This window comes from Anoplopoma fimbria, chromosome 7 (assembly GCF_027596085.1).
Source record: "Anoplopoma fimbria isolate UVic2021 breed Golden Eagle Sablefish chromosome 7, Afim_UVic_2022, whole genome shotgun sequence".
NCBI classification, from domain to species: Eukaryota; Metazoa; Chordata; class Actinopteri; order Perciformes; family Anoplopomatidae; genus Anoplopoma; species Anoplopoma fimbria.
This window is the reverse complement of record NC_072455.1, coordinates 2,851,334-2,923,422: the sequence shown is the minus strand read 5'-3', so window position 1 is coordinate 2,923,422 and position 72,089 is coordinate 2,851,334. Positions and strand designations below refer to the sequence as shown.

General features: G+C 38.8%; 3 protein-coding genes and 3 non-coding genes across 6 annotated transcripts in view; all 6 read left to right on the top strand.

Annotated features, from left to right (window-relative positions):
• The window catches only part of hdac8 (histone deacetylase 8), a 24,192-nt gene extending 3,431 nt beyond the window's left edge, over window positions 1-20,761 (top strand). The window contains exons 8-11 of the mRNA XM_054601384.1: window positions 1,077-1,249; window positions 2,114-2,208; window positions 13,320-13,425; window positions 20,509-20,761. Of these exons, the coding sequence (XP_054457359.1) occupies window positions 1,077-1,249; window positions 2,114-2,208; window positions 13,320-13,425; window positions 20,509-20,531 (397 nt within the window). The 3' untranslated portion in view covers window positions 20,532-20,761. The remainder of the gene's footprint in view (window positions 1-1,076; window positions 1,250-2,113; window positions 2,209-13,319; window positions 13,426-20,508) is intronic.
• Window positions 20,762-27,113: 6,352 nt separating this feature from the next.
• cited1 (Cbp/p300-interacting transactivator, with Glu/Asp-rich carboxy-terminal domain, 1) lies at window positions 27,114-37,033 on the top strand. Its single transcript, XM_054601494.1, has 2 exons — window positions 27,114-27,201; window positions 32,578-37,033. The coding sequence occupies exon 2, from the start codon at window positions 32,598-32,600 to the stop codon at window positions 33,162-33,164; it is 567 nt and encodes a 188-aa protein (XP_054457469.1). The 5' UTR covers window positions 27,114-27,201; window positions 32,578-32,597; the 3' UTR covers window positions 33,165-37,033.
• A 4,766-nt stretch (window positions 37,034-41,799) lies between these two features.
• On the top strand, window positions 41,800-49,726 carry rps4x (ribosomal protein S4 X-linked). Its single transcript, XM_054601040.1, has 7 exons — window positions 41,800-41,838; window positions 42,416-42,493; window positions 44,748-44,928; window positions 46,441-46,538; window positions 48,310-48,481; window positions 48,590-48,747; window positions 49,590-49,726. Exons 1-7 carry the CDS (start codon window positions 41,836-41,838, stop codon window positions 49,689-49,691), a joined length of 792 nt encoding a protein of 263 aa, XP_054457015.1. The 5' UTR covers window positions 41,800-41,835; the 3' UTR covers window positions 49,692-49,726.
• On the top strand, window positions 45,078-45,152 carry LOC129093959 (small nucleolar RNA SNORD61). The gene has a single exon (XR_008531351.1). It is a non-coding gene; the product is annotated as a small nucleolar RNA SNORD61 (small nucleolar RNA).
• Window positions 47,461-47,535, top strand: LOC129093958 (small nucleolar RNA SNORD61). Its single transcript, XR_008531350.1, has one exon. It is a non-coding gene; the product is annotated as a small nucleolar RNA SNORD61 (small nucleolar RNA).
• Window positions 48,869-48,940, top strand: LOC129093957 (small nucleolar RNA SNORD61). The gene has a single exon (XR_008531349.1). It is a non-coding gene; the product is annotated as a small nucleolar RNA SNORD61 (small nucleolar RNA).
• Window positions 49,727-72,089: the final 22,363 nt, after the last annotated feature.

Genomic DNA, 72,089 nt, shown 5'->3' with positions numbered 1-72,089 from the left:
ACACACACACACACATAGAGTAAAGTATTGGGCAAACTTTTGTTGCTCACATGGAACTTTTTAGGCTTGTTTTACTCGAGGATCCCCAAGGAGAAATTTTATTTTCCCTTCCCTCTACTGACCACAGCCCGGCCCCAAGGTCAAAGATCCTGGTCATCCATAGAGCAGTGCCTTGGAGCTAATGCTGTTTTAGCGTTTTATCAAGGACACTTCAGCGGGGGATTCCTCCCAACTCTACAACAGGAGTTTCTCCTAGGCTGAGCACTCAAATGCAAAACTGAAAAAACATTTCTGATTGGTGGAACTCACTTTAGTCTAATTTTCCACCCTTTGTGATTGGTGGAACTGACTTTAGACTGGTGTTCCACCCTTTGTGATTGGTGGAACTTACTTTAGACTGGTGTTCCACCCTTTGTGATTGGTTAAATTGACGTTAGACTAGTGTTCCACCCTTTCTGATTGGTGAAACTGACTTTAGATTGGTTTTCCACCATTTCTGATTGGTGGAACTGACTTTAGACTAGTGTTCCACCCTTTCTGATTGGTGAAACTGACTTTAGACTGGTGTTCCACCCTTTGTCATTGGTGCAACTGACTTTAGACTAGTGTTCCACCCTTTCTGATTGGTGAAACTGACTTTAGATTGGTTTTCCACCATTTCTGATTGGTGGAACTGACTTTAGACTAGTGTTCCACCCTTTCTGATTGGAGGAATAGATTTTAGACAGTTTTTCCACCCTTGTGATTGGTGGAACTGACTTTAGACTAGCCTTAAACCATTTCTGATTGGTGGAACGGACTCTAAACTAGCCTTAAACCATTTCTGATTGGTGGAACTGACTTTAAACTCCACCCTTTGTGATTGATGGAACTGACTTTCTAGTGTTCCACCCTTTGATTGGTTAAAACTGGAATTGACTAGTGTTTATTGGAACTGACTTTGATTGACTGGTGACTTTCCACCATTTCTGATTGGTGGAACTGACTTTAGTCTAGTGTTCCACCCTGGCTGCTGATTGGCCCAGCCTGCATCATCGGTGGGTAACGACATGTTTACTTCTGTGATGTTTTTGCAGCGTGATGCAGGAAGTGCGAGCACAGTTCAACCCGGAGGCGATGGTCATGCAGCTGGGTGCTGACACTATGGCGGGTGACCCCATGTGCTCCTTCAACATGACCCCAGTGGGGGTGGGCAAGTGTCTGCAGCATGTCTTGGAGTGGCAGCTACCTACACTGCTGCTGGGAGGAGGTACGCTGGTGCTGTGTGTTTATTATTCTGCCTGGTGTTGTGTTTTCTCCATGAGTGTATGTCATGTGTTGGTGCGCATGCATGTGTGAATTATGTGTGTTTGTGTGTGTTTCCTTATATGAGCCTGTACTTAGGTTATTAGAGTACTTCTAATGAAAGGTGGATAATGACATATATCCCTTGTGTGTGTTTATGTTTGCTTTGAATCTCAGTGATTCACTCATTTGTGTACAATTACACACACACACACACATGCACACACCATGCTCTGTTCCAGACCCCTCAGCCCCTTGGCCAGATGATAGCTACTACTTATACGACACAATGAAGCCATTTTACTCAACTACAATCCCACCTCTCTTCCTTTCTCTCCCTCCCTCTGTCCTACATACTTTCTCTCAGTTATATCCTCCTCTCTTTTCTTGGTGCTTGTCATTCTCTTGATTTCACTCGAGTCCATCCTCTTCGCCCTTCACTCCTCTTCTCTTTCTGATTGTCGTCTTTGTCTTAGAGAGAGAGATTTTGTCATGTTATCTTCCAGTTTGTTGTGGCGAGTCGTTGACACAAAGCCTGCTAAATGTCATAACCCTTATTTATCTCCCCTTGTTTGTCCTATCTCCTTTCTTTATCTTGACTTCCTGTTTATTTATCCTTCTAATTAACTATATTTATTGTAATAAAGCTGTTCCACACAGTTAAATTGTACTTTTTTCCTGACTTTTAACAAGTTTAAAGGAAGTTAGCTGTAGTCAGATGAACTTTATCAAGTTTGGATCTCATTAGCATCTGACATAAACGCTCCAAGTGACCACATAATAACGCTTTCCTTTATATATCTCTTTGTTTATCCCTCTTCCTCACCAGGAGGCTATAACCTGGCTAACACGGCCCGTTGTTGGACCTACCTGACGGCGGCAGTGCTCGGAAAGACTCTCTCCTCCGAGATACCGGACCACGAGGTACGACCACACTCGCTCTCTCTTACGGCCGCAGTCACGCACATTCACATATTCCCACACGAACACAAACGCGCTCATTCATTGTACTGTCACACAGAATCACGGGCCGACACACACACACACACACACATAAAAAGAGAAAAAAACACACAAACACACCCCCTTGTGTTCACTGTCTGCTGAGTCACTCCATCTAATCAAAGATGGCCGCCTGCTTCTCAATAAAGGGGTTTGTCTGCAGGTGACTCAGACTGTGTGTGTGTGTGTGTGTGTGTGTGTGTGTGTGTGTGTGTGTGTGTGTGTGGTGAGTGTGAGAGAAGGGTACTAGTGTTGACAGTTCCTCTCTGTCTGCCTCATCTAACACAGGCTCTTCTCTCTCCGTCTTATTTAGCATTAAGGGGAACTTTTATATCATTATTAAAAGGAGAAATAGACATTTAATTAAGTTACGGTACAACGTTGTCTATACATTAAAGAAGTATGAGTTACTTCCCTTTAAATTGGGACTAACATTAGTACTCTTTGTTGTTTTGTACTTAGTTTAGAGATGGTTGGAATAAAATATAAAATGCAGAACTTGCTGTTCCTGGTACAGAGCTGAAACCGCAACAAAGGCCTGTCGATCACATGTAGCCCCGCCCTAAAGCATCCCCTGCTTTATGGTCTGTTTGACTCTACATGGAGCATCATTTACTAAATGAACATCATGCTGTATTGAAGAAGACTTGAAACTAGAGATTGAGACCATAAACTCATGTTTACAATGTTTACTGAGGGAATAAATCAAGAGAGAAGTAGAGTCATTTTCTCATAGACTTCTATACAACCAGAGGAGTCGCCCCCTGATGGACAGTAGAGAGAATGCAGCTTTAAGACACTTCAGCATTGGCTTCACTCGGCAGAACCGAAAGCTGGGCAATAGGGACAACACTCATTGTCACGGCTTTCAGTCATGTAGTTAACCTTAATGTACGCCGATAGGGACAGACTTGATATTCCATATTATCCACAATATACACACATCACTTACCTGCTGAGTTGGGTTGTTTGCAGGTCTAAGTTTGGGTTGCAGTAGGGAGAAAGAGTGAATTAATACGTAAAGTGCATGTTAAAGTGCAGAATGTTGTAACAAAATAAATAAATGATAGTACAATGCATGCGTCAAGTCTTCAGTATGTTGATTTAAGTATTAAAAAACAACGTTGGACTTTTGATCAATATCAAAAACAAACAAAGCAAACTTAGTCCTTCTGAAAATCTGAATGTGTTTCAACCAATAAACCAAATAAATGCATTAATTCAATTTTTTCTTGTTCCATAATGTTATTAAGACGTTTCCTGTAAACCAGCAGCAACGGGATTATAAACACAACATGCAGAGCAGAGCGCTGGTTGTTGTGAAAATCCGTTTTCTGTGAACCATTAACACTCAAAGTGGAACTTAATCTGTTTTTTCGCCGTAATCGGGTCACAGTGGGGATGTAAACAAATGAAGCTACTGAGAAGTGAGTGGAAGCACTTCTTGGATTTACGTTCGCAGGGGAGGAAAACATCCCGGTGATTTAATAGAAGGGACCTGTGTGACTACGAATGTTTTCATTATGCTAACTGGCAAATCAAAAAATAGACCCGTCCAAATATCAGTGGACCCATCTGCCTTTCTTGCTCCCATATATTCTCTCTCCCACACACACACAAAGAGTCTCTTTCTCCAGCCACTGCTTTTTTGGACCTTGTCTTGGTCAAATGTAATGAATAGCTGTGTGTGTGTGTGTGTGTGTGTGTGTGTGTGTGTGTGTGTGTGTGTGTGTGTGTGTGTGTGTGTGTGTGTGTGTGTGTGTGTGTGTGTGTGTGTGTGTGTGTGTGTGTGTGTGTGTGTGTGTGTGTGTGTGTGTGTGTGTGTGTTCTGTCCGTGATGAAGGTACCTCTTGTTTCTCCTTGTCAGCGTCCAATGGCCCTAAATAGCCTTTGACCTCATTAAGAGGCACTCACTGAAAACAAAGCAACTATCAGTGTGGGGCAGCTGCCACAGACGATGAAAGACACACACACACACACACACACACACACACACACACACACACACATATTTTCATATAAGAAACAAACACCCTAATAACTTTCCCCGAACTATGTATAATCTATTTTGAAGGTCATTTTTTTTACTGAAGTTGAAGCACCACCCAACCTAATACAGGTGTGTGTGTGTGTGTGTGTGTGTGTGTGTGTGTGTGTGTGTGTGTGTGTGTGTGTGTGTGTGTGTGTGTGTGTGTGTGTGTGTGTGTGTGTGTGTGTGTGTGTGTGTGTGTGTGTTCGTGTGAGTGGCCCAGTCTGTGCCCGTTGTGCTCGATAAGAGGGGCATTTATCCATGATGACCAAGCAAAGCTGAAGTTCCAGCGACACAGGGAACAAAAACTACCTTTGTACCCTTTTCTCTGTGTGTGTGTGTGTGTGTGCGTGTGTGTGTGTGTGTGTGTGTGCGTGTGTCTCCACCCTTCTGCTCTACTGTAGACTAAACCACATGAATGCACACATTCATTACAGTCAGATAATGTACTGGTCTGTTTTATAGCATTTTTTTTTGTGTTTCATTGCATGATAAATTGAGACCAATGAGGAGGAAATAACTGAAACTGAAACGGGAAACTTTCCTTTAGGAAGTCACACCAAGTAGAAGTTAAATAAATGCTTGTATGTTTCCACTGTGCTGCTGCTATAGATTGTTTATGAGAAGTGGAAAATAGTCAATACTGGTTCAAGACAGTTTAATATTGGTTTAAGGCAGTTTAATACTGGTTTAAGGCAGTTTAATATTGGTTTAAGGCAGTTTAATACTGGTTTAAGGCAGTCTAATACTGGTTTAATACAGTTTAATATTGGTTTAAGGCAGTCTGATACTGGTTTAAGGCCATTTCATACTGGTTTAAGACAGTTAATACTGGTTTAAGACATTTAAATATTGGTTTAAGGCCATCTGATACTGGTTTAAGACAGTTAATACTGGTTTAATACAGTTTAATATTGGTTTAAGGCCATCTCATACTGGTTTACGGCAATCTATTACTGGTTAAAGGCCATTTAATACTGGATTAAGGCAGTCTAATACTGGTTTAATACAGTGTAATAAAATTAAATGTGTCCTTAACTGACACATGTCCAAAACTGAACTGAACTGATAAATTATGCTTTCTCTAGTTTCAAGCATCCAAAAACATTCACTTTAGTTTGTTTTTTCTGCTCAAATCTCACTGAATCCAAACATTTGTATGTTGGTTTAATTTTGATTTACATATTTCTTTGAACGGGTTTATTTTTAATGAAATCAACTTTATCTTTTACTTCTCAGAGTTTTCAGTCCGTGCTGCTCAACCCACTGGACTGAACGGTTAAAAATAGAAGTCTAAGAAACACAAACATCAGTCACAGTCGGCCAGTCACATCAACAATAGTGCTGCAATATTCTCTGATTACCAGACAAAATATTACACCGCAGATAACCCACACAATGACCCGGCTTCTATCACACTTATTATACTCCAATATCTTATCAAAACAGCAGTAAAAGGGCCTTTTGTAGTTTGAACCAGGACTCCGGCCGTCGGGTCCAAAAGTCATTAACCCTCCCTGTTGACTTGTATTGTCCGATAGCGGTTAGCTGATCCGGATTGACCCCCCATTGTGTGACAGTGGTGGAGCAAATCTGCGTGTGAATCGGAGGGCTCGCTAAGGATAGCCGCGGAGGTCAAAGGTCGGCGAAAGTCTCTGATTAGACGGCCATGGGGATTGTTTTTATAACCTAATTCATACATGTACTTACTTGTTGTTTTTACTTCTCCAAGGATATTTATTTGTAACGTTTGATGTCCACATGCTGTGACTTTGAACTTTAAATTAAATATCATAGCAGCTGTTCGCACAGTTTTTCTGTGTACTACACGGCTGTCAAGATGTACTCAATACTAGAAAATACCCACCAAAACCTGGTTCTACTTGTACACCGGTTCAAAACTAGGTTACCTGTTCTGCTTTCGGTGCTTTAGAAGTTCTGGAGTGAGATGTCCTCGTCTCAAACGTCCTCTTTCTGTCTCTTTTGTCTTTTTTGCTTTACATCCCATATAGTGTATTTAATATGAGCAGAGAATCAGAAACACAAATACACAACGAAAAACTTTTTATTTATTCATTAAATTGAGAAAAAATAAGCTTATTACCCCAAGACATGCATAGCATACCGCTTTACTCCTCCCACTTTACCTTTCAAAATAAAATCCCTAGACATATAAGCAGCATCACTGTTTACTGAGGGGAACTTAAATTCCCTTTAGAGCATTTGGATGAGAGGAAACTCAACAATCAAAGCTTACAATATGTATTTATGACAAAAAAGGATGTTGTTTTTTATTATGGATGGTCACCGAGCCGCCTTTGATCTGAAACCTTTTCAATTGTGTGACAGCAGTGACGTAATTAGCGATGCAGAGAAAATGACCTCGGCGATTTTGGACAGTTTTAGAAATAAAGACGCTAACTTACTAGCTTGTTCCCATAGGACAACTCTTTTTTTTCTTTTTAGAAAGCTTCCACCTTGAACTCTTTCAAAAAGTTAGATAACATAAAGGGTTATACATAGAGCCATCTGTGAAAGGCTCCGCCCCTGTTCCTAGTAAATAGATATTACAAGAACTGCTGGGAACAAACTGGTCAACGGCCAGCGTCTGAGTTTAGTTCCCTTCCAGCGAGAGAAAACAAAGTAAATACGACTGTGTGTCCGTCTCCGAAGCCACACAGGAAGGGAGGACGTCTCTGCCTCTTTTACTTCCTACTTCCTCTTTTCCTGTCTGCAGCCACTTCCTGTCCCGCCCCTCGCTGCCGTCATGGATGTGTCGGCTCCCAGAGTCAATCACCGGAAACGTCACCGTCGGAGTGTGTGTGTGTGTGTGTGTGTGTGTGTTGAGACCGAGGGGAATTTGTCTTTTTACAAAATGACATTGAAATATGAGCTGTGAAAAAGCTGATAATTCTCCTTAAACTAATCTTCATTAATCAAGCGTCTCGCTCCCGTAGATCATTTGACTGAACGATGGCGGAGAAAGTGTTTGTTGGTTTGTACCAACAAAGAGCTGAAGGAGTTCGTTTCCTGTCTCGTTTCCTTTCTAGATTGTCCCGTCTTTGTTGCAGTTGTCGTCTGTTTGTGTTTCAAGTTCATGGAAAGGCTTGATCCTAGAAGGTGGGATCCTTATTCACGATGTTATCTTCATTTATATTTTCCTAGGGTTAGATGTTTTTATAAACCCAGTGGCCCTGTATTTATAATATTTGACTTTTTTTGAGCTTTTTTCCAGTTGAATTCCTTCATTTTTGTATTTTATAACTGAGAACATACTTTGCATTACTTTTACACACAAACCATTGTGCAACTGTAACAGTGTACATGGATCACAGTTTTACATAAAGTGTATTTTCTACTGTAGGTTCATAGATTTGAATGCATTTCAAATTTTGAGATAGATTTCATGATTTTTTTTTTTATATTGTTCTGCATCTACATACGTTGTTGTTGAGCTTCATGCAAAATGTATCGGTAAAAATAACTACATATACACAAAGTTCCTTTTTATTTATTATCAACATGTTGACCAAATCTTCAGACTGTATATCAGCAAGAAAACTGTTTAATTTATCACAGACAAAAACATTAAAGATATGTTTTTTTTGTTGTGTGGTTAAAAATCAATATCAGTTTAATTGAACAATATATTTAAAACATTTTCACCTCTTTACCTTTCTGTCATACAGCTTTCTCTGACGGTGAACAGCTGTTATTTATCCTTGTCTCAAAGCCACAGACTCCATTGACAAAAACAGTGGTTTTACCTCTCAGAACAGGGTCTGGTCTACTGGATCTGTTAGTTTGTCTGTGTAATTGTGTGACTAATCCTCTCTGTTTCTCCAAGCTGTCCTCTACCGTGTGATATCAAGGCCAAATATTGATCAACTGTCTTTTGCTGCCAAGTTTTCTTTATCAGTAACGTTCTTAAAATGTAAAGCATGTTGAACGGAGCAGAAGACTCCTTCCAGATTAATCAGACTCACAGGTTCTTTGCATGATTCATAAAACCATAAAATGCTAAAATGGACATTATTCAAAGTTTCAACAGTTAAACAGTGAACCCATCTTGGTTGTAAAACTTGTTTACCGGCTCATTTTTGGCTTGAATCTCATCTCCCAGGTTTTTCTTTTAACTTTCCTGATTTTACCCCCAAAAGAAAACACAGCATTTGTTGCCTTAAAAGGAAAACTGACAGACGAATCTATAAAAGACGTATTGACGAAGAGGTAGAGGAGGATGGGAGAGAGTCCAGATAAAGAGGGAGGAGGGTGTACGTGTGTTATGTGACTGTGTTTCGGGCATCGCGCCGCTTTTCTTTCCTTGTTGAAAACATTTATTAGATAGCAACTCGATAGCAGACAGAGTCCATTTGTTTTTATTCTGAGACGTTTTCCCCTCCGCTGTGTCGCTCAGCATCCTTCGTAGCTGGAGATCCTGCTGGTCGCTGTGATAACAAACACACACACACACACACACACACACACACACACACACACACACACACACACACACTGCTGTCAACAGATGGGCTCAGACAGAACATTCATACGAACACAATAATAAATACACATGTACTCAACAAGTATGGATAGACATATTATAAATACTACTGCAAAATAGTATTGCTATGTAGTTAATTACACTATTCAAGTACTTTCACTGCTCCAACTACAATCACAACTTTCTGTTACTACATTTAGCCATAAAAGTACTATGACAGCTATATTGCCACTGCTGCTTTAACTAGTACTGATGCTTCTTCTGCTATTATTTAAAGGAAAATTCCACATCTTTTTTTATGTGGATGTCCAATAAATTAAGGCATGTTATATTGATCAAGAAAAGTTGCGTTTGCAGCTGCAAAGTATGGAGTTCTTGCTGCATCCAGCGGTGTCATTTTAACGGGACGGTGACGTAGTTGTAGGCAAGAAAGAACTACAAACGCTCGACACCAGGCTGCATTCTCTCTGCTGTCCACCAGGGGGCGACTCCTCTGGTTGTATAGAAGTCTATGAGAAAATGACTCTACTTCTCTCTTGATTTATTCCCTCAGTAAACATTGTAAACATGAGTTTATGGTCTCAATCTCTAGTTTCAAGTCTTCTTCAATACAGCATGATGTTCATTTAGTAAATGATGCTCCATTTAGAGTCAAACAGACCATAAAGCAGGGGATGCTTTAGGGGCGGGGCTACCTTGTGATTGACGGGCCTCTACGACAGCGTTGTCCAGTGTGGGAGTTGTCAGACTTAGTTTTCGGTCCATGTATGTTCTTTTTCATTTTTGGTTGCCTTAAAATAACTTCAGCGTCAATTTGTCAATATATAATTGCCTTAAACCAGTATTTGACTGCCTTAAACCAGTATTTGACTGTCTTAAACCAGTATTAAATTGTCTTAAACCAGTATTAGACTGTCTTAAACCAGTATTAGACCGTCTTAAACCAGTATTAGAAGGCCTTTAACCAGAATTTAACCTTCCCACTATTAATCTCTCACTGGAGCCATTCAGCTGGTGTATTTTCTGTCTCTTGACCTTGACCTTTGACCTTTGTCGTCATTGGATTGCCCACTAAGTTGTATTTTTTGGTTCATTTAGTCTAAAAAGTATTCAGAATATTAAACGAATATTATAGAAATATCTGAGGATTGTCGGCACCTCTCTCTCTCTCGATCTCCCCATGGTCATCCAAGCCAAACAAGCAAGCAACAGGAGACTGTGTGTGATTTGTTAGTGTGTGAGTGTGTGTGTGTGTGTGTGTGAGTGTGTGTATATGTGTGTGTGTTGCCGGACAGCAGGAGACAGAGCACTGGGTTCATGGGAAATACATTGCGGGCGTGCATGTGTGTGTGTTAAGTAACTACTCTCATGTTGAGCTCCGCCGAGACCGGAGGTAAGACACAGAAACTCATCGGAGCTAATTGGAAACAGACACACACACACACACACACACACACACACACACACACACACACACACACACACACACTTAAAGACACCATGGATATTTGCTTGTAGGCATGTACTCACGCTAGCAAATATCAGTGGACTTTCTCACACAAACACACACACTCTTACCTTCATCTACACACACACACACACACACACACACTAGCATGCATTCCCTCTCTCTGACTCACTCACACACACACACACACACACACACACTACACACACACACACACACACACACAGCTACACACACACGGCTATTAAACAAAGACAGAGTTGTCTTTGTCTTTCAAGTACACTAAAGTATACTCCTACTGCATATTGGCTCGGCTCTGTGTGTGTGTGTGTGTGTGTGTGTGTGTGTGTGTGTGTGTGTGTGTGTGTGTGTGTGTGTGTGTGTGTGTGTGTGTGTGTGTGTGTGTGTGTGTGTGTGTGTTCTGAAGTCTTCTCTGATGACATCCATCTAATCCACTAAAGGGTTTCGATCCAAAACGAGATATTCACCATCTTAAAAAATAACGTCCGAGGTATTAGTGAAGAAATCATTATGGGATGTTTGCAGAATCACCAACTTAAAGGAGCAGTGTCACATTTTGTTTTTCGTCTTTGGATCTTTTGCCTATAATTTCAGAACAGATGATTCCAAACTCTATTTTAGAGACACACTTTTTATATATAGTTGTAGTTTCTTTGGAGGAATACGGGTCTTTTTGCTCGCTTTCTGCTGAGCGCTCAAGAGTCCAAGGCTTTTGAAACAGCCGCTAGCGAGTGGACTGACGCACTTGTGGTCGGACCTGGCCTCCGAGTTTGTTTTGCTCTCATGGCACTGAGGCACGGGCCCGAACCAATCCCCTGGAAATATGTTTTTTTTTCTTTCAAACCGACATGCTCTGGTTTTAACTTCTGCTTGAACCCACCTGTTTTTTTTTTCATTTTTATGTATAAATATTGGCTGGTTCTGTTTCATGGAATCGGTCCGACTGCGTTAAATGCCAGGAGCCTTTGGTATGTGCTGAAATCATCTCAGGCCTCTTTTTTTTTTTTTTTTTTAGGTGAGGCCCAGGCTGTCCAGTGGAAGTTTTTGACTGATTTGTGGTTTCTCTTCTGTGTTCTGCTTCTCATTTTATTCCTGTACATGAACCAGACCAGACTGTCTCATACGTTTGTTTGTGTTAACGCAACTCTTAGACAAGCACACACCAGACGTCAGAAAAATATGAGGAACATGTGTCCGTCTGAGAGCTCTGATGTGTTGTGTAGAAACACCATGTTTATGCCGGTTGGGTTTTTTCGCCGCTTTTTGATCCAAACTGAAATACCTCAGCCGTGAAATTTAACGGATGAATCCCAACGACTTTGGTGAAGCCTTGACTTTTCCTCTCACGCCACCATGAGGTTCGCATTTGGTGGTTTTGAGCGAGTTATCTTGACAGCTATCGGACGGATCATCTGGGCGTAGTGGAGAGCAAGGTAGTTCTCCAATCAGAGGGTCGGTGGTTCGATACCCGGCTTCGGCAGTCGATGTGTCCTTGGGCAAGACACTTAACCCCAAGTTGCTCCTGAAGGCTTGCCATCGGTGTGGACTGGATGATGAATGTTAGTTAGAGTCTGATGGTGGCACCTTGATGGTAGCCTGTCATCAGTGTGTGAATGGGTGAATGATATGTAACATACTACTGATTGTAAGTCGCTAAATGACTGTAATGTAATGTAATGTAATCATCGTGACATTTGGGAAAGACGTTCATGTGTCCGACAGCATAAACTGCCATCATACTGAATGTCCAAATGACCAAATACCTGCAAAACTAACGACATTTCCACGATTATTATAATGCTAACATGAAAAATAAAAACATTATGCCGATGTCAAGAAGGGGAGAAAACTATATTACTACTTCTTTCAAAGGTTACTTCTGTATTTAGCAACCTGGTAACTGTGTTTCCCAAGTGACAAAACTTTTTAAACTGGTCCAGTATTGAAGGAGAAGGCTGCAGACGTCAGCCGCTAAAAAGGCTGAAATGTTCTCGCTCGGGGCACCACCTCACCGTCAATGTACGTCCACTAAAAGTGTTTGTTTTTACCACCAACAGGCACAGATTCACATTATAAGTGTCTGACAACAATACAGAAAGAACCCTATAGATAATTCAAACTTTTTTCTTTACCTTTCACTTGATCCGGTCAGTTTGTTCACTCGGAGAAGTCTCGTTCTGAAATCTCGCGGCCTAATCCTCGTTGTAGAAATGTGCTTAATATTCAGCCATGACATTAAAGATATTTTAGATAACTATAATCTACATTTCCCGTCCTCAAACATAACAAACTCCTCAATACAACTCTCACTCACGTTTCGACTTGAAGTCATATGACACAAAAACAAACAGACCGGATCAAGTGAAAGGTGAGGAAAAAGTTTTATTTCTCAGGAGGGTTCTTTCCATAATGTTGTCAGTCACTTACAATAACAATCTGAGCCTGTCAACGGAAAGAAAGGACACTTTTATTGGACGTGCATTGACAAGTGAGGAGTTGCCTCCAGCAATAACATTTCAGCACATTTAGCTGCTGTCTTCTGCAGCGCTCTCACTCAACACTGGACCAATTTCAAAACAGTTTTCCCGATTAAACCCTTGGGAAAATATGTTTAAATATACTTTAATACTTCTGTTACTTAAAATGGATTTATATAATCCACAATACCAGGGAACAAATCTATCAAATTCACCCAAAAATGTAGTATTCTTCAGTAATTCAAAACAGTTCACAGCATCAGATATTTCTCTGAAAGCATGTGAAAATATTCAGCACCAGTCCAACTCTTAAAAGTCCAAACAGAGCCTAAAATGTTCCAGGAAAACAGCTGCATTCTTTAAAAAAAGAAAAAGGAAAAAGTGAGACAAAGAGGAGAGAGTGTTTTTTGGTTCTCGGCTGCAGATGTGTGGGATGAAAGTCGAGCCGCGAATAAAAAAGGAAGGAGACCATTTTAAATATCCATAAATCCAGAAGTTGTCATAATGATGACCGCTGTGTGATGTGATGTCTAGTTTTTCACAGAATACGGACCTGACTACTCGCTGGAGATCAGCCCGAGCTGTCGACCAGACCGCAACGACACCAAACACCTGGACCAGGTCATCAGCACCATCAAAGGTGTGTAATGTGTGTGTCTGGAGGCACAGGTGTGTCTGTTTGTGTGGGAGTGGAGGGTAAACAGGTGTGTGTGTGTGTGTGTGTGTGTGTGTGTGTGTGTGTGTGTGTGTGTGTGTGTGTGTGTGTGTGTGTGTGTGTGTGTGTGTGTGTGTGTGTGTGTGTGTGTGTGTGTGTGTGTGTGTGTTTCCATGAACCCTGGCTCACCTAAAGTGTGTGTGTGTTTGTCTCTGCGTGTGTTCCATGAACCCTGGCTCTCTGCGTGGCTCTTTTTCTGTGTGGTTTCATGTGTCTGTTCTTGTTTCTATACTTCTCTGTGTGGGATGAAAGTATGACTTGTTCTTCTTCTATTTTGTTTTTCACTCCCCGTGACTCTTAACATCCTTTTGTGTGAATTCACGGCTGCTCTTTTTCCCCCCTCAACCTCAATCAGACGCCTCATCCATGTGGTGTTTTACCCTTTTATTCACGTCCTTCTCTTTCTATATATGTGCGTGTGTTTTTGTGTATATGAATCCGTGTGGTTAAGCCCTTTTTTTTGGTCTCGGCGCTGACAGCCCACAGCGGTCCACGAGAGATTCCTCAGACGGGGTGAAATGCAGGCGAAAAGTTGAGCGGCGGGAGGATTATTGTAAGGAGGGCGAGGTCAGGGAAGGAGCGAGGAGAGTGCGTCTACGAGTCGGGTTCACTTAGAGAACGTCACGCTGCGTGGAGCCGCCGAATTTGAACGTTTCGGTGTCTCGTAAGAGTTTAAGATCCGATGTGTGGAAGTGTTAAATGTGTGACTGATTAAAAGACACAACACTGTGGCGATAAGATCTTAAATATGGACGAAAATCAGGTCAAAACACATTGTTTTATGTTGAAATGTGACAGATTTATTTCTCGTATTGTTCCAGATTCAATCTCCTTTTGAAAAGCTGTCAAAATGTTTTCATCATGAGATCACAAGTTCATTATTTCATCATCTGGAGACAAGAAGATAATCAACTTTTTATCACGAGAAAAGATAAGGTTGTTTCCTCTTATTACGGATTTTTATCAGAGATCAGGATCGCCATACCACCATATATAGATATGAGCTGATTTAAGATGAAAATGTCACATCAAGGAATACCCGTTATTGATCAATCAACCAGACTCAAGGTTCAGTCATGAATCCTTCCTGAATATTGTGATCTTGAAAGCTGAAATCAGGTGTGATCAAATAAACCAAACATACATTTTTTTAAGTACTCCATCATTTTTTATATAATCTCCAGAAAACAAGAGGCATTGTCGTGTGATAAATCATCCCATGATCTCAAGAAATCAGCCTTTTGTGTCTCGAGAACTGACGTAAATCAACCTGTTGTCGCATTAAAACCAGCTTTATTAACTCAAGATAACAAAATGATAAACTTGTGATCTCTAGATGAAAAAATAAATGCACGCAGCCATCGTTAACTTCTATATAAACTAGCCGTTTCTTGACAAAGTTGCTTTTAGCTCCATTTATCCACAATTTAAGGCTTTGATTTAAGGTCTCCCTGTCAGCTTTCTTTTTTATCTTCCATGGAATTGTGACTCAGCAACTTTTTATCAGCAACACCTGCTTCTGTAGTTACTGTAAAAAGTCTGCAAAAAAAACTGCAAAGAAAAAATGTCTTAGTTTTATTCAGCACATAAAGGAAATGAACTAACTGTGTGCTTTCTATAAACACAATAATACATTTAGTTTAAGCCCGTTTATAGACCTCGTGTATCAGTCACTTACTTGGTCTTAATCATTAATAACTTTCCCTCCTTTCCTTATGTTGACCAGCTGCTCTAAAAAGCATTTGGTTCAACATTATCAAACATGTCCACTACACTGAAACAAATATTCGTGATCACAGTCAGAGAAGGTTGCAGATGACAGAAAGTTAGCCACGAAAGGCTGATGACAGCATTATTTTATATAGCTCATTCTTTAACCGTCCAAACGTCAAGAAATACTTATTTTTTCCAGCGGAAAACTTCTGCTCAGTGAGAACGGAAAGCCAAAACACACAGGGGGAAAAAAGTGTTCTCAAATGTTATTCACATTCGAGAAGACATGGTATCAATTAGCAACCAAAAAAAAAAACATAAATTCAAAAACAGGTTATCTCACTGTGGCAGATGCCAAAAAACACTCATTTTGATGTTGTGGCGGTTTATCCAAACAGCTTTAAAGCCTCTGAGGTCACATCCAATCAGAGGAACAGGAGTTTATTTGCCGTAATGCAGTCGGTGCGTTGGCTTCCTATTAAATCATCACAACCAGAAAGGAGCTGAAAGTCTGGCTAGTTCGCGGTCATACAGCTTTTATTATGGGGGGGATGGAGAGAATAAAAGGGAGGAAGAAATGAAAGGCAGACGAGCTCCAAAGATGAAGGGAAAACCCGTCTGTCAGATCGCTCGTTCCTCTGTCCTGCCTTCTGCTCAGTCGGAGCTGATTCAGCCTGAAGTGTGTACATTTACTGAATTTATAGTCATTGCAAAGATGCATCGATTCAACATCTTTTATTCCTCACAGTATATTTCTTTTTCCAACCTGTCACATCTGTTTTATGTCCTCTCTCGTTCTTTTTCTTTCATGTCTCTCCGTCTCTTCTACCATACTTCTGCTCTCGTCAACTCAGAAACAATTTTTTTCTTTTCTTTTTCTTTTTTTGTTATGTCACCACACAACAAGCAGACACCAAAAGCCACCAAGAAACGAGAGCGTTATAATTCTAAATATTGTCTCTGTCTCTGATTTAAAGAAAGACCCACATGTCAGCTAATTCACACGCACAACCACAGAATAAGAATACGCTGTTCCACAGGCAAACACACACACACACACACACACACACACACACACACACACACACACACACACACACACACACACACACACACACATGACATCATCGGGGTGGATAAGTGTTTCTCTGGTCTGGACGTGCCGTGCTGCTTATAAACACTGGTTTCCCTGAGAAACTGCCCAGTGTGACTTTGTGTTTTGTTCTGTCTGCCGGCACGAACCCGCTGTAAAGATCTTTAAAGTGGTAATCTCCAAAATCCTTTTCCCTTTTTCTTTTTTCTTTTTGTCCCAAACCCATATGTTTTGCTAACAATGTGCACATGCATCGTGCACAATATGAGCTCACTGCACATTATTTTTGCCGTTTTATAAGAAAATGAAGACAGGCATACAATCTTTCCATGGATAAACTCCATTTCACATAAGACCTTTACCACTAGCAAGGCAGGAAATGAAAATGATTCCAATGTGATATCTAATCTATCTTTAGCAATTTTTCAAATGTATCTTATTTTCTACAGTAGATTGCAGACTGGTGTAGAAAGTGTAGAAATTTGTCATAGTTTAAGTCATTATAAATGAGTTTGTATTTTAATCGTCTTGCTTTTGTCAGTGATAAAATGTTGCTGATGAAAATTAATCGTAAACAAAATGAACACTTGTATATAAGGGCCAATTTAGGACAATTCAAATTTAATAGACCTTTTAAAGCGCCGCTCTTGGGAGTGATGAATTTGCTTTGTTTATATTCGCGCTTGAGCTCCAAGTATGCAAAAATCCGTTTATATTGTTTTATAAACTGTTGAGCTGTTTGTTTCATTATTCTCTGAAATGCCAGAGGGCGTCCAAACGAAATGAAGTGTGAAGAATTTATAAAAGACAACGAGTGTAACCAGAGAAAAAGCCATAAACCAACCTCCACAATGCTGAGGAGGGACTTTAGAATCATCTGTAAACTCATATCTCATATTTATGGACTACTTTATTGCCTTTTTACAAGCCTTGTAAAGGAAACAAGTCAAGTATAACATTGGTACGTTAGCATACTCACGTTAGCATTCAACTTATCAGACTCTACATCATCAGCCTCCACTGTACTTTGAGCTGAATGCTAACGTTAGCATCCTTCATTTCTCCGTCTCTTTCATTCTTCTCTTTTACTTTCTCTTTTTTCTTTATAGCACTTTCTTACCTCTGTTTTGAAAAGTGCACTAGTCACTAGTTACTTTGCAAACTCAACAAATACACTATGTTCTTTATGGATAAAGATGGGACTTGATGAAACTAAAATTCACATTCTAAGCTGCAACCAATTTAATAGCAATCAATCCAACATTAATGATTATTTCCCTGGGACCAAAGTGTTGGATGGACATTAGCGCTCCTAGAGCCACAATGCTAACGTTTCTAAAAAAACAGTCATCAAACAGCCTTTTACTACCAAGTCAGTTAATGTTTCAGAAATAATCCAAACCAACATGTTTCTCTCACAAACCTCTGAAACATGTTAACTTTTATCATCACCCCAATCTAAACAAAAACAAGTAATAAACAGTGTGACAGGCGTTACAATATCAGGCTTCATGTGTTTTTCTAGTGTTTCGCTCCCGTGCGCTCACACCGAGGCCTGTTAAGCGGGCATGTCAATTAAAATGTGATTTTTTTTATTTTTTATTAGGTGATTGTCAGGAGCGGCAGCAGCTGTCCGACCGTGTGCGTTCACAACGCTGTGTTTACGAGACCGGTAGCGTGATTTCCCCGGGGACTGCTTGTGTGTGTGTGTGTGTGTTCAGCTTCATCTGTGTTGTGTGTGTGTGTGTGTGTGTGTGTGTGTGTGTGTGTGTGTGTGTGTGTGTGTGTGTGTGTGTGTGTGTGTGTGTGTGTGTGTGTGTGTGTGTGTGTGTGTGTGTGTGTGTGTGTGTGTGTGTCCGCAGGGGAAATATTGTGGCATCGTTACATCCTGTTACTCGTTAATTCTCTTCCGAGAACACACGCGCACAAAATAAAATATTACACATTCACATGAAGAAATACATCCAAGACATGTTCCTAACACCACGGAGAACACAACACACACACACACACACAACACACACACACACACACACACACACACACGCGCGGTATAAATCCCACCCACAGATGCTGTGATGGATTAACGTTTGCAGGTAGTAAATATCAGAGGCCCCCGTGGACGCTCGTCACTTTACCAGAATTTACTGTCGACATCTGGAGAGCAAGATGGATGGAGAGAGAACTGATGGGGCAAAAAAAAAAGAGAGAATCTGCAACTTTTTCACATTTCACGTCTATAATATATAAAAAAAATGTTTTTACAAAGCTGATGTTGACGTCTAATGATCTGACAAACATCTTAAACGTAATCAGAAAGACGGGGAGAAAGAGATGGAAGAAAATATTGTTCTAAATAACAATTAAGCCAATGAAAAGTTTAGATTATCAATTATGTATTTAAGCAAATCTCCTGTTAGCCGTCTTTCTTCTGTTGCGATTTGTGAACACTCTTCCTCTGTTCTAATACAGTTTTCCTGATCCAAAGGTATTTTATTTTATTATTAAAGATACAATAACCAAAAGTAACAAATATCTCAAATATAAAAAAAACTAAAATATATACACAAATATAAATAAATATGTTCAAGAAAAAAAACTGACAAAAGATTAAAGAAATATGAATAAATAAATAATAAAAGCCCCCTCAGAGTCTTTGTTTTTAGTTGGTTACCATGGAGAAATTTTACATTGGTTGCAACCGATTCGACGTAAACTTGACTACAGTTGCAGCTTTATTATATAATGTGGTCAGAGAAAGACAGAAAACTGATTTAACACCTCTGACAGTCTCAACAAAAAGGAATAAATTAAAGGGTTCACTGTTTTTTATTGCAGAAGAAAGTACAGTTTAGGGTCACATGAAGATAAGATACAGTCAAGGAAGGATAGCTGTTGGATAACTGAGTCACACCTTTACACCAATTGCTAGCAAAAATACTACAAAAAGCTACTAAATAAATACAAAAATGGTAGTTAAATAGACTCAATTTATGATTTCTGGTGCTCTAAATGGTCGTAGTTGTAGGAATGCAAATTGTACAGACTGCTGAAGGTAAAAAAGGCACCACTGTGGAAAGTTACTTGTGGGGTAAACGTTAGAAAGAAAGACGTCATGTGACCTTGTTGGAATCTATTCTGAGTCCGTCGGTCTGAACAAACACAAACAGCCTCGGTCAGTAAACACGACCACGCTCTGTACACTTTAACGTATTTTCTGGGTGTTTTTTTATTTTTTTATTAAACCAACCAGTGGAGTCAAACACAGACACAAACACAGAAAGAGAGACGGAGGAAAAACACACGGGAGCGTTTAAGACGGTTCAGTTTGTTCTCTCCATTAAAGCTGCTGCTGTCACTGCAGCAAGAACATGACAGGACTCCTCTGACAGCTCCACAATGGACAACAAACAGGACATCCTCCCTCACTGCGTCAGGGCAATTACTCACCCTCCCAACGTGTCTGTGCCTGTGTGTGTGTGTGTGTGTGTGTGTGTGTGCATGTGTGTGTGTGTGTGTGTGTGTGTGTGTGTGTGTGCAACATGTTTACTTTTCTCAATCAGGCAATTTAACATAACAATGGACGAACAAAACGGCATTGTTTGCACTGCAACGTATAAAGTAAACGGGCGACTACACTTTATAATGCAGCTATTGTGTAAATACCCTGTGTGTGTGTGTGTGTGTGTGTGTGTGTGTGTGTGTGTGTGTGTGTGTGTGTGTGTGTGTGTGTGTGTGTGTGTGTGTGTGTGTGTGTGTGTGTGTGTGTGTGTGTGTGTGTGTGTGTGTGTGTGTGACTTATACTGAAACCAAATCTGTGTCCTGATGCAAATGAACTTGCAGTGTTGTAATTTCCATATCGATTCTCTTTTTGAATGCTTGTGTTGTGTTCCCTCGGTGGTGACTACCTCGGCCAGATGTTGTTTTGCATGTTTTGTGTGTGTGTGTGTGTTTATAAAAATAAGTGTGTGTGTTTCTGCTTCCATCTTTGGTTTGTTTTTTCGCGGTGTATAAAATGTGCATTTAACATCGTTTTGCATCCAATTTAACGTGATGAGTTTGACCCCCTTTTTCCATCCTCCTCCATGTTTCTGTATGTGTGTGTGTGTTTGTGGTGTGTGTTTGTGTCCTTATATGTGTGTGTTCACCCATGTACCCCTCTCCTCACCCCTCTCATTTCTCTCTCTTTCCCTTGTTTACAGGGAATTTAAAGAATGTGGTTTAGGAGTCTGCAGCCTCCTCCTCCTCCTCCTCCTCCTCCACACACACAAACACACACCATGTTTCCAAACCAGGTCGATGCTCGTCGGCTTTAATGAAGACAATATGGAGCGGACCCCATTTGGCCCCGAGGCTCGGAGCGAACAAGGAAGGGAATGAAGGCAGAGAGAGAGAGAGAGGGAGGGTTTTTGGAAAATATTAGCTGAGTGTTTCCAGGGGAAAACAGTTTAATAAGGGGGGGGTGGCGTGGGGGGGTGTTTATAATCCTTTTGTTTGTTGGGAAAAAAAGGTATGTGTGTTTGTGTGAATGAGAAAAGTTCAGTGTGTGGATGTAAAACTGAATTTACAGTCAGTGCACCGAGAGTTTTTTTTTGTATCAAGGGATGTGTTCGTGTTCATCCTGTCTTTCGGATATTTGAGATACAACAGAAAAAAACAATTTTTGCAGATTTCAGCCTCTTGAGGACAGATAAGCACTAAAACGGACAAAAAACGACACACTGAGGTTCCCCGAACGCCTCGTTATACTTGTAAAAAGGTTTCTACGAATGTCTGGGAAGTTCCAAAAAGTAGAATATATGTGAAATGAATTGAGAATCTTTTGAGCGTTGATAAATACACAGTCTGAAATAGTTTGCACAGTTAGACGAAGAGGAAGTTGATTCGCTCAGCGGCTTTGTTTTGACCTCTGGGCAAAATCTGTAAACATCTGGACAGAGTTTGTTATTGTCGGTTATTGTCCCTTTTACAAATTTGGTCACATCCTTTTAAAATTCCAAAGATTTCATGAACTTTTAGAAGGTTTTTAGATGAAAGCAGCAGACTTAAACTGGTAGACGAAGGACTTTAGGTCAATAAACAAACATGGCTGCTGCTTGAAGATTAACAGACGCTGTAAATCTCGTCTTGAAAAGGTTAAAGGTCACTAAACGTGTCTTCAATTCCTTTTTACCACTGAAAACGTTGACCGAAATCTTGAAAAATGTTGAAATCTGCAGTATAAACTAAAATGAAATCAACTGTAGCTGCCTTTTAAATGTAGCTATAATGTCCCCAAATGCTCTGCAAAGTCTGTTTTTTTTGTAAATACAAACATCTCAGTTCTCACTCTCTTCATAGGTCGTTAAAATGCCTGAACAATTCTATAAATAGCAGCAAAATGCATCTGATTATTTCCTTCAACAGAAACAGAAACATCTCTTTTAACCCCTCCAGCTGGAGCGTGTGTGATGTGGCACGTCGGTCACATCGCACAGCTGCACATCAGACCCGACCCTTCAAATCCTTCTTAATGAAGATGGAATTTTGACGCGAGTGGAAAAACATGTGGAGGCTTCATGTAGCATCACAGTGAGTGACCCCACTGTTTAGGGCCAAATAAAGAGTAGCTGAAGCATTAAACATGTGTTTTAATCTGTAAACTAAATGATTTCAATGTTCTGTGTTGAAACACATCAATAAAAATGTTTTAAAAATGTGGAAAGAAATCATCTTTTTATTGTTGAAAATGGCTCAAAACGGCATCTACTGTTCTAATTCCACCATGTTTCCATGCTAACATAAGCCGACTATTCAGCGAGCTAACAGTGGTTTGCTTATTCTGTCATGTTTTCATGCTCACGTTAGCTTGCATTTTTCTAAATGATGCAATAGGTGGACTTAGCTCAGACCTGGGGGTGAAGTTAATCTTTAAAAAGTACATTTTTGACCGTAGAAATAGTTTTACACAACAAAAAAATCACTTCAACGTCCACTGTTTAGCTTGTTTACGAGCTTTTATCTGCATGTAGTTTCAAACTCTATCCTCCATACTTGTCCAAACTTCACCCACTCCAGGGAATGATTAAAAGTGGTTCATATTTAAGGATATCTTTAATTGTTGCCTCTAAAAAACATTTTCAGGCATTGAAATCCATAATTAGTTATGGCTAAGGCAAATTTCTCTCTTATTTCTTGCAGATTTTCCAAAATATTTGACTGCCTTTTCTTTAACTTTTAACCAGCTGCTTACTGAGAGAAAAAACACAATTTTAACTTGACTAAGTTTAGTAAAAATAGTACCACAATGTTTAATTCTCAATGTATGAATTAATTAAGTTAATGAAAACATGAAATCTTGTTAGGAATGTTTTCACATAAAGTTCATGTATCAAATTGTATAAGTTTGTATGTTCGTGCATTTATTTTCACAGAATATATATATATATATTTTTTTGGCATGTTTTGTTGAAAATAAGAGACAGGAGAGCATGTTGTTGTCACGAGTCTCTGCTGCGTCTTTAAGCAGTGATTTACACGGCGAGGTCCTGTTAATGGAGGCGTTTGAAAGAGGAACCACAAATGTCGGGCCTGTTTCCTTTAGAAGTGATGTTCCACGAAATTAATGGCCCCTGGAAATTCACACCAAATGTAGGAGTTGGCATGTGCTGAACAGAAGTGTGTGTGTGTGTGTGTGTGTGTGTGTGTGTGTGTGTGTGTGTGTGTGTGTGTGTGTGTGTGAGGATCCCCTGTGATCTTTATGAACACTGCTGCGGTCACCTCGGCGGTTTGAGCCCAACGTAGCCGGGGCAAATGAAACTCATTACAACGTTTTACGAGTTTTGGAAAAGGAGAGACGATTGAAATTCTATCTCATAAACTGGGAGGGGGGGGGGTGAATGGGGGGGGGGGGGGGCTGTAAACATGAGAGACGTGAGATAGTTTGTGTGTGTTTATGTAGTTTTTCGTTGCTTCGCAGAGTCAAATTAGAAAAACTCACTGCTGGAATTCATGGATTGTCTTTTTCTCCCAAAAACAAAAAAGATTGTCTCCCATTGTGACTCATGAAAATCTTATTTTTGGAAGGAAAATGGGACTACTAATACAAAAACTTTCCCATGTTATCAGTCTTGCTTGTTTATGAGTCATATCATCATGTCTCAACACAGCATCCCTCATATTGGACATTTCTGCACCTCACATCACTGGGAATACAAGTAGCATTTAGCATTTAGCTTCTATAAAGTAAGGATGTGGAGGTCAGATTCTGTCACAAACCTGCAGTCGTTTGTCTTTTTAAAAAAACCTAATGATATACTTAATTTAATGCATAAAATATCTTTCCTGTTACTTTTTATCTTTAAGAAATGACACAAATGTTGGTGCATCGAAGAGAAGTTCAGCGTACAGACTACAGTTAGGCCTTACGTAACCTTTGACCCTTTGCAGCCCAGTTTTTAAATTGTCTAGAGACAAGATAATTAGACATATTTAAAAAAAACAGCAAGTTAATGCAAACGTACTCTGCAAAGAAAACAAGATCTTGCACATGACGTTAAAGAAGGAGCCTTCCTGCCTGCATTTAGCTGTAATTTGGCTCTAAATCATGTTCCTCCAGACACATGCATATTCATTTTTGTACGGTTGTAACCAGGGCTCTTTTTTTATTATTGGATGCTCCAATCAGTTTCATTTTACCTTGAAAACAAAGTTATTTATTACTTCCCCATGAACACCAATCAAAGAAACATCATAACTGCAACTAAACTACTGGTTTCATTTTGATCTTTACAGCTCTATTGACTAGTTTTCCTCCCGTTCTGGTTCCTGCGTTGAACACACCTTTATTGCTCCACTCCAAAACAAACTTTTTTCCAACGACTTTTATGCAAATCAGCAGCGGCAAGCCCCTTTTTTTTTTTTTTTTTTTTTTTTTTTTTTTTGGTGCTTTGAATAGTTTCATCTGACAGTCTCTGTTGATCAGATAAACACAAGACTATAGTTCCTTCCTCTTGCTTTGGTTTTTTTCTCACAGAGTTTGACAGTTGTGTGCCAAACATTTTGCATTAGTCTATTTGAATTTGAGGGATTCTTCCAAAAACAAAGCAGAATGCATCTACTATCGTTGATATCTATATCTGTTTTATCAGTTTTTTGCATCCAAAAAGTCCAGTCTGACCAACATGCTATGATTATTTCTCCTGATACGATGGAAATCACAAACGGTTTAGTTTTGATTTGCATAACGTCTCCTCCCAGAAGGGTGGAACAAAGTGTGGGCCTCCGTCTATACATCCTCCTCCTCCTCCTCCTCCTCCTCCTCCTCCTCCTCCTCCTCATCAACATGTGAAGTGTCTGCGGTCAATGGCGGAGGGGATTTACTCGCACAATAAAGACAGATGCCACCTTTTATCTGCTTAACGGAAGAGAGGCCGAGCGCGTGGCACTTGGACCTCGACGACGCATGTTGTTGGCGCGTAATGACGTCCTCCCTCTCCACGGACATGAATGCTGAATGGACTGGTCCTTTTTTAGGGGGGTGGGAGGGAGAAACAGGGGAGGTTTTTTACGGGGGATGAATTGGTGGACGTTCCCCAACGACACTCTGGGTGATTTTTTAGTTTTTTCCCTCCGAAAACAGCCTTTTGTTTGTTCCTTATGAATAAAAAAGGATAATTTAACTTTAAAAACATTCATAAAAGTAGTTTAAAGTGTTACTTTTGGCTCCAATAACTCTGGAATAGAGTGGTTTAGTGTTATAGATGAATAAAAACAAGAAAAAAGGAAGTTTATTTGTTGCAGTTATAATGATTTAGGATGAAATTGATGAGAATAAGTTGCAAAAAGCACATAAATAAAAGTTTAAGTGTGTTTATCTTCTGACATGTTTCATTTTTATGCATAACATATTGAGTGTTTTTGTCTTCCTTTATATTTTAGTTATGCACACATGCTTTTATGACAGCCTAACCACATTGTGTGACCAATAAAAGTGCAATTAAATAAAACAACTTACAAAAACAGGATATTTTAAGGCTCTTCAGCTTCTTTTTTTTGAGTGATTTAAGCAAAAGACAGTGACTTTAATGGCTGTGTGAGTTTTTACTGTGACACTTTGTATTTAAAAGGTGGTTAATTAAACATTAGTGAGGCACAAAGTTGGAAACAAACATTACTAAGATTTCTTATGTAACAACCACCACATTACATTTCAGTACATATTCATCATAATGATTAAAAAAGTCTGACCAACGAGATATAATGAGAAAAAGGTGCAAAAAGCACATAAATAAAAGTTTAAGTGTGTTTATCTTTTGGCATGTTTCATTTTTATGCATAACATATTGAGTGTTTTTGTCTTCTTTTATATTTTAGTTATACATACATGCTTTTACAGATTTAAAACCACAGACCACATTGTGTGACTAACAAAAACAAATAAAAGTGCAGTAAAATAAAACAAACTATAATAACAGGACATTTTAAGGCTCTTCAGCTTTCTTTTTTTTGCAAAAGTCAAGAGTTTTTACTGTGACACTTTGTATTTAAAAGGACACAAACATCACTGGGATCATTTCTGATGTTCCAGCCTCCACATGACATTGATAAATCATTCGGTACATATTCATCAGTGTCTCTAATCACAAGAGGACTTCTCCACAACCAGAACATGCAGTTATGCAAATCATTCACAGACCACCAGTCTCTCTCTCTCTCTCTCTCTCTCTCTCTCTCTCTCTCTCTCTCTCTCTGGGTGAGAGACACAGACAAAGACAGAAATGGTCCATTTGATTCCTGGTGGTGGTTTTCAGACTGAGAAACATCTGCCCTGCAGAGCGGCAGCATCCAAACCCTGGAGGCTGGAGTTCACCTCACGAACCCGGAGCTGGAAGAACCCACAGAAGACATGTTGACATATCACAGTAGATAGAAAAACTCACAAATAACAACAAAATTGTGATGGCTGGGTTCCATTTAGCTGCTTCAGTTTAAGGGTCCTCTTAATAGAGTGTTTTTAGTAACAACTTTTCTATAAAAACTGCTTTCCCTGCCATGATAAGGCTTTAAAAACTCTCTTCTATACACACAAACTTTTGATATTTTCCTTTCTTAAAATGTTTCACTGTCTTGCCTCTTCAATCACTGTTTTTCATATTTTGTGATGTGTCTCTTTTGCTGTTGATGTTTAATATAAAGCACTTTGAATTGCCTTGTTGCTCAAATGTGCTATATGAATAATATGATATAATATAATATAAATAAACTTGTCTTGCCTTCATTTATGCAGCACTTTTTTGAAACTAGTGTTTTACATAAGAAAGAAAAGACTAGAGGAGATGGACAAGATGATTTAAAACAATTATGTAATAAATATCACAAGGACACAAAATATGAACTTATAAGAGCGAGAAAAGTTTTTTTAAACTAACCTTAAGGGATTTAAATCATAATTGTCAGCAGGTACACTTCACATAAAACACATATAAATGCAAATATGTGCTTTATTCATAATTTTATTAAATATGATGAAGCCCCACCCACTTGTGTTTGCCTCAACCAATACAACTTGTCAATCCGGATCCTGTGTAAATCCATTTCCTGGTTTTGGGATGTCAACACACACACACACACACACACACACACACACACACACACACACACACACACACACACACACACACACACACACACACACACACACACACACACACACACACACACACACCAGGCTGGTCAGTGAGGAGAGCGCGAGGCACTAAATGCTTTTCATTCAGTAAGGAGCTCATTGAGGAGCTGAGTGAAACCCCCAGTCTCTCCAGTTCAGCCACTAAAACCAGTTTGATCTCCATAATAAGCCTCTGTGGACTCTACTGGACTTCTCTGGGCTGCAGCAGGACTCCTCTCTATTCTCTCTGGTTTATTCTCTCAGGTTGGTTTATTCTCTCAGGTTGGTTTATTCTCTCAGGTTGGTTTATTCTCTCAGGTTGGTTTATTCTCTCAGGTTGGTTTATTTTATTCTCTCAGGTTGGTTTATTCTCTCAGGTTGGTTTATTCTCTCTGGTTTATTCTCTCAGGTTGGTTTATTCTCTCAGGTTGGTTTATTCTCTCAGGTTTATTCTCTCAGGTTGGTTTATTCTCTCAGGTTGGTTTATTCTCTCAGGTTGGTTTATTCCCTCTGTTTGGGTTTATTCCCTTTAGTTGGGTGTATGTTCTCCTCTCTGACAGGACATGTCAGAGTGATAATCTGTCTCCTTTAAAGTGTGTACATAACATTTTAAACGAGGTCATGCCTCGAGCTCAAGGGTTTTGCATTTTCTCTTTGATTATAATGCTTTTAAACGTCACAGATAAACTCGGTTGCAAGTATTTTTTTATACACACACAAGTAAGAATGTATTGCATAATTGCATTTATGTTTGTTTCTCTAAATGCAACCGGTTTCTGTTGTTTTGAAGTATGTTTGCAGTTTGCATTTCACCCATAAATCAATGAAAATGTGACACGAGCTTATTAGTAATTGGAGTTTTTCACAATCAGAGTACGTAAAAAAGTATATAAATTAAAATAAAAATGTAAATAATGTACATAATGTTACAAAATATAACACAAGTACACATTAAAACAGTATGAATGCTGTATTTATGGAAGTATTGCACAAGTTATTGTACATTTTAAGCATTATTGCACAAAGAGCAGTCTTAATAATACTAAACAGTAATCCATTTTTAAAGTATTTGTCATTTTTTTAAGTTTTACTAGATACAACAGACTTAAACTTTAGTGAACAAATGAAGTCTGTTTTTTTTTTTCTTTCTTAAATTGGCTTCTCATTAACCGCCTTCAATGTGGAGTTGGAGGCAATTAAAGCAAGTGGTGAGTGCGTCACGCTGGGACAGCATATGGTGTGTGTGTGTGTGTGTGTGTGTGTGTGTGTGTGTGTGTGTGTGTGTGTGTGTGTGTGTGTGTGTGTGTGTGTGTGTGTGTGTGTGTGTGTGTGTGTGTGTGTGTGTGTGAAAGGGACAGCCTGACGTTTCAATTGGCTCGTCACGGTTTAATTGTGTAATTGAATCCTCTGTTGTTGGTGTTGTTGGTCTGTGCAGTGATCAATAGTCAGTTGATAATGAAGTTATTGTTCTTTTATTGACGTTATATCGTATTTATTGATCAAACAATCGAACAGTTGGGTCCATTTGGTGGCTGGTAGATGTTTTCTTTAACACTTTTCTATAGTTCCCCTCCATGTTTGCGTGACAGAGCTTGTGATTTGATAGAAAGCTCCAGAACAGCTACTAAATGGACCTTGGTCAAGAGTGAACATGTGAGGACTTAACAGAGAGTTTAGTGACTTTATTGTCCTTTAATATCCCTCAAAAAACGTATAAAACAGAGCTGGAACTATTATTTTTTATCATGTTTTCATCTATTAATTATTTTTCCTATTAAATGGCAGAATTGTTGTACTTTTGACGGAACAACAGTCCAAAAAGAGGGCATTGAAAGGCTGGAATCTGAGAATATTTGGCATTTTTTGCCTCATAAATGACTTAAACAATGAATTATTTACCCTACTTACAAATTAATTCATCTTGTTTCCCCTCAACTACTCTCATAAGGAGTAAATATGTGTTTCATCTGATCTTAATGCACTTTTAAAACCTCTTAAACCTCTCATTCAATGTAATTTCCCTATAATATTTAGTGATTTATTACTTAAATAATTCCAGCGTCTAAAATGTGAATATTTGAATGTTTTATATCACTGTACACTATTTCCTGTTTATAATCTGATTAATTAATACCATAGCAATCATTAATATACACATGGGGACTTTTTTTTTATTATATAAGAGCTACTAATAACGCTTCATAGCCAACACAGCAGCCTAACTGCCAATGAAATCATTTAAAGCCAGCGCCGATTGCACAAACTCATAAAATGTGGTTCGGGGAACACAATGAGTCAGTCAGCTGTGAACCGAGGAAAAAACATTGGCTCTGCTCCAGCGGTTTCACACAGCATCCTTCCTCCTCTCAGCTCCGTTATTATGAGGAATAAAGCAAGACGGCAGCCAAAAGAGATGTTATGTTCATGTGAGGAGGAAAAAAAACACGTCTTGACTTCCTTTAGGTATTTTCCTGTCTCATAACTTCACATCTAAAACAACAGTTTGTTGAGAGATGAACTTCAGGTCTTGTAGCAGGTCTAAAGTTTGCATATGTGGTTTAATAAACTTAAAATCTCCAAAAAATGACATGTGCACTATTGCGAAATCATGAAAATTGCTCTTAAAAATACTTAAAATCGCTGCAACCACAAAATAGAAAACAGACAGTAAAGCTGCTCTACTTTAATACCCATAATTCCTCTCATTTTTGTGAGATCAGCACACTCTGAGGTCTGAGATGATTTAAACCAAGCGAAAGAAAACAGATGTTTAAGGAAACAGTTTGTCATAGTTTCTCAACAATAAAGATAAAAACATCTGATGCCAAATGTATGCTCTTTAGTGGAATAATCTCCTTTCCAGGGTCTTTTTTTAGGTCAAAGGTAACAGTCAAATTTCATGGCAGGTCATAAAAAAAACACTAAATGTCAATCTATTGGTTTTGTGAACATAAACTCAAATTGTCCGATTTTTTTTAGTGTCACTTAGGACTCAAAGAATACCAATAAAAAGTCAAATAGAACCTTTTTTTTGTGGTGGATGGACAAATTAAAAGCATCCTCGTGACGATGCAAAGGTCTGAGGGAGTGACGTCGTATTAAACAGTAAGAAAGACCAGTTATGACAAAAACAGGGTTTTCCAACTCAAGACTAGTGTTTAATATTGCATTGCAGATTTTGTTGTTGTGGTTTTGTTGTTTAAACCTATATGTGTACGTATTATTTTAAGCCCAACCACAATGTTTTTCCTAAACCTAACTAACCGGTTTTGTTGCCTAAACCCTTGCTTTCATGTACTGCCATCCCAAAAACAAAGTCACAATGAAAAAATACGGACTGTTAGTTCTTCTTTTTTCAAGTTTATGATACTTTTAAGTTTCACAAGTGGACACCAAGTGGCTAAAACTGTCTTTTTTAAGACACTTAAAAGCTTCAAAATTCACAAAAAGGGGTATTTACTGACATATTTTATATCGTAGAACAGAACTTTAAAATGTATTAATCTTTTGTTAACCACAGACTTTATTTCAGGTATCTAATCAAAAAAACATTGATTTTCCAGGTTTTAGTTCTCATTCCTGTGAAGCAGTGTTGTGTATAACAAACTGATTTAAACCCTTAAAATGTTTCCCTATAGCACACATTTAAAATGCAAAAAAAATGTTTATATTTAGCTTTTAGGGATCTAAAAAACAAAAATATGTTTTCATCTGAGCCGCTCGAGAAGAGAATGTTTGCAAATTTGTTTGTTTGTGTCTCCTGGACTCAATGTGCTGGAAAGCTGTTGAGCAGAGGCACCATGTGCAGCCTGGCCCTGACAGTAATCAGTCAATGAATAATGAACACACACACACACACACACACACACACACACACACACACACACACACACACACACACACACACACACACACACACACACACACACACACACACACACACATGCAGACCTTTCATTGACAGCTGTTTGGTATCTTTGTGTGTGTATTAACTCTATCAGTGGAGTGCAGCTGCATGCCTGCCTGTAGCAATTATGCCCTCGCTAAATACGAGCTGGGAGGAGGGGCTCTGTGTGTGTGTGTGTGTGTGTGTGTGTGTGTGTGTGTGTATTAAGTGATTGTTTATGTGTGTGCACATGTGTGTGTGTAATAATATCTCATATTAAGTGATTGACTTACTCAAAGGATAGCCGCATGATGTGTGTGTGTGTGTGTTTTGAAGCACACACACTGTTTGAACTGCATGTAACATAAACCAGCTCGGGGACTTTAACATGAGCCTCCAGGAGTATTTCTGCAAGAGGGTTTTCCACACACACACACACACACACACACACACACACACACACACACACACACACACACACACACACTAAAAAACACACATTTTCTCAATGTGTCAGGTTTTATACAACACACACTTTCGCCCACACACACACACACACACACACACAGGCAGACATATGCTCTGTTCTCAGGGACCATATGTATTTATCCTGCCATGTGACCCAATCACTCCTTGAGATCCTCAAAGGCTCTGTTATGTTGGGAACTCCATTCACACACACACACACACACACACACACACACACACACACACACACACACACACACACACACACACACACACACACATTTAGACCTATAAACACTCACTAACCCCGTTAGTGCCCACAGGCCTTCTCACGGTTAATTTGCTGCTCAATAGGTCAGGAGGAAAAGCAGACATCAAGAGAACACACACACACACACACACACACACACACACACACACTTTGTGTGTGTGTGTGTGTGTGCGTGTGTGTTTCCCAGACAACCACGACTCCGGTGATTTAAAGAGTCATAAGAACTGGAGTAAAGCCGCTCTTAAGTCAACAAACGCCGTCGTTGTTTTGGTCTGAAAGCAGCCGCGTGTTTGTCAGGAAACACAGTTTAAAGACCACTTAAGTTATTTGTCTTCCTTTCTTCGTTGAGTGGAAGTATTTAAAGGTCACTCCAAAAGTTACACACGTGTATTATGCATCATGTGTTCAGTTTCCAAGCATGTGAAGAACATTTTGAGTAGGAAGAGTTCATTTGCTTTCTTGCAGAAGGGACTAAAAGATCGAAACCACTCTGATATCTTTCTGTGAGATATGAGATGAATTATTGAGCTTTAGAGGTGCAGGTAGGTGTTTAAACATTGGACAGAGACAAGGCTAGCAGTTTCCCCCTGCTTCCAGTCTTTATGCTAAGCTAAGCTAATCACCTGCTGACTCTTAGCTTCATACAGACATGTGAGTGGTATCGATCTTCTCAGCTCACTCTCAGGAAGAAAATGAATGTATTTCCAAAATTGTCAAACTATTTCTTTTGGAAACTAAGTTCACCATCAAACATTGATTATACATTTAGGTTTTCATACTTCCATACTTTTATAAAGAGGATGTTCTTTAAGGTTTTTCCTGTTTTTTGACGGTTCTCTGCATGTCTGGATTTAGAGTCGGTTAACTCAAATGTCTCTTACAGTGTCGTCTTGTCTTTAATGACATCTAGTCTACATGATGTAGCTTCTGTTTAGCTAACGAGCTGATCTCGTCCCAGTTTGCTGACTTTGCATAACATCTTTCTATGTTCTTTCCCGTAGGCTCTGGTGTTTTCCTGGTGATGACCTCGCTGCTGTTTCCTGGCAACGCCCACGCTGCGATGAAGGACCTCTCCTCCTCCTCCTCCTCTCCTCTCAGCACCCTGCTCCACTACCCGTCCTCCAAGACCTCCGTCGCTCCGTTCTCCCCGTCCACCGTCGCCACCGCCTCCGCTCCCGGGTCGTCGCTGTCGTCGGCGCCGCTCTCCAAACCCCAGCCCTTCTGCCTCCAGACGGGGCCGCACCTCATCGCCAGCATGCAGCTCCAGAAGCTCAACTCGCACTACCAGAACCTCGCCGGCGCTTCTGCGGCGCCCGGCGGTGCTCAGCGGGGCTTCGGCGCCTCGCCTCTTGGTGCAGGAAACCAGCTCATCGGGGCGTCCGGAGGGCTCGGTGGAGGCGGGATCGGCATCAACATGGGCAACCAAAGCTCCGGCGCCGGTGGGATTATCGACTTTGACCCCGTGGACGAGGAGGTCCTCATGTCGCTGGTGGTGGAGCTCGGTTTGGACCGAGCCAACGAGCTGCCCGAGCTCTGGTTGGGTCAGAACGAGTTCGATTTCATGACGGATGTGCCGGCCGGTTGCTGAGATATGCAGATGGATTGTTTGACTAAAGAGAGAGAAGATTGTCTCTCCTCTGTTTTGTTGTTTTCCTCCTTTTTGTTGGTTGATAAAATGAGGAAACTGAAGAGACGCTGAGCGATGAAGAGAAAGAGATTAGAGGCAAACCTTCGTGCTCTCTATGTGCAGACCGACGGATAAAAGACGGCTTCATTTTGATTTAGTTGCCTTTTTATTAGTGCAGAAAGAAAGCAAATTGGGGGTTTTTTTTCTGTCTTTTCCAGGATGAACTTGTGGTTGAAACCAACCTGGATTGGATTAAAAACTCTCATTGCACACATTATTTTTTTTCCTTTCATTTAAAGAAAAAAAACGAAGCATGAGAAGAGAAACAAGAACTCTTTCGTTGGCGTTGGAGACGTTTCTAACCTTTTGGAAACACCTGCTAGACTTTCTTAGCGCTGTTCTCTTCATCAACTCCAAGGAAAATAACAATTGGGAAGCACAACTTTATGGGAGATTTGCGAAGGATGACAAACACCACGTTTCCTGTTTTCTTAACGGACAATACGAGACTCTGGTCTCACGGGAAAAGAGTCTCCCGTCTATCTCGCCTTCACAAAGAAACCGATTGTCTGGTTATCTCAATGTACTTTTTCTTTCCCTTTTTTTGTTGTTGTTTGAATTAAGTTCAACCAGTCGTATTCACAGAACATGTTATTTAAGACAGTGGCTGATATGCATCTGGACTTCTGGACAAGGAGAGCTTCTGTAGCGCGTCTATATAATCGGTTCCACTACTCTGAACTTAATGAATTAGATCAAGGGATGGGGAATCTTTCGGAGGAAGGATGAATGGAGGAAATTGTTTCTTTGCTCCGGAGCACAGCCTCATTAAAACAATCCAGGCTCTTTTTTTGGGGTCATGTGAGTCGCCGATACATGTTTAGTTTTCTGGCCCGCGGTATAAAGAAACACAAACGATGATGTCAGTGATCCTTGATAGCACTTCTTCCTACACGGAGGATACAAGGTCGAAAGAAAAGATAAATTCACGTGCCTTGAGCTTTTTTGTTTTTCACCACTTAGATGTTTGAGTCAATACAAGTTTGTTCCGCCCCAAAAGATTTAATATCCAACAAACGTCCATTATAAGGAAGCATTGTCTTGTTTTTTGTCATCATTAGACCTGGAGGGCAGGGCAGCATTTGACCTGAATAAACACTGTGGTTTTGGTTTCAACAGAGCTTTATGGGTTGGAGTTAAACCAAAGTAGACCTTTCATCCGCTGTTAGTGCTCGCGGCTAACATGTTAGCATTGTCACCTACTAGCTTTTGTTCATTCTTACTGCTTTACTGTGTCTTGAAGGCGAAGAGAACGCGGAAAACATCTGACAAGCTGGTTTTCTGCACCATCTGGCGGCCATATTGAAACCGTTACGATTGTGTGTAGATGGTAAGATTGTTGAGATTACGCAATTTGCAAGTTATGATAATTTCATCAACAAACAACTGTTATTCGTTCAACATGTCCAACGAAGCACAATTAAGAAAAACATTGTTTTGGTTTAGACACTTGCTAGCTAGCTAACAGTCGCTATCTGCTAAACGTTTGGCTGCTTGTAGTGACAATCGTTAGCATTAGCTGTATGGTTAGCATGCTTGCAAAACCACTTTCACTTCCACTTTTTGAATGCTTTTAAGACACAGCAAATATCTAAACCTTCTCTTTGTTGCCTGGCTGTTGCAAGCCAATCTTTTATTTGCACATCCTCTATTTGACAACCATGATGCTCTTTTTGTCTATAAAGTCAACTCTCCATCTACCAGGTGTTGTGTCTTGCCGCTGCAGACTTTAGTGGTCGGAAATAACTCCCCAGGGACTAAATTGACACCCTTTTTCCACCTATAGGAGCTGCACTGTGCTAGTTGTAGATGGTTGCATGTCAGCATGGGAGCTCTGACCCTATATACCTGTTGTGGTAAGAATAGACGGGGGTTTGAACATGTGGCAACAAAGGCCTTTCACCTCAACCTGACGTGTCTGTCATCCTGTGCATTGTGGGTCTCCTCTTGGACCACGCACACATGAAATAACACACCTGTACATATGCACACACACACACACACACACTCACATAGCAGCGTTGGAGATGGTGTTACAGCATGGAAACGGGAGTAGCGGCCAAGAAACAGGCACTTGTTCAGTTACACACCGACTTCACGGGGCATTGGGGTTGTTTGGAAAGAGATAAGAGTGCGTGCACGTCTGGAAATGCAAGAGTGTGTGTGAGGGGAAACTATGAGCAGCAGGAAAGACCACATGGTTGAGGAGGGGAAAAGAAAACGCTGTGCCTTGTTAATTTATTTAGATACAGACGGGTCAGCTTACACACAGCCGGTTCCTTCAACAAGCTATTTTCTCTGCACACATGCTGCATAATAACAGTTTTTGATGTCGATTAGGGTCTCGGTTACAGTAATTCAACTTCCTTTTTTCTTTCCTAAATGTAACGCGAGAAGCAGTGATTAATGAAAACCCGCTGAAGGAGTAATTTGACAGAATTCTTTCTTTAAAAAAAAAGGGATTTAGCAGGAAATTTACCACTTTGCTGAAGAGAGAGAGAGAGAGAGAGAGAGAGAGTCACTTCTCATCACCTCCAAATCCAAAAGACAGACAGCGCTGATTCTTGTTTTCCATCCCGTCTCGTCGACCTAAGTGGGTCAAAATAACATTCTTCAAATTGAAGACAGTCTCGTGTTTGTTTCCATCTGCTCAACAGTGTTCAAGTTTCCTTGTGTGTGTGTGTGTGTGTGTGTGTGTGTGTGTGTGTGTGTGTGTGTGTGTGTGTGTGTGTGTGTGTGTGTGTGTGTGTGTGTGTGTGTGTGTGTGTTGTTTCGTGGTCCGGCCTTGATCCCAGCTGAGTGAATGTTATTTTTGCTGTGTGCAGCAGAGGGACATCCTCCACCCCCCCGCTGCTACGCCTCCTCTGAGAAGTTTCCTTGTCGAGATGTTAGAATCGTCTGAAGGGTTTTCATTTCCTTTTCTCCTCGACGCCCGATATTGCAGATTAACCCCGGCAGTGACCTTTTGAACCAAAATATACCTCACAGCTATCTGGTGTCTGATGACGAAAACTTAACTCCATGCAAGAATATTCCTCTTTTTGCTTTCAATTTAGCTTCAATTACGACATGGCATCTACAAACTGTCACTCAAAAAAGACATGTACCAACCAGGAAGAGACTCAACATGATTGGAAAGAATCATGAAAAAACTAAGAGACACAAAAAGACTACAAAGAGACCAAAACAACCACAAGCTAAGAAGAGACACAAAGCAGCTCATCACTATGGAAACTGGTAAAACAATCTCTCAGAGACACACAGCACACAAAATGACCATAAAGACACACAAAACAACTGAAAAGACACGCACAACAACTACACATTGACCAAAACAATTACAAAGTGACAAAAAACAACTACAGAGACACAAAATGTACACAAAGTGTCATAAATTAACTAGAAATAGACACAAAATGACCACAAAGAGACAGAAATCATTAACAAAGACACTCAAAATGACCACAAAGTGACAAAAAACAACTCCAAAGAGACACAAAATCTCCAAAAAGAGAAAAAAATAACTATAAAGAGACACAAAATGCCCACAGAGACGCAAAACAGCTACAAAATAGACTCAATATGACCACAAAGTGACAAAAAAAACACTAAAAGGACACTAAAAGGACAAAAAATCACCACAAAATGTCAATAAAAATACACAAAATAACTACAAAGAGACAATAAATGACCACAAAGTGATAAAAACAACTACAAAGACACACAAAATCACCAAAAAGAGACAAAAATGACCACAAAAAGACACAATAACTACACAATAACAAAGTACTAAAAGACACTAAAAGACATAAAAATCACCACAAAACAATAAAAAGACACACAATAACTACAAAGAGACAATAAATTACTGCAAAGTGACAAAAAAAACACTAAAAGGACACAAAATGACAACAAAAATACACAAAATGACCTCAAAGAGAAACAAAACATCTACATAATCACCAAAAAGAGACAAAAAATAACCACAAAAAGACACAAAATAACTACAAAAAGAGTCTTAACACCACCTATAAGGTCTAACTGTTTTGTTTTAATGTATTAGAGGTGTGGGGCCTTTTTCATGTCTGTGTCCATAGACTCATCATCTGTTTTCGGTAAAGTCGATATTACAGGACTTTAAAAAACCTCCTTTATTCAGACTGATTCTCGTTGTTGCGATTCCTCCTGACTTCTGCGTCCAGGTAAACCTTCACGCTCCCGACAGCGCCTGAAGTGGATTTACAGTTTCCTGGTGACAGCTGTGATTTGTTGCTCACTCGGCCGTTGCCCCCGGAGACCTCAGGGTCATGAAAAATGTTCCACCACATCAAGGCCTGTGAAAACCTCCGACATGAGCGGTGATATATCTGTGAAAAGGTCGACGTTACAAGGTTCCCTCTCTGCAGTAATGAAAACGTTAGACTCTGCACTGATTTATTCCTTTTATTTCATCATATTTACCTTTAACCCCGTAGATTTAAGCCTTAATTTGTTGGTCTTTTTCTTTATTTTTTTTTTTTTCTTTCTAATTAAATGAATATTATTCAAAGATGATTTTTTTAAAAGCACTTTTGCTCACCGGCTCTCACTTTGTACATCTATATGAATATGTAAATGACTGAGATCATATAAAAAAAAAAAATGCTTGTATTTTTGTTACGGCTCTGAGATTTGGGGGGAAATAAAGAAAATGAAAATTGATCTGGTGTGAATGTTTTTTATTAAAACAGCAGACAGAAACCATCTAGTGATCCATTTACACACATTTATTGAGTTTATTAACAGATACATGTGTCTTTGAATAGAATATAGAAGAATATAATTACAATTCAAGGCCTAATATACATAATAACAGCTGAATATATGTTAAATAAAAGCTATTTAATAGTCAAAATATGATATAAACAATTGGCCTGTAAACATTATTGTACAAGGCTTCCCTCTGCTGGTGTGTGACGGTAAGTACACTCAACGTGGTTAATCACCAAGAATAAAGCAAGTTAATATTCATATTCTCTGCATGTCTAATTACATTTTTTAACTCTTTTATTCAATTACAATTTCCTTTAAGTTTCCAAGGAATAACTATATAATTTATGAACAAGCATATAAGGAAAATTAACCTAATTCTGACTTTATTTTAGGTGTATATGTTGAGTTTAATAATAGATTTTGATTCTGTGGAATTCTCTTGAAAGTAAGAAGTGATTTTATATTCATTTAATATTGGAAACTTTATTCTAAAAAACTCAACTTATTTTTAAGAATAAATTCTACTTATTTTGACCTAAATACTGTAAACTCTAGGTATTGCTATCAATGCATTTTGGTGGATTTAGTTACTGTAATTGGAGGCGTACAATGATCTATTTCTCCCTAGAATTAGTGCCAAATTAAATTAGTAATTTCCATGAAACATCCTTGAAAATTATCAGCAATTCAATATAAAAGAAAATGTAATTTGGGAATTAAAATAGATCCCAAACTGATTTGACAGTTTTATTCTATTACTTCTTTTTCCAGTTAAAGTTAACTTTAACATTAAAGTTTAGGATTATTCCATAAAAAGTGTCTTTGAGTATTATTCATATTATTAATTATTATTATTTTATCCATTATTATTATCTTTCATTATTAACTGTATTGTAACACACAGAAATAAAACCTATTTTAACATACTTTATCACACTGATTTAGGAATTTAAAGCAGTGCTGCCATCTAGTGGTGATGGTTGGTTTTCACTGGACAGGAAGGGGACGAAAAACTGTAATCTGTCAAATGACTAAAGCTGTTAGACAAATGTAAACAGTAAAAAGTACAATATGTACCTCTGAGATGTATAAAGTTGCATAGAATGAAATTACTCAAGTAAAGTAAAAGTACCTTAAATTTGAATAAATAAGATCAGTGATTATATGATATAAATACCGTTATCTATGTTATGAATATGACTACAGCAACAGATAACAAACAAAAACTAAAAAGGGATGTCAATAATTGAAGAATCATGATGTGATTTGGGCGTATAAAATTGGAAATGCACTTTTAATAAGTGAAACCATGAATGTTGATTTTATTTCAACCATCAGCTGGACTTCATTACGTCCTACATCTGTATCAAACAAAACACTGCAGCATTTAGGCAGAACGTTTAAACATTAAAACACTCTGTTACTCCTCAATCTGTCTTTAATCCATTTAAAAACGTCCCATATTGAGCGATAAATGGAGTAAATTAAAGTTGAGAAAAGGAAGATCCATTTCTTTTAGGGTATAAATAGGTTCCTCCTGGGGTTTGGGATTTGTTCCTGCAGCCTGGGGGGAAAAGAGAGAGAGCATGTGTGCATCAGCGGGTCTCATTTGGCAAAGAAGACAAAGAACCAGGAGGAGATTTATCTGCATGAGTGTAAACAGACTGTCCTGGCATTTCCTGAACAGGACAGTCGGCTCAATAAAGAGTAATTACCATCTTTAAAATCTTTAGTTTCATCATTCTGTTGCAAATATATGTGCTTGTTATTTTACGCAAATTAATGGACATTTTTTGTGAAATAAAAGAAACAACAAAACCCCTCAACATATTTATATAAAACATCAACTTGTTTGAATTAATGCACTTTTATTGGAGAGATTATCCTAATTTTATCTGAATTATCTCTTTGTTTCCTTTTTTCTTCGCCAGTATAACTTGAATTTAGTTCTAGTCAAGTTCATGTTTTCCTCAAAAAATAAAAGTATTATTATAGTTATAATAGTATCCAGATCTTCTAGAAAAAGTGGTAATACCACAGTGTGAAGAATACTCTGTTACAAGAATTAAGAGTACAAAGGTATTAGCATTAAAATACAGGTAATTAGTACTCATTCTTCATAGTTATATTTCAAAATCATATATGTATATAAACTATATATATTACATATATATCTATATTTATCAAATTTCTAATTTATATTTATTTTATTTCTATATTATACTGTATAAAAACAATATTACAAATATATTATTATAAATAAAAAATAACAGCACAACTATAATAAGAATTCTGTATTAATAGTGGAAAATACATACATTAATAATTAATATAGTATAGTTAGTGGGGGAAGTACATTTTCTCAAGTACTGTACTTAAGTACAATTTCGACATACTTGTATTTTAGATATTTAAATTTTATGCTAATTTATACTTCTACTCCTCTATAATTGTGGTAGATATTCTACTTTTTACTCAAATACAGTTATTTTGATAGTTTAAGTTACTTTACAAATACGCATTATTAATAAATAGATAAATAAACAAACTAATAAATGGTATATTATTATAAGTTCATCTTAACAGCAGTACCACTGAGTATAGGCATGATTAAACATACAGAAAGTATACAAACCTACTACTTTTTATTATTGTAAATAAAAAGTAACTACAACTATAATAAGAATTCCGTATTAATAATGAAAACATACGTTACATTAATATAGTATAAGCAGCGGGGGAAGTACATTTTCTCAAGTACTTTACCTAAGTACAATTACTTGTATTTGAGGTATTTCAATTTGATTGTATGATATTTTATACTTCTACTCCTCTATTATTGTGGTAGATATTATTATTTTTATAACTACATAATTTTAAGTTGTAAATTATTTATCAATGCATTTTTATTTTGTAAAAGTTGTATTTACTTAGAATTCAAATTAAATATTTATAAATGATATTATAACTAATAATTGATAATAAATTATTATACATTTATTTTCCCAAAGTAAAATTAAACATATCGAAAGTATACAAAACTACTTTTTATTATTGTAAATAAAAAGTACTACAACTATAATAAGAATTGTATTAATAATGGAAAATGCATTACATTAATATAGTACTTCTTTTTCCAGTTAAATTAAACTTTAGTACTAAAGTTTATTTTCAAATTAAATGACTGAGTTTATACTTCTACTCCTTATTATTGTGGTAGATATTATTATTTTTAATAATATTACATTAAATTGAAAGTTGTATTTACATTTATTTTGAAATTATTTTTAAATCATTATTATAACTAATAATTGATAATAAATTATTATACATTTATTTTAAAGTTGTATTTACTTTGCATATTGTATAAATGATAATAACTAATAATTGATAATAAATTATTATACATTTATTTTAAAGTTGTATTTACTTTCATATTTATAAATGATAATAACTAATAATTGATAATAAATTATTATACATTTATTTTAAAGTTGTATTTACTTTGCATATTGTATAAATGATAATAATTAATAATTGATAATAAATTATTATACATTTATTTTAAAGTTGTATTTACATCATTATTTATAAAAGATTATAACTAATAATTGATAATAAATTATTATACATTTATTTTCCCAACAGTACTACTGAGTATAGACATGATTAAACATACCAAACTTCCCACAAAACCCATTCACAAGTATTTCGAATCGCTATTCCGCCTTTCAGCGCTTTTGTCCCTCCCAGTCTGCCGTAGCCGGCCTTATCCGTCTAACCCGGAAGCGAAGAGGTCCTTTCCCCCGCAGACTCCAACATGGTGAGCACTTCTTCCTCACGATTCCGCTCCGAAATAATCACTAAACATCGCTTTTTACCGCAGTGCTACCACAAAAATACACATCCTGAGTTAAAATCCCGCTTCTTATCAAATGATCTATGTCTAAATTGTAACAAAAAAATCGATTAATAATATTTATCGATGATTTAAAAACATTAGATTTTTCATTCACCGCTTGTTAGCATGGCGGTGGCTAACGATGCTAGCTCGCTAAACTAGTCAGAAATCCACTCTTTAATCTTTTTTAAATGTTGCTTTTAAGATTGCAACACTATTATACTTTACTACATGTTGTGTTAAGCTCTTAATAAATATAAATATCCTTTAATATATAGTGCTAAAGTTAGCATGGCTAGGCCGCAGCTAACTAGCATCCATGTTAGCATCCACATGCTAGCCGCACTGACCCCGGCGTCCCCTCTCTGTTTCGGGGCTTCTCGCTCTGCACACCCCGCTGAAACCTCCCCACGGTCCTCTGGGGTTCTCTGTGGTTCTCCATGTTCTCCACACCGGCTCCTGCTCTGTTGTTTACCCGGTGTTTGTGCTTCTTTTCCAGGCAAGAGGACCGAAGAAGCACCTCAAGCGCGTCGCAGCGCCGAAGCACTGGATGCTGGACAAGCTCACTGGAGTCTTTGTGAGTTTGTGTTTTATCATTTTTTATGCTTTTTTTAAGTGTTTTTATTGTCTTTGCAGACTTAATACATGTTGTTTCAACTATTATGTAGTTTTGCATGCTTTGGGGCCAATGCAACATAGAATAAAAAGGTTAAATTCAGCTTAAATGTGACATTAATGCTCACATTTATGATTATAAAGAGGTTCATTATACTATATATTTTTTAATCTGCTAACTCAAAAGTTCTTGTTTCAACTGTTATGTAGTCTTGCATGCTTTGGAGCCAATGCAACATATAATAAAAAGGTTAAATTCAGCTTAAATGTGACATTAATGCTGAAAATTCAGATTATTTTAAGTGTATTGTAGCATAAACTTGTATTGTAAATAAGGTTAGAGTAATGTAAAAAAGTATCACACAAGGTTTAGTTGAGTAATGCAACATAAAAAAGTATAATTCACTTAAATGTGACATTAAGGATTTAAAGTTGATATAACTTTCTTGTAAACAAAGTAATTGTAAACAAGGTCACAGTAATGTGATAAATGTTCTTTAAGTCAGTACTAGACTTAAGGGAAGTACCACAGGTTAAAAGTTGTGACATTAATGCTCAAATTTATGATTTAACAATTAAAGTGTTTTCATTATACTTTTTTTGTATTTTATTTAATCTGCTAAGTTAAAATCTTGTTTCAACTTTAAGGTAGATTTGCATGCTTTGGGGCTAATGCAACATTTAGTAAAAAAGGTTAAATTCAGCTTAAATGTGACATTAATGCTGAAAATTCAGATTATTTTAAGTGTATTGTAGCAGAAACTTGTATTGTAAACAAAGATAATTGTAAATAAGGTTAGAGTAATGTAAAAAATGTTCTTAAAGTTGATATAATTGTGTGCCACAAATTAATGCAACACTTATTAAAAAGGTTAAATTCAGCTTAAATGTGACATTAATGCTCAAAGTTATGATTATTTAACATTTTAAAGAGGGTCATTATTGTATTTTTTTTCAATCTGTTAACTCTAAAGTTCTTGTTTCAACTTTAAGGTAGATTTGCATGCTTTGGGACTAATGCAACACTTATTAAAAAGGTTAAATTCAGCTTAAATCTGACAAATTTATGATTATTTTAAGTATATTGTAGCAGAAACTTGTATTGTAAACAAAGGTAAATGTAAATAAGGTTAGAGTAATGTAAAAAAGTACCACACAAGGTTAAAGGTTGATATAATTGTGTGCCACAAATTAATGCAACATTTAGTAAAAAGGTTAAATTCAGCTTAAATGTGACATTAATGCTCACATTTATGATTATAAAGAGGGTCATTATACTGTATTTTTTTAATCTGCTAACTCAAAAGTTCTTGTTTTAACTTTAAGGTAGTTTTGCATGCTTTGGGACTAATGCAACATATAATAAAAAGGTTAAATTCAGTTTAAATGTGACATTAATGCTGAAAATTTATGATTATTTAAAGTGTATTGTAGCAGAAACTTCTCTTGTAAACAAAGATAATTGTAAACAAGGTCACAGTAATGTGATAAATGCTCTTTAAGTCAGTACTAGACTTGAGGGAAGTACCACAAAAGGTTAAAAGTTAATATAATTTTGTGCCACAAATTGAGGATTTGTGACCAGATTTCTTAGAGATGTAAATGTGCAGCTTTAAAAACTAGTTAAATATCTATTAAATGAGCAGAAGAGTAAATGATTAGGTTTTTGAAATACCTCTTTAGAATACAGAAGTCTGTCTGTGATTTAGGAATAATGAGGGGCACAAACTTGGGACACATGTTAACATCTGGCTCATATGAGGTTCATTTTAATGCATTTTTTTAATCTGCCAGCTCACATTTGGCAGTATAACTGTAGCGAAAACTATTAAATAGATATTAATGTGTATATGCAACTAAAAAGACTAGAAACTGCTGCTTTTTATTCTACAATACCTCAACTTCATCACCAGCTGACTGTTATTCAGCATCACAGAACAAATCTTATAATCATGCAAAACTTACACATGTATACTCAAACTAGTGGGTCTTTAAAGCAAGTTATTTGGTGTTCATACGTACATGCTTTCGGGGAAACATTCAGTCTTAACATTTGTAACTTCCAAACAAGGATTTTAATAGATGAGCTATAAATGTCACATGATAGCTGAGCATATAACCTGTAATATGAACATGTTTCTTCTCAAGCTCTGATCAGAATTGTAGTAGACGTCGCTCATGATAATAACACGACTCTTTATTCATATTCTCCTCAGGCTCCTCGTCCCTCCACCGGTCCCCACAAGCTGAGGGAGTGCCTGCCCCTCATTATCTTCCTGAGGAATCGTCTCAAGTACGCCCTGACCGGAGATGAGGTGAAGAAGATCTGCATGCAGAGGTTCATCAAGATCGACGGCAAGGTCCGCACCGACATCACCTACCCAGCTGGATTCATGGGTGAGTTGACCTTTTAACCAGAGCTCCCAGTACAGCTCAGATCTGCTGCTGATATTTGGATTTACAGGTGATGTTTCTTAGCTTGAGTCGGTCTGTAAACCGATGTAACGTACAGCCACGTTTCTGACAGTGATTAGGAGGCAGGAGGAGCAGTGATGACTATTTGGTTTTGATCAGCAATGACCTGAAACTACACAACCATTCCTCTAAGAAGTTCTGAGCTCCACCTCCAACACGTGTTGTATATTTAACTCATTATCAGAGATGGTTTGAAGCATTACAGTCATACACAGTAAGGGAGGCCAGAGTTGCTGTACTCCCCAAAGTGTGACTTTGACCTTAAGTTTCTTCTAATTTGGTGGATAAAATTCAAATCTTTCTTTCCCTCGCTCAGTTTCTGTCATCAGATTCTATTCTGAGGAAAGTGCCTTTTTTGAGAAATATTATAAACTCATTTGTCAAGCTGTCAGTTCAGTCTCTGAGTCTTGAGTCTTGTTTTTTTTTTAGCTCTGACTCTGTCCTTGAGTTGGTTGTCTGACAGTCGAGCTTCCACGTTTTCAGCCACTTTGGATTTGTGATGGAATTTGTCCATTAAAAAAACAACTTTATTGGTCAGCCAGTTATTTTGGTAGATGTGTAAAGGTGAGATAGTGATCGGATTAAGTCTACCTAATTCAAATGTAAATGGTCTTTGATGGGATGAAGCCATTTGGTAGAGGACTAGTGATTATTTGACACAATTTGCAGTCATTATAGAACAGATGGGACAACGTGAGCTTGTCCAATTTAGCTAGATTAGAAGTTTGGGAAACGACTTTAATGCTCATCTGTGCTGTCCCTGCAAACTGCTTTCTGTATATTAAAGAGTTTGCCCTCTTGCCACTGTCCATTTCTTAGGTTTGAAAAGCTCTTGTTTAATTTACAGTGCATCTTGTTTGAAAAATCTCTACACACTTAATCGGAGTAAATTCATCTTATTGTCGTCATCATGTTTGTGAGGATGCTTTTGGTTTCTTCTGTTCTGTGTCGTTGGTGGTTGAGTAGAAAATGTGTTAATGGAGTGGGATGAAAGTTGTCAAATAAGACCAGATGTGGGTTGGTAGAATTTGCATATTGAATACTGTCATGTGTTTGACTTCTAAGCGCGTGGGTAGGCGTTAATGGTTTAAGTTGGCACGACGAGAAGGCAGTAAACCAGCGTTGGGTCATAGTGAAGGGTTTGGTTATTACCTTCTCAGCAGCACCTCTTAAAATTGGGAACAATCCTGCCAGGTGGGATAATTTTTCCGTAATGGTGTTTGTGGTTTTGACAGCGAATAAACAGACCGTTAGGAGTAAAGATGTGGTCGTTTTGGCTTTTAAAGTCAAACACGTTCCAGTGCATTTAATGGTTTTGGCATTTGACTGGTTTGGGTAGAATCCAGAAGGTGTTTTCCTCCAGTATGAGTAACACTTGTGTGTTTTTTTTTTTTAAACATGATTTGGTTGCTAAGACCTTTCTGTTTATTCCAGATGTGATCAGCATTGAGAAGACCGGCGAGCACTTCCGTCTGATCTACGATGTGAAGGGACGTTTCACCGTCCACCGCATCACCGCTGAGGAGGCCAAGGTAAGAAACAAACCCTTACAATATAACAGGAAATGAGGAGAATAAGTTTAAAGCTTCCTGTTTGAAATCCGTCACTACTTCAAGAATGTTTCGGGGGAAAAGGACCAAAGATTAGTTGCAAAAGATTGAGATCAAAACCAATAATTTAACAAGTACTAGCAGGTTATTATATCGGCAGAGTTTTGAGATTAAAATGATTTTAAACCCGTGTTATCGACATGTAAAACGGGCTTTAAGGATTTGGTTTCAGCCTCTCGCCAAATGAGAAGATCATCGGTGTTTCAAACTGGTTTAATGTCTAAAACCTTTGCTATAATCTGGTTAAAATCCTCCACTGTGGGGAGAAATACAGCAGCAGATTGGCAAGGCAGACATCTAGATTAAAGATTGAAAGACAGTTGAATGATTTATTGTGCAGTGATATGTTCTATACAGTAGATTTGTGTTCTCAGTCATGCAGTCTTTAACCCTCTTAAACCCAATTGCGGGATTGAAAAGCCTGTTTTCTTAAAATAATCAGCAAAACTACACCGTTAAATACGTCTCCGTCGTCAGATTTTTATCTTTCTGACGGTCCTTGAACACATCATGTGTGACAAAAGCGTCTGTCGGAAAAAGCAGCCAAAACGAAGCTTTGAAATATGATATTTCATCAAAAACTCTTTCTTAAAATCTCCCCCAAATAGTTTATATTAACCAGATTCTGTTAAAAACATTAAATTCTGCTCTCCTCAGCGCAACTAGGAAGCCATGATTGACTCTACGGAGACCAACAGTCATGTGACAAAAAAATCTGTGAAACTAAACTGCAGTCTGCTGCTGATATTTGGATTTACAGGTGATGTTTCTTAGCTTGAGTCGGTCTGTAAACCGATGTAACTCTTACAGCCACGTTTCTGACAGTGATTAGGAGGCAGGAGGAGCAGTGATGACTATTTGGTTTTGATCAGCAATGACCTGAAACTACACAACCATTCCTCTAAGAAGTTCTGAGCTCCACCTCCAACACTTGTTGTATATTTAACTCATTATCAGAGATGGTTTGAAGCATTACAGTCATACACAGTAAGGGAGGCAAGAGTTGCTGTACTCCCCAAAGTGTGACTTTGACCTTAAGTTTCTTCTAATTTGGTGGATAAAATTCAATTCTTTCTTTCTCCTCGCTCAGTTTCTGTCATCATGTGTGACAAAAGCGTCTGTCGGAAAAAGCAGCCAAAACGAAGCTTTTAAATATGATATTTCATCAAAAACTCTTTCTTAAAATCTCCCCCAAATAGTTTATATTAACCAGATTCTGTTAAAAACATTAGATTCTGCTCTCCTCAGCGCAACTAGGAAGCCATGATTGACTCTACGGAGACCAACAGTCATGTGACAAAAAAATCTGTGAAACTAAACTGCAGTCTGCTGAGAACAGTAGAGGTTGTACAAATGTGAATAGCTCAACATTTTTTCCCGAGCATTTGTAATACTTGGACACTTGAAATGATGTATAAAAATATTTCAGCTTTCCAACTTTTGTACATAAATAATCAAAGAAATGTAAGTTGCATCCTTTTCTTTTTTTATGATTTATGGCATAATTGTTATTCTGAGTTCTCTCTTCTTGCCATGATTTTGCTGTTTCCATAGAGATGCAGGACTTTATATATTGCATTAAAAATCAAAGCCACAGGGAGTAAAATGCAAACGATGGAAAAAAACTGCTTTAGATTCAGAGAGTTATTCGCTCCTCGTACGTCTCCTAACCCGCCTCCTCTTCCTCCTGCAGTACAAGCTGTGCAAGGTGAAGAAGATCATGATTGGCACCAAGGGAATCCCCCACCTGGTGACCCACGACGCCCGCACCATCCGCTACCCCGACCCCCTGATCAAGGTCAACGACACCATCCGCATCGACCTGGACACCGGCAAGATCACAGACTTCATCAAGTTTGACACCAGTAGGTTCCTCTCACTTCTGGACCTTCATTCACAAATCTAGAACCCGCACTTTAATGTTTTCTCTTGATGACAAACGTAAATCCTGACGTGCTTTTTCTCCGCTCCAGGTAACCTGTGCATGGTGACCGGCGGCGCTAACTTGGGGCGTATCGGTGTGATCACCAACAGGGAGCGTCACCCCGGATCCTTCGACGTGGTGCACGTGAAGGACAGCACCGGCAACAACTTCGCCACCAGGCTCTCCAACATCTTCATCATTGGCAAGGTGAGGAAGAGTGGAGCTATTCTGACCCATCGTCCAGAGCGGTCTGACTTTAAGATGCAGAGATCCAGTTTATACTTTACAGAATGTTTTACTGTGTCAGTTGAGACCGAGTTCAGACGGAGCAATGATGATATTTTTGGTTTTGATCAGCACTGAAAAAAAAGTACCAATTCCTCTAAGAAGTTCTGAGCTCCTTACCTAGAAAATATTCACAAATTCATCTTTTTTAATCATTTATTTTTTCAAGAACACGTTCACTTGTGTATTTTGTGAACATTTCCCTTGGTGCTGCCTTTAAATTCTAAGTTTTATGTAATTATCTGTGCGAAGCGTCACATTTTGACAAATAAAAAGCAGCAATTTTAAACATTTGAGAAGCTGAAATGATACTGATTTTTGCTAGAAACATTAAACAAACAATATAATTAATAGTTGCTTATTAGTTTCATTTTACATTTAAGTCGAGGTCGGTGACAATTAAATATAATTTATTGTCTTTTAATGGATTCATACCGCAGTGAAATCATATGTTGAGATATCTTGATACGGATCAAATTAATAAGCACATAATACATCAGATATCCCAGAAAATCTAATTATTTCTCACTAAAGTTCTTTAATAGAAAAAAAACTCAGTACTTTTAATTTTGACAAGTATTAAAAACCATATGATTAATTAATTGAATTACCATAAAACATTCTGTCGTTTTTAATTGTGAAGAAGCCCTGCTGCATTAACTGGTTCAACCTGCGTCTTTAAAGTCAGAATAAGTCTTTAAAACATCTCGTCCACCTGTCTAAGCATCTGTTCTTATTTTCTGTCTCCGTCCTCTCGTCTCCAGGGCAACAAGCCGTGGGTGTCCCTGCCCAGAGGAAAGGGAATCCGTCTGACCATCGCAGAGGAGAGAGACAAGAGGCTGGCCGCCAAGCAGGGCAGCAGCTAAACACAGGACAGAGAATAAAACTGTTATTTACAAAACGCCAATGTTTCATGTGTTTTTATTCATGGGAACAATTATTACAGGTGGGATAAATAAGATAACATAAATGATGACTGCATCACATTTAGGTAAACCAGTATACGTGTTTACAAGAGCCATCATTAATGTTAATTATTTAATAAAGCTGTGATTTCCTGCTAGATATCTGCAGCAAAGAGGGTTTAATCAGGTGAACGTACCTACAATTGTGGAATGCAATTAAAAGTTGTCAAAGTCCACTTTTAAGATTGAATTTCCTTATTTTCAGGCCAGAAAATGTAATGTTTTAATATTTTCTTTCTTGATTAAAATAGTTTGTGTTTTAGACAACACATTGTGCTTCAACTATCAAGTGTATTCAGTAAACTACAATTAAAGTGAAGAGTTAAAGTATGAGAAAGTCATTTTGGCAACTCACTGAAGTTGTCTTTGGCCTAAATTGACCTCTTAAAAATATAACATTAAGTTTAACATGTTTTCCTAAATTAAGCTTTAATTGGTGAATGAAACACTCATAACTCTTCATTAAAAACATTAATTTTATATGCAATTTTTGCCTTTCATAAGTGATAAAGCAGCCTTTAAAAAACAACTAGATATTAAAGGAATTAGAAAAAGTGTTTTATGAAAACGGTAATTTTATTTATTAATTTGTAAAGGTACACTATCTTTTATTTCATTTAAATTGTGCAAAATGACAAATCAAAAAGTCAATGTTTTATATTTTTAGAGTAAAAATCTTGTTGGCTCCAGATCTCTTAACTGATCATCAACGCAGACATTGATGAGCTCTAATCAGCTGTTTGAGGTGATGAGACACTGGTTGCTCCTGGAGGATGATGATGATGATGGTAAACATCTGATTTATTATTTTAAAGGTGATTATTTAGTTTCTATCAGATCAACTAATCGTCTTATTCTCCTAAATGACCATCCTCCCTCCTTCCCTCCCTCCTTAATCCCTCCATCCTCTCCATCATCCATCTGTCTCTCCTCTTAATCCCTTCTTTCCTTTCTTTCTCCAGTTGGTCCTCATACTTCCCCTCCTCCCTTCTGTCTCCCATCCTTCCTGTTATTTCTTTTCATCCTTTTTACATCTCTCCTTTCCTTCTTTCGCTCCCTTCTTTGTTTCCTTCCTTCTCAGTAGTGAACCTTCCTCTGAATCGATTTAACCTCCATCTTTGTCCTTGTCCAGCTTTATTTGCGACTCTTCCTCCATCATTTCCTCCATTCACCCTTCCTTCCTTCCTTCCTCCTATTGATTCCTAGTATCCTTCACTAAATACTTCTTTCCATCTCATCTTTCCATCCTCCTGCTCCATCTTTATTTTTTCCAACTTTCCATCTTTACCTCAATTTTCATTCATTCCCTTTTCTTTCCTAGATCCCTCCTTACCTCTTCCTCCCTTACCTCCTTCCTTCCTCAAATTGATTCCTACAATCCTTTCCTAGATATTTTGGTCTATCCTTCCTACCTCTACCTTTTTCTTCCTCGTCCTTTCTCATTTTTTTTTAATCTTTCTTTCTTCCTCCCTTCCTTCTGTTCATCCTTCCCTACTTCATTTTTCCTTCCTTTTTCCCCAGATCCATCCTTTCCTACTGTCTTTCTACTGTCAGTCTTTCCTACCTTACCTCCTTCCCTAAACATTTCCCATCTTCTTCCCTTTCTATCAGTCCTGATTTTGCTCCCTTCCTTTTCTCCTAGATCTCTTCTCCTCTGTCTCCTCCCCTCTTTCCTGACCTTCATTGAGTCCTAGCATCCTTTCCCCAAATCTCCTTGCTTTAATCTCTTAATGTTTCCTAGCTCCCTCATTTCCTCCTCCTACCTTCTGTCCTTCCCTGTATCGTTTCCCATCCTTCCTCAGATATATTCCTCCCATCTATACCTAGATATCTCAGTCTGTCCTTCCTACCTCTACCTCTGTTTCCTTCCTCCGTTTTTATCCTTCTATCGATTCCTCTATGATTTTTCTCCCTTCCTTTTCTCCTAGATCCCTCCTTCACGTCCTTCCTAACCTACATGGATTCCTACCATCTTTTCTTTTTTCCAATCTTTCATACCTCCCTGTTTTTTTTTCCATCCCCCTCCTCCTCCTTTCCTCCTCCCTCAATTTGATTCCTAGCATCCTTCGCTAGATAAACTGCTCCGTCCTCTTACCTTTTATCCTCCCTCAGTTTTTCTTCCTCCCTCCATCCTTCTTTGCATCTATCCCTTCATGATTTCAATCCCTCCTCCTCTCATCAGCCCTCCCCTCTTTCCTTACCTCCATTGAGTCCTAGCATCCTTCCCCAAAGCCTTTACTTCCCTCAATGATCCCTCCCTCCCTCTTTTTACCCTCCTTCTACCTTCCATCCTTCTCTTTCATCCTTACTTGCAACCCAATCTTCCCCCCTTTCTTCTGCAGTTCCCTGTTTCCTTCTTACCGGTCATCCTCACTTCTCCTGCATCCTTTCCTCCCCACCATCATCTCCTCCCTACTTTACTTCCTGTCTCTCCCTCTCTCCCGCTCTCCCTCCATCTCTGTGTTCTGACTTCAGTACCAGTCCATATGGTGACTGCTGGGAAACAGTCTGCTCTGCGCTGCAGAAACCTGGCCTGGTACACACACACACACACACACACACACACACACACACACACACACGCCTCAGTGTGTGTGTGTGTGTGTGTGTGTGTGTGTGTGTGTGTGTGTGAGACGTATCCTGTTCTGGCCCTCGTGTGTGTGTGTGTGTGTGAAAATGCTGCCCTTCTCCCCCGTGACTTCCATTTCCAACCCCGCCTCTCTGAACACATGATTCATACCATAACAACACACACACACACACACACACACAGCAGGAATGTGGTGTATGTGTTGTGTGTGTGTGTGTAGAGCGCCGTGTCTCACTCCTCTGACCGTCTGCTCTCTGACACTGTTCAGGACAGTAATCCGTCGTTTTTGGCAGAGAGAGGGAGGACAGAGAGAGAGGACGGAGAGTCTGGTGTATTCAGAAGTATACTATAGCACAGGTACTAATACTACACTGAACAAAGTAGTTTTAACTACTTTAATCTGCATCAATGCATCATATTCTATAAGATTATCACATGTTTGTGGCATCGTCTAAATCTGTCAGTGAGATGTAGTTAAAGTACAACATGTACCTCTGAGATGTAGTTAAAGTACAACATGTACCTCTGAGATGAAGTTAAAGTACAACATGTACCTCTGAGATGTAGTTAAAGTACAACATGTACCTCTGAGATGTAGTTAAAGTACAACATGTACCTCTGAGATGTAGTTAAAGTACAACATGTACCTCTGAGATGTAGTTAAAGTACAACATGTACAACATGTCTGAGATGTAGTTAAAGTACAACATGTACCTCTGAGATGAAGTTAAAGTACAACATGTACCTCTGAGATGAGAGTACAGGTAATACATCGATCATAACATACAGAGTGACTTCGTTGTCAGACTTTGATTTGCTGTAGTTGATGAATTGATGATGACCTTTGACCTTTGAGCTCTCTCACACGTGTGTGTGTGTGTGTGTGTGTGTGTGTGTGTGTGTGTGTGTGTGTGTGTGTGTGTGTGTGTGTGTGTGTGTGTGTGTGTGTGTGTGTGTGTGTGTGTGTGTGTGTGTGTGTGTGTGTGTGTGTGTGTGTGTGTACTGCGACGTAATGTGGATGAAATACTGAAAATCAAAAGTGGCAGCAATGTCCCCGTGTTTTTATTTATTTATTTTCACAGCTCTGAGATGAAATACTTTCAGAAAATCAAAAATGGCAGCAATGTCCCCGTGTTTTTATTTATTTATTTTCACAGCTCTGAGATCACATTTTTTCTAGTCACACACACACACACACACACACACACACACACACACACACACACACACACACACACACACACACACACACACACACACACACACACACACACAGTCACTCACACACACAGTCTTTGAAGTGCATTCGGCCTGATGGTGAGAAAAGCAAAAGAAAATGTGAGTTGCAGAGAAAAACCTGCACCGAAAGAGCAGAAAAGCAGAATGTTGAATTATCTAACAAAGGATGAAACAGACGACATTAAAACATTAATGTGTTTATATTAACGCGTATATATTAAAAGATTTCCAAAATTTATGATTTGGATTTTGGGTGTCGATCAGGTCTCTTCTATTTCCATGTTCAGTATGAAAATGTCTGAAATCTGTTGCCAAATTGTTTTTTAATTACTTCTTAAAAGTCATATTTACTGTCTCCCTCTTTGGTCTTTTTACTAATTTTCTTTTTTATTGTTATTATTTTTAGTTATTTAATTTTTTAAGTACTGACTGTATCGATGGGGTTATTGTTTCATCTATTCTGCTGTTTCAACAATCTTTTCATTTCACCTTAGTTAAAAGTAAGACATTTCCTCCTGTTGGTTGATAATAATAATGATAAAATAATAATAATAATAATTACAAAATAATATAATAACAACAAAAAAATATGCATGAATACAAATATCCATAATAATTCATAATTAATAATAATCATAATGACCAAAATAAAATAAAAATAACTTTGATACACATATTATTATTAATAATTAATAATAATCCTAATAATAAAATAAAAAATTATAGAAGTAAACTTTACATTAAAACAATTATTATTATTGTTCTTATTAATAATAATAACATTAATAATAGTGAGACAAAGGGAGGTGTAATGAAGGGTCATTTGGAGTGTGCGCTTTGTGCAAAAGTACAGAAAAGTGGGCTGAACTGCTGAAACAATGAACTCAGTCATCTGAGGAGGAGGAGGAGGAGGATGAAGGGTGGGAGGATGGAGGAGGAGGAAGTGGGAGTGGTTGAGGTTGAGGTTGAGGACAGATGTTTCGAATCAATTGATTCCAAGTGATTGACTGACTATCGAACCCTTTGGCTCGTAGAAGTTTTAAGTTTTTGACAACTAGTTAAGTGACAACTAACTAGCTCTATCGAGTTGGCCCCCTCTGGTTGTCATGGCAACCGATTGGCCGGGCGACAACGGCCATATATATGATTGAGTGTGTAGGGGTGACGTAATGTGGACGCTCCCTTCCGCTTCTTCTCACTTTTATTTTGTAGTATCAACGTTTTGGCTGCACACACACACACACACACACACACACACACACACACACACACACACACACACACACACACACACACACACACACACACACACACACACTCGAGTTTCTCTTGTTGATGTTTTCAATTGTGTCAATTAAAAGGCAGTTTATGTTGAAATTCCTTTTCTCTCTCTCTCTCTCTCTCTCTTTCTCTCTCTCTCTTTCTCTCTCTCTCTCTCTCTCTCTCTCTCTCTCTGTCTCTCTCTCTTTCTCTCTCTCTCGCCATCCCCCCTCTCTCTCTCTCTGTCTTTCTCGCCTCTCTCTTTCTCTGTCTCTCTCTTTCTCGTTCTCTCTCTCTCTCCCTCTCTCTCTCTTTCTGTCTGTCTCTCACTCTTTCTCTCCCCCTCTCTCTCTCTCTCTCTCTTTCTCTCTCTTCTCTCTGTCTCTCTCTCTCTCTCTTTCTCTCTCTCTCTCATTCTTCTCTCTCTCTCATCCCTCTCTCTCTCCTCCTCTCTTTCTCTCTCCCCCCTCTCCATAAGACCGACTCAGACTGCATGAACAAAAACATTTAGGTAGGCCAAGTTCACGTTTGGGAGGGTCTCTAACGGGGGCCCAGGGGGCGCTCTGAGGACCAGATGTGCTTTTTTTTGGGGGGGTGGTGATGAGGTCGGATTGAGGAGAATAAGAATGGAGGGGAGGTTTTCTTTTTTCACAAGACTCAAGAGAAAGTGGAGAGAAAGTGTTGCAGAGAAGTTCAGCGAGACGTCACCGGGCAGTAAATCCACCTCCAGCTGCAGGGCGACATCTGAGCATCTGGAATAAATACGTGAATGTGTCCTTCAGCTGCAAAGGAAAGACGCTATAGTTGTTACAAAATGATTAAAAAGGACCAAACTTATATAAAGCATGGTGAGGATTTAAGTCGATTAGATAGAAACACCCGAAAAGGTTGGTAAATCTGAGTTTCATGTTTAACAAGAAGAGAAAAAGACCTCAATGGTTCTCTCCGATCTGAGCTTTTCTACTCTCTAAATATTAGATGTAGTTTTTCCCCCTCAGGAGTCTGCTTGAGAAGAGAAAAACAGCAAATGTTGAACTTTATTTGAATAGGTTATAAATCAAAAATGATCCTGAAGACTGAGTCAGTGCAGTAAGAATAAGTGGGGATCAATGTTATGACAAACGGACAGTAAGAAGGTCAAAGGTCAAAAAGGAGGTTGAGCAGATATTGTTTAGAGCCGTTTTATTTTTATTTCTAATCAATATCTGATGGTATTGTTCTTGTTATTGACATGTGATTGTGGGAACACAATAAGAGGTCAATATTTGCATCTGTAAGAGCCAGAATGAGATGTTACTGCAGGTTTTTTTTTGTTTTTTTTGACAGATTTCATGAAATTCTTGGTTACACTTTCTGCATAATGTTGAACAAAAGGTAACAATAAGCAGGGAGGGAAACAAACAAATCAACTCCTTTGATAAATTGTTAAATACGTATGAAAACATAAAAAGTGCACGTATCAGTTTTGCACATTTTCTCAGCATTAATGCACAGATATGACTTCAGACTGACAATTGAATGAACTTAATTGCAAAACCATGGGTGATTCATGCAAAATGATTAATATGAATGCATGGACAGAAAGAAAATTGGAGTAAAAAGTATTCAAAAATATTAGTGGAATACATTAAATGAATCAGTAAGGATTAGATTCCTCAAATCTCAATTTTTGGAAAAAGAAACTCCTTATTTGTGCGTCATTTCCCAGGAGAGGAAGTGAACAGAGGACAGATAACAACCGTCAGATGAGCAGCTGTTCACAGTTGTGAAATAAAGAGGAATAAAACATCTTCAGAGACGGAGGATGAAGCTTCTCCTCCTCCTCCTCCTCCTCCTCCTCCTCGTTGATGCTCCTGCTGAGATGTTTGACGTCTGCTGTGTTTGCTTTTCTACGTGTCACTTTGTGGGGAGGAAGAAGAATCCACTCTGAGAAGTTGGTCTTGTTGGTTGACCAGAAAGGTTTGGACTCTGAGCAAAGTGGGGGTTGTGTTCAGGGACTATGAAGAAAGCGGGAAAAATAAAGGCACCTTCTCTTTTACAAACGTAGGAGAGACGCAGCGTAATCATGATCTTGTGACTGTGTGTTGTAGTTCATCTGTGGTCTTTCTCAAACTCAAACGGAGATAATTGGTTTTATTTATCAATGTAGGGAAGCTTTTAGTCGGATAACGAGCTAAGTGACCGGTTTGTTATCTGCTTATCCACATTTGTAGGTCTCAAGACAAGTGGGCTCTGATCTCAGTCTATAACTGGTTTTGTTTTGGTCTTGAATAAAATCACATTTTTTTAGTAATAACCTTTGTGTTCTTACAACAATATGTGCAAAAAAGGAAGAAAATGATCAATTTCTTTGTGTTTTTAAATCAAAAATCCAATCATCCTCTTTGTCCTATAAAACAAAGTATCAAGTGTGCTTATGTAAGCTTGTATTGACCGATTTTAACCAATAATATCATCTACTTAATCAATCAATCTGCAACCTTTTGCAACAATGGAGGAGTGTGTTGTGCAAACACTGTAAACAGGAGGTGGATGTAGTTGTCCTGACATCACCCATCGGTTTGACTGCCTTTTTGAAGTCTTCATTTTGGCCTTATAATGGTCGCCATCTTGGATTTTTGCAACCAGACAGCAGAAGAAACCATATTTGGACTGAGGAGGGACGTGGTGTCGACCTGTCAATCAGTGTGTAGCCCCGCCCTAAAGCATCCCCTGCTTTATGGTCTGTTTGACTCTAAATGGAGCATCATTCACTAAATGAACATCATGCTGTATTGAAGAAGACTTGAAACTAGAGATTGAGACCATAAACTCATGTTTACAATGTTTACTGAGGGAATAAATCAAGAGAGAAGTAGAGTCATTTTCTCATAGACTTCTATACAACCAGAGGAGTCGCCCCCTGGTGGACAGGAGAGAGAATGCAGCTTTAAGACACTTCAGCTTTGGCTTCTTTTTAAGTTCAAGGAAGGACGCTCTGACTTCTGTATCACTGGGGCTTAAATGTGCAAAACTTATGTTAGAATTAGAAATGTTATTTCCATCAGGGGTTTGGTTTGGAAGAAACGACTGTTTTTTGCTGAATAGGGTTCTTAGTAGTGCATCATGCATTCAAGCACATCTGTCCCCATCTGGACACATGATGCTGGACCTGTATCCTGTTTATAGAGGTCATGTTGTCTCCGAATCAGGAATTTTCTGTCCCCTGGTTCTTCTTCTTCCCCTCATTTCCAGACCCAGCTGTTTAAAGGAGGACATAACATGAACATTTTCAGTTCTTGTGCACATACATTTGGGTTTCCGGAGTGCCTACAAATCAACAAAATGTGATATAAGATAACATAGTCAGGTTTTTGTGGGCTACCTAGATCAGACGGGGGGGTTCTTAAAGAGACAGGCGCTAAAACAGAGCGTTTCAGACGGACGGTGAGCACAGGTATGTTCAGACGGACAGTATGAGAAAAATAAAGTGATTTTTGAACGTTAAAGAATGTAAACCTGTTGTTGTAGAAACCCAAAATACAAGTTTGAATCTAAAAATGAGCATGACATGTCCCCTTTAAATCTACTTGAGGCCCTTTACTGACATGTTTGGTAGTGTTTTTAAATATTAGTTTACTTTCTTTCTTTCTTTCTGAAGTTCAAGTTCAAATCTGCTTTATTTGGATGCATGACAACAATGTGACACAACATGAAAAACTGCTGAATTAATAAACAAGACAAATAAGTTAAATCATTGAAAGTCTACATGTCAAATGATGTAATTATTGGATGTCTTGTTCCAGAACTGTGAGCATGAATCTTCTGCTTGAACAGCTTCCACTTCAGAAACTACACTGAAGCGTTTGGACAATGTTTACTTCCTTTTCTCTTCTTCTTCTTTACCTACTGACACACTTGCACACGAATACACACGCGTGGGCGATCACAGTTACGCGCAGCGGTGCGTGAAGGACTCCTTCCTTCAGGGAGCTCATCCATCCCCCGCCTCACTCTTCTTCTCCTTCCTCCTTCCTCCTCATCTCCACCTCTCTTCTTCTTCTTCTTCTTCTTCCTCCTCATCTCCACCTCTCTTCTTCTTCCTCCTCCTGTCTTCCTCCTCCATCTCTTTTCTTCTCCTTCCTCATCTCCTTCCTCTCTCTTCTCCTCCTCCTCTCTTCCTCCTCCATCTCTTTTCTTCTTCTTCCTCTTCTTCTCCTTCCTCCTCATCTCCACCTCTCTTCTTCTTCCTCCTCCTCTCTTCCTCCTCCACCTCTCTTCTTCTTCTTCCTCCTCCTCTCTTCCTCCTCCATCTTCTTCTTTCTTCCTTCCTCTTCCTCCTCATCTCTTCTTCTTCTTCCTCCTCCTCTCTTCCTCCTCCATCTCTCTCTCTTCTTCCTTCCTCCTCCTCCTTCTTCTTCTTCTTCTCCTTCCTTCTCTTTTCTTCTTCTTCCTCTTCTTCTCCTTCCTCCTCATCTCCACCTCTCTTCTTCTTCCTCCTCCTCTCTTCTTCTTCTTCTTCTTCTTCTTCTTCTTCTTCCTCCTCCTCTCTTCCTCCTCCACCTCTTCTCTTCTTCTTCCTCCTCCTCTCTTCCTCCTCCTCCTTCTCTTCTTCTTCTTCTTCTTCTTCTTCTTCCTCCTCTCTTCCTCCTCCATCTCTTTTCTTCTTCTTCTTCCTCTTCTTCTCCTTCCTCCTCATCTCTTTTCTTCTTCTTCCTCTTCTTCTTCTTCCTCCTGTCTTCCTCCTCCATCTCTTTTCTTCTTCTTCTTCTTCCTCTTCTTTCTTCTCCTCTTCTCTTCTTCTTCTTCTTCTTCTTCTTCTTCTTCTTCTTCTTCTTCTTCTTCTTCTTCTTCTTCTTCTTCTTCTTCTTCTCCTCCTCTTCCTCTCTCCAGACAGGTTTTCCTTCTCGGGAATCACCGGACTGTTGCTCCCCGTGTCGTCTCGTAAAGTCGGACAGAATGAGATCTTATTCCGGAGTATTTAGACACAAAACAAAAGCATGTATGGAAGAAAATACAGCAAAATAAAAAGTAAATGCAGAAATGTCTCACAAACAAATCCCACTGTACAATTTAAATAATGAAATTGCTGGAAAATGAATGATTAAACAAAGAAAATGTAAAAGGCAGTGCAGGGAAAGTGTTTCCAGAAGGAAGCCTGCACAACTAGACCTACATTTCGAATATGTATTTATATATTATAGATTTTTGAATAGTATAGCCCAAGAGAAAAGTAAATTTAATTATATTTAAATGTATTTTTCTCTTATTTAAGATAAGATAAGATAAGATAAAATAATCCTTTATTAGTCCAAGGATAGTGCAAAACAAGATCAAATAAAATAAATAAAAAACAAGTATCATGAATAAGCAATAAAAACAGTAAAAAATCCACAACTGAAATATTATATGTACAGACAGCTTTCATTTTAGCCTTATATAGTCTTTAATTTGCAGGATTACAGCAGCATAAGATAAGATAAAAGTGCACACAAGAGACATAGCAAAGAAAGACAAGATAAAAAACAAAAAATAAAATAAAAAAAAACAAGTATTATAAATAAGCAATAAAAAACAGTAGAAAATCCACAATAACTGAAATATTATATGTACAGACAGCTTTCATTTTAGCCTCATATAGTCTTTAAAGATAAGATAAGATAAGATAAGATAAGATAAGATAAGATAAGATAAGATAAGATAAGATAATCCTTTATTAGTCCCGCAGCGGGGACATTTACAGGATTACAGCAGCATAGTGCAAAACAAGAGACATAGTAAGAAAACAAGATATAAAAATATAAATAAAATAAATAAAAAAACAAGTATTATGAATAAGCAATAAAAACAGTAGAAAATCCACAATAACTGAAATATTATATGTACAGACAGCTTTCATTTTAGCCTTATATAGTCTTTAAAGATAAGATATGATAAGATAAGATAATCCTTTATTAGTCATAGAGTAAAGTGCACACAAGAGACATAGTAGAAGAAGACAAGATAAAAATAAAAAATGAAAATAAAAAGTAGTATTATAGTAAGTATTATAAATAAGCAATAAAAAACAGTAGAAAATCCACAATAACTGAAACATTATATGTACAGACAGCTTTCATTTTAGCCTCATATAGTCTTTAAACATGTCACATGTCAGCAAATACAATGAAACAAAGACTGAATTCACTACTTTATCTCCTTAAATCCACTTTGGCACTTTGGCAGAACTGTGTTACTTCAATTCTGAAAGTGTAAACCGGATGTGTTGCCTGTTTCCCTCTCTGTCTGACTTGACAGCAGCTGAGTGAGTCCAAACACGACGCGCAACTCTCTCCAAAACGTCTCCAAACGTCTCCAAACGCGGACCATGCGTCTGTGGGAGAAGAGAGGAGGACCACAGGAGGAGAACCTGACCTGAGGAGTGTGTTGTTCATATAGATGTGCTGTTCTGGGGAGTAATCATGCCTTTCTGCAAGAGGACTATACTTCCAAAAGATGTGTGCAAGCCCGGAGGCTCCATGCATCCTCCTCATCCTCCTCATCCATCCTCATCCTCCTCTCATCCAAGGCTGCGGAGGTGGCCGGAGGAGGTCTTCGGGGACTTGGCAGGAGTGTGCGGCTTCAGCCTGTGCTCGGTGCTCCGGCAGCTCTCAGATCTGTCCCGGCAGTCTGTGAGCATCCTGGAGGAGCTGGAGGGAGATCTGCTGTCCGTCTGCCGGCGCTCCGGCGAGCTGGAGGGCCGAGTGGTGCGTCTGCAGCGGCACGTCGGCGCACTGCTCTGCAAGCCTCCTCCGAGAGGTAAGAGGGGATCACACACACATGCACACACACATGCATGGAGTCATTTTGCACATGCATGGAGATGATGGGTGTCAGATGTTGTGGTGTCAGAATGCATGCATCTTCTCTCTCTGGTGGGAGTTTTGCAGGACTTGGAGAGGTCATTACGCACACCCAGAGGTGTGAGTGAGGATGAGGGGTGTTAGTGGAGGGGTTGTTATTGTCAGCTGGTGGAGAGATGTATCTTTGCGTTCACTTGCTGCAGGAAATGTGTTTGTTTTACACACAAACATCCAGAAAAGTGATTCACTCCTGCAGGGATTTCATCCTAAACCTGGTTTAAGTGGCACAATGTGGCGTTCAAGGGGAGACCATGAGCATGTCAGGAACTAGTGTCAAAAATGAGTTATGCATGAACTAAGAATTGCACTATTTCTTTCCAAATTCGTGTTAAAGTGGCTTTCTTTGGGTTTGGTGTCGTGGATATGCGGGGTTTACACGATGCCCCTGAAGGCAGCACGTTGTGGGTGTGGAGGGTGGAATGTCCTGCGTGTCTCTCTACCTGTCACATCTCAGGATGGTGTGTTTGTTTCCTTTAATCTCTGCTGACTTTCCTCTCTCAGTCTGGGAGTTAAAGTGAGTTAAAGTGAGTTGAGTCTTCAGGGTCCATGTGCTCAAGAAAAGCTTTGCTGGAAACTATGTTTTGTTTATTGTTGCTTCACTTGGAGGTTTGAATGATTCATGTGCAGAGTTTGGAAGTTGAAAAAAAGTTTCTGGCAACTGGAGCTTTTTTAGGTATAAAAAAAATACACCAGACACCATTTAATCATTTAAAGCAGACACTTTTTTTTATATATTTCTTTATATAATATTCTATAAATTCAGGCCCTTCAGGTTAAGATCTTTAAGTTTGAAAAGTTTCTGCAGAAGTTAAGGGTCATTTTAAGCAATATTTTAGAATTCAAAGTTTTTCTGCTTTGGGGTTCTCAGTAGCAAAGGTCAAAAGGTCACAAGAGTCTCTCTGTTTACTGATTGGCTGCAGATATTCTCTGTCCACATTTACATGACATTACATTACAGTCATTTAGCAGACGCTTTTATCCAAAGCGACTTACAGGAAGTGTATTCAACATAGGTATTCAAGAGAACTACTAGTCACCAGAAGTCATAAGTGCATCTCCTTTCTTAAACAAGCATCTAAAAGCATAAACCAGAGCAAAAGTATAGTGCAGAGGCAAATTACTACGCAACAAAAAACAATAATTGCAACAAACTAATACGAATTCAATAAGTGCAGCGAACTGATACGAATACAGTAAGTGCAGCAACTTTAGTCTCTTAACACATAGACTGCATATAAGAAGTGGACACAGTCGTCGTATTGTCACCAGTTGGTTTGTTGACTGGGGTTTCGAAGCCTTGAGTACGTCGCCATCTTGGTTTTTAGCAACCGGTGAACGGAAGTGACCATATTTGGACTAGCCCCGCCCCTAAAGCATCCCCTGCTTTATGGTCTGTTTGACTCTAAATGGAGCATCATTTACTAAATGAACATCATGCTGTATTGAAGAAGACTTGAAACTAGAGATTGAGACCATAAACTCATGTTTACAATGTTTACTGAGGGAATAAATCAAGAGAGAAGTAGAGTCATTTTCTCATAGACTTCTATACAACCAGAGGAGTCGCCCCCTGATGGACAGGAGAGAGAATGCAGGTTAAAGGAACTTCAGCATTGGCGTTAACTTGCCTGCTCTAAACTATCCAAACTTTTGGTTTGGCCTCACTTTGCTGCTGCTGTTGAGTGTTTCCAGCTTTAAACATCTAACAGACATTAACTTTTGTGTGAAGAGACTGTTCAGTCTGTTGTTATTTTACATCAGTTTTTACGCAGATGAATGAACCGTTTTCACGTTTTTTGGTTTTTAAACACGGTTGATTCTTGTGGGACGAATGAAATATTTCACTAATTTAACTGTAGATTTTTCTGAGTATTATTTAAGGTGTTGCCATATATTTTATTCAGCTTTATGAAAACGATCAAAGACAGTCTTGTCAGTCGTCCACCGCAGAGTTTTCAAGGTTCTTCTCAAGAAAAACCTCCCGACAGACAGTTTAGTTGACACTTGGCTTGACTTTTTTTGTTGGTGTCAGACTTGTGGCTTCCCGTGTGCAGGTCACCACGTAGTAGACAGTAAATTCATTGTTTCAAGCTTCCAACGAGCCTCCAGAAGCTCACAATAACAATCAATAATCTACAATTTCCCTTTGATGCAATATATCATCTCAGAATACAATACAAGTCATTATTGTTCCATATGAATCAATACACAACAAATGGATTTGTCTTCTAAATCACTTAGATTGATGCTTTTATTTAACAGTGAGAGCACATTTACTGTAGCTGAGCTCCACACGTCACCATCCACCTGACAGCTGCTCAGGTGATGATGCCCAGATGCATGATGGGAGTTTTTTTCCCCTGTGGCTGCCAACCTGTTTTAACTCTGCAAACTTTGCACAAAACTCAATCGCACGTACTTTTCTTCTTTGTTGGCGTTGCGGCTCAAAGAGTGAGCGCACGAACGAGGCGATCCAACTGTTGTACGAGAGTTTATGAGGCTGACGGCAGTGTGTGTGTGTGTGTGTGTGTGTGTGTGTGTGTGTGTGTGTGTGTGTGTGTGTGTGTGCATGCATGTACAGTGTGATATGAGAGAAAGTCCCTCTAAACACAGACCAGATGTAGAGCTGGAAAGAAGAGAGGAAGAGAGATAGAACCAAATGAAGCTCATCTTTTAGTTTACTTTAACGAGAGGAACTCACCCGTCTGTGTGTGTATGTGTGTGTATGTGTGTTGGCTTGTGTGTGTTGTGTGTGTGTGTGTGTGTGTGTGTGTGTGTGTGTGACGCAACAATCCTCACTCTTCCTCCCTCTGCTCTCTATATTCTGCGTGGGTTCTCACTGTATCACTAACATGTGGGCCGAAGCACACGGCTAAACAATCAATAGAGCCACACGAGCCTTCCTCACTCATTGTCATCCTCTCTCTCTCTCTCTCTCTCTCTCTCTCTCTGGCCTCCTACTGTCTCTGAGAAGATGATGATTGGTCAAACGTTCACCAGAAGAATAACAACGTTCTTAACATGGAAGAGATATCAACGATTATTGTTAAAAAACCCAAATATTTGACTATGAAAAGTTAATGTTCGATTGAGACTGATTGACTCTAACGCGCACTTAATGCACCACATGACGAGATTCAAACATTTTACTTTCTTTAATTGAAAATGTAATGTTACGATAGGTCAAGCTGCACAAGGAATAATCCAGCAACAACCACAATGATGGCAAGGAATTAGGACGCAGAGACACCGTGTCTTTAACAGCAAGCGTTTTTTGGACACGTATACATGCAGACGATAACAGTGTGTTCATTCAAGTTGTATGTCAAACTGTTGTATTCTATCAGACGCAGAAGAACAACAATATATCTACATTATATATCACCTTGCTCTCTAAATATCGGCATCGGGCATTGAAAAACCAATATGGGTTGACAACAAGTTTATTTATTTTTTTATCAGATCATCATACAACATCATCATAGATCCATGTTTGGATTTTATGATTGTAAGAGAAGCGTTTTGTGAATAAAGTGGATATAAGGAACTGAAGAAAAACACAGCTGGAAGCACGAAAATGATCTTTTTCATCTGAAATATTCAAATATTCTTTTTTATATTTCTTCGGTTGGAATCACCTGATTGTGCACCAATCTTTCAAAGTGTGGCTATTAAATTCATATAGTGATTTTCATATTTTTGCCTTCTCTTTGGTGTCAAATGATACCTGTTGTTCTGAAAAGGTGTTGCACAAGGTGTGCATTGCTTCTGTTGTGCTACGTCATTAACTAAAGGTTTAGGAATGGAATGTACTGAAGTTAAGGTGTGGGGAAAGATCATGGCCATGCTTTAAAACTGTTATGAATATTGGTTATGATGAGAAAAAATCACATTCTTTTCTCATTCGTGGACGTGGGCTGACACCCCCCCCCCTCCCCTCCACCTGCTAAGAAATAAAGAAAACACTCGGTCAGAGTTGCGTAATGCTTCTCTCAAACACATGTTCCAGGCCTTTTGGATGAGGGGATTTTTTCCACCCGGTATTTGTTCAGGAGTCGGAGGGAACCGGAGCTGGTTTGCTTGAAGCGAGGCGCCGCTACAGAGGAAGAGGAAGTGACTCTGTGGAGCGCGATATCAGCGGAGTTTGAGTGTCCAGTTTCCACTTAAAGGAGTCTGAACATGAGGTTCTTTTAGTCCTCTGTTTCTTTCTCTTCCTGGTTTTTATTTCCTGCCGTTGACCCCGAGTGGAGCAGGAGTATCCCAAGAATGCGAGTGGGAACCGGAGTTTTTAATGTTTTCATTCGGTGCCTGCTTTTTTTCCCCCCAAAGCTAATTCTCTGGGAAACCACATTCCTCCTCTGAGCCATTTTTAAAGGCTGATTTTTTTTTTTTCTGGAGTTTCTCGTTTCCCCAGTCGAGGTTATAAAAGCTGCTGTCTGCGATTTGAACCAAAGATGTCACAGCAGGTGTTCTCTCTAAGCTATCAAATGCACCTGCTATGACATCACCAATCGGGGGTGTGGCTGGAAGGGAAACACGCTAAAGTTTCAGAAAAAGGTGCCGCCCTTTTCTGCTTTACAACTTTGTGAAAATATCAATATTATTCAATACGTCAATCATGAAGAATCAAGCTAGTGTCTTCAGAAGAAGCTGCATGAAGTCTGGTGGATTTCCTCATGTGATGTCACTTGAGTCAGCGTCCTTTGAGTCTGAAGACTACAAACCTGGAGTTGTAGAGTGGAAAAGAAGTGAGACCTCACCAGACCTCGTTAGCACGCTGCTCTCTTCTGTTTGAGGCTACGTAAGCCGCTACTGGCATAAACACACCCAGATCTAATGCTAATCTATTGGAATTGTAAATTTGAATCTAAACGCGTCCCAGTGCATTGACGCCACAGCAAACCGTTGTTTGGATGAGCTTCACAAGCATCTACAGAGGAGCTACATCAATAAGAAGAAACAGTGTGTCAAGTAACTATCTGAAAATGAACTACTAGAGAATTATTTGGGGGAAATATTTCTCAAAATGTAATTTAAAAGATTTCAAGGATCTGTGGGAACCCTTTTAAAAGAGACGAGAGGAGTAGACTAGTGATGCATGCCCATAAAGAAGTGCATAAAACACTCCATAAACACTCCATAAACACTCCATAAACACTCCATAAAGTAAAACAATGATGAAAAGGTAATGTAATTGCTGTGATGTCAGCTGTGTTTCTGTCATTTCCAACTTGGAATTACGACTTTAATGTCCGTTCCCTTTCACTCTTTTAGTGTCGGAGGTTGTTTTTTTTCCCCAGAACAATGGATTGCAGCATCAGACTGAACTGTTGGCAGTCGGGTTGCATTGTGGGTAATATAGGTGGAGGGGTTTTGCAAGAATGTGCAGAAAGAAAAACAAGGTATTTCTGGTTCCACTGCATCAATTTTGATCCTTTAAAAAAAAAAAAAAAAAATGAAATAAAGCTGTAGAAGTGCAAGACTGAATATGTGGAGCTTTTAACTTTCCTCATAGCAATAAGCAATGGTTGCTTTTTCTCCCATTTTACCTGAATGCACCGCATAAAACTGTAGTTGTAGTGTAAAATGAGATGATGCAGAAATCAGGCATTCCCAAAGTACACTGTGGGGAATGCTTCACTCTAAACTTTCCTTCCAAATCCTGTTATGAAAATCAAATGGTTGATTGAGAAAGAGGCTTTAACTCCTCTCTCTCTCTCTCTCTCTCTCTCTCTCTCTCTCTCTCCTCCCTTGTTCCCACGGCTGGACATCAAACTCATGACTCAACATCCCTCCCTGTTGGCCCCACTGTAATTCCCCTTCTGTTCGTTTCTTACTTCTTTTCCTTTCCTCCCCTTCGTCCTCCAAACGGTGACATGCGATAGGAAGAAAAATCCTCCTAAAAACAGACTCAGAGACTCGTTTTTAGAGATGTGTTCAGGTCATGACCCGGCAAAACGATGCATTCAGTGGCGATGGATCACTTTTGATATCTTAGATTTGTTTTTTAATGGTAGATTCAGACCACGGACTCCTCTCAGTGTCAAAACACTCACCCTTTTCTCCCCCTCCTCCCCCTCCATCGCTCTTCCTACAGGCGGTGATTCACAGGTCAGCTGCAGATTCCCGCCACCACCTTTTTTTTATAGATAATCTAATGTTTTGTTTTAGTTGAATTCAATATTCAGAGCTGCCAAATCGCCAGAAGTGAATCTCTTTTGCAGATAAAAAACAAAGCAGTTAAACGTTAAAACAATAACATCACCACCAAAAAAACATGACGGCTGCAAAAACTGTATTATATGTATATACAATTATTGAAAGAACAAAACAAACATGCACAAAAATTACCCAAAGATATCATCGGTAACAGTAGGTTTGTTTCTCTTCTTCTGTTTTTATGCTAATTTTCAATTTACGCAAAACTGAATTGCAGAAAATTCTAAAAAAAAAACACGTTCATTTATTGCAAAAAAGCTTTATTGCTTGGTTGAGCTGGAAAATTAGAAAAGCAAAACTGCAACAATGTCCAAATTAATGAATAAATCAAACCAAGATGTTTTCAATTTCTTTCCCCGACCTTTTGACGTGTAAATGTCGTCATCTGGTTGCACCTTCTTCTTCTTCTGCAGTGATGTGATGTCACCTGACTGGAAAATTGGCGCCACCTACTGTTTATCTCGATGAAACAACTCCTAATATTTGCGTAACTTTGGCGGAAGGAAACAAACAGGAATTAATAATTTCCTCTGGAGATTTTCTAAAAAATGTTGGTTCCAATTATGCGCTACATTCTGATGGAAGCCTGACTGCAACAGGCCGACATCATATTGTTGTCGGATTTATCTTTTATTTATTATTTGTAAGTCAATGTTTTTATATTTGACAAGCAGTTTCTGAAAAAATTGGATTCATGAGCCACAACACATAGCTGGAAAATGACACCCGTCCGTTTGGGTCCAAAATGAGGCTCAAGTTCAGTGTTGTCTTTGTTTCATCACCGTCTCATGTGGTTGGTTGGACAAAGGTGTATGAGTCAGCGGTAATTCTGTTAAATAGATCACCATATGTGTGTCAAAGTGTGTGTGGATGTGTGTGTGTGTGTGTGTGTGTGTGTGTGTGTGTGCGTGCGTGCGTGTGTGTGTGTGTGTATGATTAAGGAAAACCGCTAGAACAGAAAAAGTTTTGTTGTTCTCCATGAAAACGAAAGTAAGATTCAGATAAAACAGTCGGACCAACTAAGAACTTCCTCACACACACACACACACACACACACACACACACACACACACACACACACACACACACACACACACACACACACACACACACACACACACACACTTACATCCAAAATATGGAATATCCTTCTTCTCCTAATGTTTTTGGTTGGACGGGTTACCACAAACATCCGAGGCGAGTGCACTGTAATAGGCCTCCGTGAAATAGTAGATAAATCTGTGTGTGTCTGTGTGTGTGTGTGTGTGTGTGTGTGTGTGTGTGTGTGTGTGTGTGTGTGTGTGTGTGTGTGTGGGGGGGTTGTTGTCTCCTCGCTGACCTGCTTTCCTGCTGTGAAGTGTAGTTCTTCTTTTTCTAATATCGCCACTAATTTGTCAAATGTCATGAACACACACACACACACACACACACACACACACACACACACACACACACACACACACACACACACACACACACACACACACACACACACACACACACACACTTTGCTGAGCTTATTGTCTGAATTAAAGAGCAAAGAGGGAAAGAAAGTGTTAAAAAAATGGGAGGAGGAATGAAAAACTGCAGAAAAACAGATTGTGGAGGAGCAAAGAGGAAGGATGAAGATTGGCAGAAGTGGAGAGATTAGAGGAGAGGAAGGATGGGGAGATCAGAAGGAGGATGAATAGCAGGCAGTCATTTCATTTCAACAGCTTGAATTTTCCTTCTTGTGTGAGGAAAAAGTCTCCAAACTCGACACTGACTTTAAAAACCCGTTCTGTTGTTGGTTTGTTTTTATTTATTTAATTGGAATCTGCTTGAGCTTGATTTTCACATTCTCACGGTAGTTTGTGAAATAGTCAAGAAATGCATTCTATTGGTTTTACAGGGACATGAAATGCTCGTTTTCTTCGTCTCGCTAAGAACGACTTTTTCTCCGGGACAACATTACGTTTAAAATGAAAGTGAGGTTTAGGCAACAAAACTACAACCATAAAACACCGGCTCCTGTTTGCCAATATTCATCTTTTTCTTCCTGAGCGACATGGAAACAGCTGACAATTCGTGTTCATGGACACGAAAACCAATAGATTGCATTTTGTGACTTTCTCGATCTGCCATGATACTGGGCTGGTTTGTAGCACTGGTGGAAGAAGCACTTAAATCCGTTAATTTAAAAAAATCCTTTCTGGTGGAGACCAAAAATGGAGCTAAAAGCGTAGAGAATATATGGACTTTTATTCTCCAGGCTACTAATGAATACTAGTGTTGCTCCATGTCTGCTTGATGCATCAATGTCGTGTTTAAAGCTTCAACAAAATCTATTACTACACCTTTCACTTGTGCAAACTAGTTTTACTACTATGTAGTTATATACATACTTCTACTACAAGTAAAAGTCCTGCAGGTAAACCTGACTGTAAAAAAATATATGTACATATGATATTTTATCCTTTTACAACTATATTCTCATTTATTATTTGTTTATATACAAGCTACCACTTATGGCTGTTGACAAATACATTAATTAACACTTATTTCTGCTTAAAACTACATTATGTGATTTATGTATGCCATAAATGCTAAATAAAGTAACTTATTTGATGTTGTAGTTCTCTCTCAGGAGCTCTGATGTTGTTTATTTTGATGTGAGACTTCAGAAGTAGTAGAAGAAGAAGAAGTAGAAATGTTTCTCCACACTGTAAAAAAAGTAAAACCGACCTCCGAGCCGAGCGGATTGAGTTACAGCGGTGACATAATGCAGGAAGAGGCCCAGAGTGTGATAAAACCCAGGACATGTGCAGAACAGCTCTCTCTCCTCTGACAATGTTTCATACGTGTGAAGATTTTCCAGTTTGTCGTCGACTTCTTCTTCTCTGTTTCCCGTGTGTGTTGTACACACACACACACACACACACACACACACACACACACACACACACACACACACACACACACACACACACACACACACACACACACACACACACACGTGTCTCTCTGTGGTGCTAACATGAGGACAGTTTATATTATCTCCTACAGAGCAGATTCCTATCGTAGAAGAAGGAGACAGAGGGGGAGAGGAGAGGATATCTGATGGTTGTGTGTGTGTGTGTGTGTGTGTGTGTGTGTGTGTGTGTGTGTGTGTGTGTGTGTGTGTGTGTGTGTGTGTGTGTGTTTGTGTATAAACACAACAGGAGTGTGTGTGTGTCGAGGTCCCAACAGAAAAGCTGTGACTTTGACCAATAGCAGCATTAGAAGGATGAAGCTAACTTTTTACAGTCTTCGTTGAATAAATACTTCTTCTGCTGGCTGGAAGTGCTAGAAGAAGTATTCAGAACTTTTACTTCGTAGTACTACAGTGTAAAGATACTCTGTTACAAGTTGTCTGGGAGCTAAAACAGCAACGCCTCCTAAAACAATGGTTTGTATGATTGAGTTACTCCTCATTTTTCGTGCGTTTTCCTACAAAAGTCCAGCAACACATGTCAATTTCTGCTTGTTACATGCATGTAGTCTTTTCAAAATAAAGTTCTGTCTTCAAAGGAAACAACTTAGTGAGGTTTAGGCAACAAAATGACTTGGTTAGGTTTAGGAAAAGATTGAGAAAGAATATCTCAAATGTAGGTTTTTAAGACCTCCGGTTTCTAAAGCATTCGGAAAATGAAGGAATGAATGAAATCTGCCTTCTTTGTAAAATCCTCAGACTTATTATTAGTGCTTTTATCAGGGAATTATTTATGAAAGTCACGTCTAAAATTACTCTTTACTCATTATATCCACATTACTGATTACTTACGCATTATTATATATATGCTATATATATATATATTTTGTAAAAGCACCAATAATCAAGCATACAATATGGTCACAATATCCTCACAACCAACGTATTTGGTAGAAAATCTTGTGATGATTGAGATTCTGAGAGCTGTTTGTGTCCAGTCTTCTAAATTTGGTTTCTTTTACACAGTTAAGATGATCTTTCACAATATAATCATTACAAAATGTAACCAGACATTCAACCTTAGGCATGAAAAATTTATAAAATACAAATTTTTTGGAAGGTTTAAAAGATTTTTAAGCAATTTAACTGGAAAAAATGGC

Bases quoted from the DNA above. Each gene is read 5' to 3' on its own strand.
- cited1 (XM_054601494.1), top strand. From the start codon at position 32,598: ATGACCTCGCTGCTGTTTCCTGGCAACGCCCACGCTGCGATGAAGGAC.
- rps4x (XM_054601040.1), top strand. The intron at 44,929-46,440 runs GTGAGTTGACCT...TGTTTATTCCAG, and splicing joins CTACCCAGCTGGATTCATGG to ATGTGATCAGCATTGAGAAG. The intron at 48,748-49,589 runs GTGAGGAAGAGT...TCTCGTCTCCAG, and splicing joins ACATCTTCATCATTGGCAAG to GGCAACAAGCCGTGGGTGTC.